At 46.0% G+C, this 71,537-nt stretch overlaps 1 protein-coding gene and 1 long non-coding RNA gene across 2 annotated transcripts; one reads left to right on the forward strand and one right to left on the reverse strand.

The window, feature by feature from the left end:
• Nucleotides 1–16,137: 16,137 nt before the first annotated feature.
• Nucleotides 16,138–27,384, forward strand: NFILZ (NFIL3 like basic leucine zipper). Its single transcript, XM_075037416.1, has 2 exons — nucleotides 16,138–16,261; nucleotides 26,463–27,384. The coding sequence occupies exon 2, from the start codon at nucleotides 26,485–26,487 to the stop codon at nucleotides 27,382–27,384; it is 900 nt and encodes a 299-aa protein (XP_074893517.1). The 5' UTR covers nucleotides 16,138–16,261; nucleotides 26,463–26,484.
• Nucleotides 27,385–59,001: 31,617 nt separating this feature from the next.
• On the reverse strand, nucleotides 59,002–59,844 carry LOC142035403 (uncharacterized). Its single transcript, XR_012651878.1, has 3 exons — nucleotides 59,828–59,844; nucleotides 59,290–59,316; nucleotides 59,002–59,108 (listed from the first exon to the last, which is right to left on the reverse strand). It is a non-coding gene; the product is annotated as an uncharacterized LOC142035403 (long non-coding RNA).
• Between the last annotated feature and the right edge of the window lie 11,693 nt (nucleotides 59,845–71,537).

Here is a 71,537-nt window from a genome sequence, read left to right on the forward strand (position 1 = left end):
AGCCATACCTTCAAAAAAGAACTCAAGATCTTTGTGGCAATAAATAAGGGAATCACAAAATATACTGTCTTGCTCCAGCCATTTTAATAGAAAATTTAACTAGTAGATATTCAAACACTTTAACAAAGCAAAATAAAAGTACTGATATGGAAAAAATTTGCAATGATTAATAAAAGATAAAACATATCATACAATCAGTGGAAAAGCGGAAAGCAGTATGTTTTGTGTGTTTGTGCTTCAACTGATATGAAGAGAAACAAGGATGGAAAAAGTGTTTTATGGACCATAAATGCATTAAAAAACAGACACAGGAAGACAGATGTTGAATCAGGCTAGTAGTTCACCTAGTACAGCGTCCATTTTCCCAAATGTAAAGCAGCAAAGAATCAGCAAAGAGAAAGAAACTGTACGGAAGCCTAAGACTTGATATTTATGGCAGCCCATTTTAACAACTCCAGTGCTGTTTCGGCGTATTCAGAAAAATCACAAATAAACTTACACTGGGAGGAGCTGCAAAGATATAGCAAAGGTGTAGAAGAGTCAGAGAATTTACTAAGTAGAAGCAGAAATAATTACTTGGGCTCAGATACAGAAAGTGGAAGGTAAGGAAGTCTTTTTGTGATATAATATAAAAAATTCAGAACAATCTATTCTCAGAGAGGTCTAGAAATTTAGCAAAGGGCAGTTAAGACACTGGCACAGTGAAAATTTCAGATTATATTCTGAGGCAAGTATAAACTATATGAACCACATTTTAAGGGCAATATTAAATTCCACCTTGCCATCTTTAATCCTCCATTTCATGTAAAATCATCTGTTTTGTCTCTGTTAATGTGACTTTAGAAATGAACAAAAATCCTCCCTCTAGGTTTTCTTAATTAGGTTTTCTAAATCAATTACCTTACTTGATTGTAGCTTCCCCTAATCAAGAACTCCTGCTCTTTTCACTATGATTTAGGGATTTTTTTACCTTGCTTCTCTGTATACTGGCAGTAGAGCAAGCAGAGAACATGCTCCTGAAAGGGTCCTCATTTCCTTCCCATACCCAACCTGTTTTGCCCTCCTCTGTGCAGGGGTCAGAGCCCAGAAGAGGATGGAGAAAGCCAGCTTGACAAGATGGAAATGGGAGCTCACACTGATGGAAGAAGGACACAGCTTCCATAGTTCTCCCTCTGTCATTGGGATCAAGATGCCTTAGCACAGTTGCAGACTCTAGAAGACCAATGTAAGGGAAAATAGATTTCATAGGTAGAGTTCAAATGAAGAGGGAATTAAGTGATGGGAATTTGTGGAGGTCATTCTTCCCACCAAGTCAATGGAAGGAGGATATAAATGTTCCTTTTGAACAGTTTCCAAAGGACAATATGACTTACAGTCAGAACAAGTCTAACCTTCATTTTCCCTTTCTGTATTTTGTTCAAACTGCAGAATAACATCTCTGTGGCACTTCATGCATGTGCAGAAATTGTCAGGCATGTTCATGCCCTGGTATGTGTAGATAACGTTTCGTTTGTGTGCCTACATACACATAAACACAAGGACACTCTTGTGCAGGTCTGTTTCCATGCACACAATAACAAAGGCTGTACTTTTGTTTGCACTGTTTGTACACTAGTTATTATCTACCCAAAGTGGAAACCTCCTAGTCCTTTCAACCTCCTGACTACACTGGATGTGAACTCCTGGGCTCTCCCTGGTGTCTGTGATTAAATTTTTATGAGAAAACCTATTTGTTTCCCCATTTATACCTGCACCCTTTCCAACTTTTTCATTTTTTAAAAACCCTGTTTACTTTATTGAGCTGCATGAACTGATTAATAAACTGCCCTGATGCAAGTAATAAAAAGTCTGTATTTCCTGTTTATTGTATTAATGTGCTGCACAGAATAAGGCAGCATATTTCAAATACAATTATTGGTGATGTAGCAGTAAAATATACAAGTTGGTAAACTCAGCTGTTTAGCATTTAAAAGAAGCGCTAAATTATATATATCCCAGTTCAGAAGTGGACAAATGCTGGTACTTACTGGTGAACACACCTTGGGGATATTCATGTAGTCACCCACTATGCTACAGCCATGTCTGAGAGAGCAGTCAGAACCCCAGGTTCAGGTCCTCACTTTCCACCTAGCTCAAAATCTCGAGCAAATCTTAATTCTTTTTTTGCTGCAAGTGGAAGCAGAATTTGGCCTCTGTGTTGTAGCACTAAAGCCCAGCAATGGAGAAAAATAATCAAGTATTTCAATAGGCTATTTGAATGAGAAATGCAGGAAAGGTTTATGTGAACCATGAGGAGATATCACTAATTGGAAATAGTATCTATACTATTTTCATTTAAAAATCCACAAAGTAACCATAAAAAAATCCTCTTATCCACCGAGATTCTTCTTTTATAGACTCCAACACTGTATTGTGTACATGCCTGAACACAGGGCTATGGGAGTCCTATTTCTCAAAGAACAGAACAAGTATACTTACTGTCTATAAGGTTATTGGTTTTTATTTTTATTGCAGTTTTATGAATCTAAATATGCAAGACAACAGGTAGCGATTCTGGGAAGCTGGGTAGATCAAACAATAGTAAGGTGGGAACTAAGTCAAACAGAGACTAACTTATTTGATTTAGATCACACAATGCATTGAAATTACTACATGCCAGGTTTATACCTTAACCACAGCAGCATCCTTTTTCCCATATAGCTGTCTTACTGGAAATGCTCATGGCCAGCTTTTTGTACATTACTTCCTACACAGATGGGGCCAGTTTTCAGAACAGCAACACACTCAGCCACAAACATAGGGAAGAGGTTTGCAGAACAGCTCTGCATTCACACTCACAAGTTTTGTTTGTCATGAATAAAAAGTTTATGAATTTCATTTTGGCAGTTGGCTTCCTGTGAAAATCTAGCCTTTACTATTAGACAGGAAAGGCAGTCAAAGACTGGTTTACTCCACAGCTTTCTTAGTCCTGGTATGTGACCTTGAATAACTGCTTCCTCTGTCTGAGGTTTTTTTCCCTGCCCCGTTCTTGTTCAGTCTCATTTGTGCAGTTTTGAAGGGCTATTATCCCACATATGTAGAGCTACTACAATGAATGCCTGCTTTAATTTTCTCCTAGTAAGAAGTGTCATAAATACTGATGTTTGGATGTTTGGATGTTTATCATCAAACTCCCTTGCCCAGGATCTTTGGCCATTCTCCATGCAACCATTCTGATGGTTCTCATTTTTGCTGGCCATAAAGGATGCAATGAAATTCCTACTCCATATCAGCATGTGTACACACATATACAAACTTCGGTAATGGCACAGAAGTGCTAATTTTTTTAGATGGGATGCTATAATTTTGTTCTTTGACTTGAAGGGGAGAATTGCAGAACCATAAGTGAAACTTCAGGCCCCAGCTCCCATATCAAGAGGACCTTAAAGTATCTGTTCCTTTAAACATCTATGCTTAAGTAAGTTTTTGAGAAGTGACTCTCTCAGAGTAGGCATCTGTACACAAAAGGAGTAGATTCTCAGTTCAACCTCAGGTCATTACCAGAATATAGAGTAATGAGTGCATTTCTGCTGAGCAGAAAGTGTGGTCTGTGTCTGTGAAAGCCAAGAAGGTGAGGAGAGGTACAGGGAGGATGGAGGAAGAGTTTCCTAAAAGAATAAGAAGAGGAAGAGTGCAATCTTTCTGATTATGCTTGGGTTTGACACATGGCTCCCATGTGAAGCAGCTTCAGTCCCTTTCCCTATAGCTGGCAAGCTTCCTGCAACACCTTCGTTCTTGTCTCACCAAGTCCACAAAATCCTCTCTGCTGGAAAATGGCAAAGGGGACTCTTTGGGTGTCCTGTGGGTATGAATAATCCAGTGAAAAATCCTCCCTCTGCTCTTCCTCGCTCCAATAGCTGCCTGCTGCAGTCAGAAAACCACATGCCTGTTGTGCTGTCCCCATTTCATCTTGAGTTGTTAATAGCATCATCCTTTAGCCTAGCAACGAAATGGTAAAATGCTGGCACACCCTGGTCCCAGAGTGACAGTGCTGACACTACAGATGTCAGAGTGTTTTAATACCAGAAGCTGCTGCCAACTCTTAAACAATGGCTCAGGCACAACAGAAGGGACCAAGGAGCTTTCCAACCCCTCAGGCCAACTACTTCCCAGGGATGAGTCCTGCCAAAATCTTTGACTGAATGCGCAGGACTGCAGTGATAGAAGCAAAATCCATCTCGATTCCAAAAACCTCCAAGACCAGAGTAATGAGAACTCAGCTAAGTGTTATCATCTTTTGCAGTCCAAATCCAAATCGCCATCCATCCTTCTCCAGTTCTGGCTGTTTTCTTATTTCATGTGGCTGCGAGTTCCAGAGCTTGCTTACTCTTATATGAAGGCAGCAATTGGCAGAATGGTATAAGGAGCTGTAGACAGGGTCTATTCTTCTTGGTAGCTGGGGTGAATGACCATAGAAGGCAGCTATCCCCTAAAAATGCCGTTGTGGCACTTTCTACTCCCTCTCCCTCTTTGCTGCCAGCATGCAAGTAATTCCTCTTGAAGTCAGTAAAATGTCCATACAGGTAAAGCCCACCTCAGCTGGAATTAAGGTGGTGGCAGAGCAGTGATTTCTTTGCTGGGGTTCGGGGGAAGAGTGCAAAGAAGCCAAAAGGGAGGTAAGCCCACGGTCTCAAGTGCAAAGGAGGAACACTCTGTGGTTGCTCATGTGGGTACATGGGTGAGGTGAGGTTTTGAAGATGAGGTTCAGATACAGCATCTCACCAGGAAAGGTGAGACTTAATGTGACATTTGCAGGTTTCCTGCTATTCTGGTAACAGTGCTGTGCTCAGCTCTACCTTGAGTTGGTAAGAGAAACAGAGAGGGACCGCGTGTCTGGGAGCCACAAAAGAGCCCCCAGGGAAGCTGGACAGATGTCCTTGCAGCAAAAAGTCTAGTGGTCCCATGACTATGTATTTAGAGCTGTTTATAAATTTTCTGTTCCTGGCAATGATTTTGACAACAGAAAACAGAAAAAGGTTTTGGCTTTTTTGAGAAGTTTTTCTTTGCAACCTTGGGAGGCATTCTTAAAACTACATGTCTGAAAAGTAAAAACTATTTGGGGATCTTTTGGCTGCAATGTTTTGATTGTCCAAGCTGAAAACTACTGGGGAGAGGGAGAAGAAATACGAGAGATTTCCAAACTTCTATTATGAAAATTCAATTTTAATTGAAAATTGATATTTGCTGTGGAAAACTTCTACTTGATGAAAACACACATTTCTGTGGAAAACATGGTTTGAACAAAACATTTCACATAGCTCTTTTCATGCTCACAGTGCGTAACAGATGCGACGTGAGCCATGGGACAAAATTACCTGATCTCTGAAAATCTGAAATGTAGGCAATCAGTTAGAGAAGCGCTGCCTGCTTTTGCAACCTGATGTGATAGGCTATCCCTGTTCACTATGCGTATCCTTAAAAATGCTTTTTATTCCTGTCTTTTTCATAACTAACAATCCACTTTAAACATGTAGCGCTTTGATGCTAACTTCTAGATATAGTAAGGATCTTTATGTCAGAATCTCATTTCTTCACAGATAAAAACCAGTTCTCGCAAAATCAGGATTTTCTGAGGGGAAAAAAACCCCACAGCATTATTTCCCAGTGGAAACAATGAAGCAAAATATTTTATTCTCAGCATGGTTAAAATTAATATTGTTTGGTCTGTCAAGCCTGACTGAAGCATTAATTTTCAATTCCACTCTGCTTTGAACTGCATCCACATGCAGTGGCTATTGCTCATTAATAAGTCCTGGTGCAGATGCCTCATGCCCTTGTTCCCCTTTTGGCACAGCTCCCCAGCAGGCTGGCAGTGCTGTCCCTGCGGTGTTTTCTGGCTGAACCACCACACCACATCCCATTGCACAATGAAGAATGAAGCCTGCTGGGGAACCCAGCCCGTAGAGGAGAACAGGGATGTGAGGGTACCAGATTCCCATGACAGAGGCTATTTTAGGAAAACCCGCTTGTGAATGGGATGTTGCCTTGGGAACTGCACAGTAAAATTCATCTGCAATAGTTATGTTCAAAAGAAGTAACATATGTTACATATCCAGCAGTGCACAAGGGAGCATTCAGCACCTACACTGATTCATGCTTGAGTTGAATGTGTGCAGCTGATACGTATTGCTAATGAGGTGAGGCAATGTTGATGTGTTGTTGCAATAAAAAAAAAATGAATTGGAGGTGATCACTGATCTTCTGTGGTCAGATTCATGGTTTTCTCACAAGAATACATGTGCTCGAAGTGTGCTATGTTAGCGTTGAAGGCTGATCACAATTTAGAGGGTCTGGGCAAAAACAAGTTTTGTGAGTGATAACAGAATAGTAATGGATACAGTCTGCATCTTCAGACCCTTCAGACAAATTACTTCCTCACAAACAATAAGATTCCTGGGTTTATTTTCCTATTCTGGGTCAATCTGAGGGGCTTTGTCTCCACAACAGCCTACTCACAAAAAGTTTTATGCTGTTTCTGACTGGCACTCCTAGCTCTAGGCTTACAGCAGGAAAACAGACCAGTCTGGCACCACTGTAGCTCTCATCCAGACTACTCACCTTACACACTGCCTTTATGCCCAATGCAGAGAAAGATGCTATGATGTATTTTTTTCTTCTCAAGATAATAATCTAAAATAGATCAGATCACTCACACCCTACAAAAGTCTGTTTCTCTCCATTCACTATAAGGGGAATCTTAGAGGATAGGTCCATATGTAGAAACCCTGCTTTTGCAGATATCTAAAGTTAAATGAAATCAGTAGTATCCTGATTCCCACTTTGGGGAGCAATAAGGGAGAAGAGTGACCTCTACAGCTCAGCCCCTTCCCAGGCCCGTTGTCCTGGGAAGAAGGATTCGCTCTCTCCCTTGCCACACCAATCCTGTCAGAACCAGAAAAAAAGCAAACCCCAAAACCCCCAAACATTTAAGCCAACTTTATGGAGACAGTTAAGATATACAAGTATCCCTCAGGCTGAAATTTTACTGCTGAAAGCTCAAGGAAATCAAGTTTAAAGATAAAATACGGCTAAACATCCAGAGAGACTTTAGAATATGTTACCCAGAAAACTAAGAGCTAAGTTCCTTGATTCCTTCAACGCTTTTGTAAATTTTAATTCACATTGGTTAAAAAAGCAAACAAGCTATACTCTGGCAATTTTAACTTCATTTGATTGGAAGAAAAGATTCTGTAAAAGCTAACACCCATTGCTATGAATGAAACTGGAATGAATAAAAACTTCCCCTGCAACTGGGATGGTTCAAACCCAATCATTAAATACAGGACTTGTAACACTCCTGTCCCTTCCTGGACTTGGAGGACTTTGGTAGCTAAGGGACTGCGCACTGCAAACGTGTGCCGGTGAGCAGCACAGACTTGTGCATACAGCCAGGCACATTTGCCTGGGAAGAGGCATGTTAATTTTTACTACAAAACAGTTCACCCTGACAGCATACAGGGCCACCTTCTCCACACTGCTACTTTTAAAATTTTATACCAGCACGTCTCCAATCCCATTCGTACCCCTCCAGCTGGGAGGTTCAGCCCTCACTGTTCTTACACTCTGTCTCAAAGGATCAGAGTGGGCTGGGTTGGACACCTGGGACCCAGGGCAGTATTTGTGCTTTCAGCAAACATTTATTTCACTCCAGTGCAGCTCAGTGTTTCCTCTTTAGTGTCCACCAGGTGGCACAGGCTCCTGGCAGGTTTACAAACAGGTAATGGGACAGCAGACCACGAAGGTGATTTCTGCTTTTCTGGACTGCACTGACTCCTCAGCAGAGCTAGTTCCTTGTTTTTCTGTCCTCGGGGTATGCACGACAAGTTTTATGCCTGTATCAACAGAGTGTCATCACTGTATTACCACAGAACACAAAAGCACAAATAAGATCATAGCGCTGCCAAGGCAGGTGCAGCATGTACAATAAGTGCACCGTAAAATCTGTCACCTAAACAATGACTATCCTCACTTTATCGATCTGGAAATTCAATGTATGGAGAGATACCACTGACTTGCCTGAAGTCTCAGACCTGCATTCATCAACTACATCATCTTTGTGATACGCTTTGCAGGGTGAGTCCTAATGCAAAGCAAACGATCGCCTGTTTTGTACCTGGATTTCCTCACCAAGGGAAGAAGCTGGCTCATTCTAAACTACCACCCATGAACAAACCTCCCACAAGCTGTGGAGCACAGGGCATAGCACCTGGTTAAAACAGTAGCAGAAACATCAGTGAAGGATGCTGTAATCCTCTACGTTGAAGAATTCAGAGGGAGAATTTAATTGATTAGAATCAATTAATTAACTGTGGCTGTCTTTAGCACACTAATTTGCTGTGTGCTAATGCTTCACTCATCAATAATGAAAGATAACCAAAAACAATGCTGTGGAGGAGAGCCATGGAGGGAGATAAGGAATCAATGCCACATCCCATGTGAAAGAGCAAGTCTCCAGCGTCACCTGCAATCGCAGGTCTGTCACACTGACTGCTGCCCCCAGATAACTGTTTTTCCTTGTATTCTCCACAAGGATTGTAGAGTTCCTGCACAAAACTTAGTAAGTTGTCCCAACATTTGGAGGGGTAATAAATTCTAGGTCCTATAGATCAGCTTTTGGACGATTTTACATGGCACGTAAGTACGTGACATCTCCCACATCACAGACGAGGCACGAGAAGTATCACAATAATTCCTATCATGATGGAAGCCTGTCCCCCAAGGCTGTCCCCTGCTGAACCACGCTGCCATCCCTGTGCCTGCCCAGGCAGGGAGCAGGGGCACTTTGGCTGCTGCCAGCCCCCGGGACGGGGCAGCACGCAGGGCTGCCTTTGCCCCCACCAGACCCCACGACTCCGGTGCCTCGTCAGCTGCCGCCTTTGTGTTGTGCAAACTTGTTCTTATGTGAGGGAAGAGCACCAGAAATCCTCCAACATGCTTGGAAAATGGTATATTAAAACCTTTCACATACCTTGAGGGTGCAACCGCCTCAGGGAGGGAGCCCTTCTTTCCTCTGGCGAGGCTGACAGGGCAGGGCACAGCTGGGTGCAGTCCGCAGGGTGAGCAGGAGGCTCTGGCGCAGCTGATTTTATCAGCCTCTGGGGATTTAAGGGCAAATCCCACCCTTGACTCCTGACAGAAAGGGACAAGATGGGCCCAGGTGGCTGGGTCGCCATGTCCAGTGGCGATCATTCCCCCCTGGGCTGCATCAGGACGTCAAACACGTCTCCCTTGAGGGAAGGAGCGTTGCCGAGGCCTCCATGGAGCCTCAACACCCCAAGAGCCCTGGAGGCCTAAGGCGGCGGGATGAGCTGCACCTGTGTCCTGGTGGGCAGGCAGGGCCTGAGCTGAGGAGAGCCCCTTCTCCGGGGCTCCTTGTCGCCACAGGCTGGGTGGGCAAACCTCGGAGTTGGGAGAGGGTGGAGGAAGGGGCGAGGAGGTGGGAGCGTGCGGCTGGCGGGGAGGAGGGCTCTGCCAGGGGTGCTTTGCGGCAGGGGGGATGCAGCCCTGAACCACCCTATTTATTTGCGCCGTACTGACTTGCCCTGCCTCTTATTTAAAGCGAGATTTATCTGGCTGCATTCATCAAGCCCTCATCCTCCTCTCCGTGTCACGCCGGTGCCCCATGGGTCTCCCCCCAGGCCACCCTCTCTGCCTCAGGCCACCTCCCTCGGCTCTGCTGGGCGCAGCACGCATCGCCCGGCTTTCTGGGTGACTCAACACCTACAAGAGCTTTTTAAACTTTAAGCTCGGCAGGGAAGCCACCCCCCTTTCTGCCACGGCCGGGGCTGACGCTTTTTTTCAGTGTAAATGCTAACGGGAAGCTCAAAAGCAGCTGTGCTGGCGGGAGCCACCTGACAACCCCCCTCCCCCATGATGCTGCCTGTCACCACCTCTTACGTAATCCCTACATGACTCCAGCTTTCCTGGGACCCGGTTATGCAAAAAAAAAAAAAAGAAAAAAGAAAAGCAAGCCAAAAAAAAAAAAGCATCCTCACTGACCCCACTGACATGTCTCTCGGCACAGGGCTGTCGCAAGCGGGTGCGCGGTGAGGCAGCTCTTGGCAGAAGAGGAGTTCGTCGTCCCCCTCTCGCCCTGCCTGGGTGGCTCTTGGGTGAGGAGTTGATGCCGATGACTCCAGGTGTCAAGTCTGATCCACAAGGTAAGTCCTGGCCAGGTTGGTGAGAGGGAATTCACGGTATTGGGGCTTTTTCAAGTGTTGTGGGGCAAAGGCGGCAGCAATACCCTAGCAGAAAACCATTTCCATGCTTCTCCCTAGACCCCTGCTAGCTTTCCTGAAAAGTGACTGGCTTTTGGCATGAAAATTGCTAGCTTTTTTCATCTTGTTTTCTTCTTTCTTTTTTTCATCTTTTTTCTCTTTAAAATCTTTTTTCTTTTTTAATCTTTTTCATCTTTTTCATCCTTTTAAATCTTTTTTCATACTTTTAAATATTTTTAATTTTTTTCCTTTTTTATATTTTTTCACTTTTTCTTTTTTCCATTTTAAATTTTTTCCTTTTTCATCTTTTTTCTTCTCCTTTTTTCTCTTTTCCCTTTCCCTTTCTCCTCTTTCCTCTCTCTCTCTTCCCCCTATATGTTATCTCTGTCCACTCTATGCTTCCCCCATCTGTCCCTGAATTTATCTCTTTCTCTTAAACTTCTGACATTCAGCACTCCTTCCTGCCACACCTGCCAATACACCAACACCTGTATGCACACACACGGATGCACCCACACTCACCATATTGCAATGCCTGACATCTTCCTCTCTAATTTCTCTTCCCATACTCAGAGGGAGTGATGGAGGTGGTTATATTTGTAGATTTTGTTGTATGGTTTTAGTATGTTTGCCTAGTTCTCAAAGTTGGACATTTTTGTTGCCTGTTCTTTCCTATGTGCTTATTTTGGTTCATTCTCCTCTTCACATCAGAAACACCGATGTTCAAGCACTTTTATGTACCTGACTGTGAGACTAAGAAAGAATTTATTTCCTGCATTGGGCAGATTTGTGCTGTTTCTAGAGCATCATCTGGTGTCTCTGTGGCAGCCAGCACAGCAGTAGAGCTTGATAATAACATAGTGATAGTAAGGTGCTGGATTTGCAGCCCTGAAGAGAGAGGTTGGCACCATCTCTATGGAGGAACCACAGTAGAAAGGTGGCTTCCTTGGAGAGGACCTTCTGCCAGTGGCTCCCACCCTGGCAGAAGGACCCACCTCTCAGCAGATGGAGCCCTTTGCTTGTCTCTGGACAAAGCTTTGCTTGTGGAGATGAGGAGGCCAGGAAAGGCAGTTGGCCTTAGTGATACCGGTGGTTAGTATGGAGTGAATGATCGCCCAGGCCAAGAACAACTCCTGTCACAGAGGTCCCTGTGTGGTATCAGCGTTTGCTCAACTTTATGTTTTAACCATGGCAAACTCTGCTGTGACTTTCCTAAGCTAGTGAGCTTGCACTGAAAGCTCAATTCCAGCTGGTCTGTATTGCTTCAAATCTTTTGCTCCCATCTCCCTGCCTCCTCATCCTCTCCTTCCCTGGTCTAAATTTCTCCTATGACACCTTTGGTCAGTTTTTCACAGTGTTGGAATCCCTAGATGCAAACCTCTTTTGAAAACCTCATCCTTTATGTCAAAGTCTGTGTAAAAACATAACATTCAAAAAATTGTCTTTCCCTTTGCTTGCTCTATATAGGGAAGATACAGATGTGTATGCCCTTCACTATGCCCTCACCATATCAGAAGCACTGAGGACCAGGATAGAAAATACAAATGATCCTGGCATTGAAAACTGTTGAGAAATCATTAACACCATGTAGGACTGTTTGTTTCTTCTTATCATTGCTCAGCTTGTAACATGGTTTCTTTAGTTCACAAAGCTTCTGGGGACAAGCCTTTTCCTCTCTTGGTTTGAAAAATCTTTTGCATCTAATTTCAAAGACAGGGAGGGGTTGCTGTCATTTCCCCCTCTCCCTGTCAGACTTCCCCTTCTTTAGCAAGTTTGAGAGAGAAAGACAGAGAGAAAACTATTCTGAAGGCATGCAGGATTTATATAAAGACAGGTGATACATATTTATTATAACTGGAGGAAGGTGTAAAATTATTGTGTTATTTCTGAAGCTTGTGGTAAAATAGTTCTCGTTTTGAGTTTTAAAGCTGACAGCTGTCATGAAATTTTTATACGAAGAAAAGGTGCATTTAATCCCCCTTTTTCTGCCCAAGGTTCACTGTCCTTATTTTGCTTCAGCAAAACAGTGAGTTTTACAGTGAAGAAAATAACATATTAAATATTTTAATTATATTAATTGAGGAGAGTGATAAACATCACAGTCATGAACTCAGCAGATTCACTAAGCTCCACTTCAGAGGCAGTCTTTGGTGTTAGAAGCACTTTAAAGTGACATGGAAATCTGTAGCCAGGGCTGAACTCTACTGCACGGTCTGTAAGCACAAAACCAAAGACTGTGCCTTGAAGCCACTTTTCCTACTGGCTTTCAGTGAACTCCAAAACACATTTCCTCCCCTGCAGGCAAAAGTATCCCCAGAGTTTCTCATTAATGTTGTTACCATTAATTAAAATGCAGGAGAATTGGGAATGTGCTGTCAATAGGCCTTGAGAATTGCTCCTGAAAAGAGGTCCCACTGCCTCAGAGTAATTGACTCCCCGGGCACACTGTTCATCCCTTACCACACAAAAATCATGGTAGATTCAAAGTCTTTCAGGTTGCTGTGGTAGCAATGGCCCTTTCCTTGCTCTTTGTCTAATGTTAAACCCAATATTCTTTGTATACTTTATAGTCATTGCAAGTAATATGCAGTAAAGAAAACTCTAGAGAGAAAAGCTGATATGCAAAAGAAAATGAAACTGCCATTCTGAATTCTGTGGAATTAACCAAATTTCCCCTTCTACATAAGTGTCAAGATTGTAGATATAAAATGCAAGTTAATGAAACACTGTACATTTGTTGAAAAAGCTAGTGAGTCTCATATGACAGAGATGCGTATCTATCTGGATGTTGCAAATCTGCCAAACCTCAATCTGCTGTTCATAATCACTTGGTTATTTATATAAGCAACATGAAATGCAGTTCCAGCTACAGAATCTTGCTATTGCTAGCAGACACATATTAACAGTAAACTAATATCAAACGCATACTAAAAACCTCTTTCTGAAGATTTTTAATGAAATTCTCTGCAAAGTTATGTCATTAGATAAATAAGTTAAGACTGTGGGAGGAACTCTCACATTCACTGACTTTCAATGCCAGTGGCATGTGCTTACTTAGCTGAGAAATGAAAAGATGCAATTTTTTTCATTAAAAGCCAAATTTGCAAAATCTCCTTGGATTTAAGCATTTAGCAGGGCACTTTGATGAAGTTTACAAAAGGATTTAAAAGCACCAGCTCTAACTTTTTTCTAATTTTCTTTAATAGTTCATGCTATTGCCTCCAAACCTTTTGATGTTTATTCCTCTTCCCAGCCACCCAATCCTTGTACCTGATACTCCAGCTCACCTTCATTCCCATTTGGCTCTGGGATTTCTTGCATCATATGAGAGTTCACATTTTCAGCTCACCATATTTAGAGGGCTCATTAATTTTCAGTGTGGTTTAGATATACACATCTCTAAGTAGTTTTAGAAAATAGGTTGTAGATACCTGAAATTGTTACCTCTACAATGCCACATCCCATTTACGTTCTTTGTACATTTTGCTCCTGAATTTCACAGGTTATTTTTGAGAATGGGAGTAAGATTTTTTTCAATTGCTTTTGCAAGTTGTGGTTTTTGACATTACAGATTTTAGGCAGCAGATTGGTCTAGCAGAAGCAACCAGTTCATAAGGTGTACTCTTTATTTAAGCAAATTTAAATGAACATAATGTGGATGATAATGTGCATCCATATTGTTTGTCAGTGTATTAAGAACTACAAAGACAGGAGAGGAAATCAGCCCTTGATGAGGTTGGGTATTTTTAGACCTCACAGATTACAAGTGAGTGAATTTTTTGCAAGAGACTACATTCAAAAAACAACAAGATGTTAGTGTCCCTAAAACTGTTTTTCTAAGAGTTCCAATGGCAAAAAAATGGGAAGCAGTTTTTATGAAGACTCAAAATGCTTCTAAACATCTTCTACTTCAGATTTACCAAGCAGAAGATCATTTCAAAAAGGCGTTTTCATGTTGAAATTGATCAATTCCTTACGAGAGAAAATGGTTAACTATCCTGAAACATTTAATTTGAGATAAAACCAAAATGCTTTCTCTTGACACCGTAGAAACAGTTGTGCAGCTGTTCAATTCAGTCAGGGAAAGACTTCTTGTAGGGCATTCCAATGTGAGCTGCACTTTGCACCTAAAGAGGGAATTCAGATATATAAATAAACAGAGAGACAAGAGTCATGCATACAGTGTAATGAGATCAATACTGGAGCTTCAGAGAAAGCAACATAATTTTGTATATTTTTTACATTCCCAGAAAACCCGTTTATTCTGCTCAGTATAGCTAATACCTACATAGCAGAATTTGGATGTGGGCAGCAGATTTGCTTATCCTATCAAAAGATAATGATGATGTCTAAAAGCAGGTTTTGCATCCCACATGCAAAAGCTAGTATATTGTGAGTGTAGAGGTCTGAGCAGTATAAAATGTGAAATTCTGGTTTGCTGCATTCTTTCTAGTGGGGTGGGAGAGAATGAAGCTTTGAATGAAGTACACTGGTCTTGTCATGTCAGTGTAGCTGAAACATTCAAGTAGCCACTCCCCAAAACTACTTTATATATGAAGTGTGGACATTTTAAACAAGATGATTGTTTTTAAATCCCTTCCATGTATAATACTGAAAATAATTAGTAGCCAGCATTGCTTTTGATTTAAAGAGAGCATGACAGTAAATAAGTATTCTGTTGATTAAAAAGATCTGTGAGTAAGACATTTCTTGGGTCCTCCCAGACCAAGAAGTGAGCACTGAGAGCCCACCCAAAGGTTGGAACGTCCTGTTTCTACATGCGACAAATGCCCTTGCTGTATCATACAGAATACAAGACTTAAAATCTTTGAAATAGCTAGGTATCATAATCTTTTTACCGCTCTAAATTTGAACTTTGCTGTGCTGTGGCTTATGACAGGCTAAATTTTCTTGGGGACATTCAAAGATTTGTTAGGAGAAGGAAAATGCAGTTCATGATTTGTTAGGAGAAGGAAAATGCAGTTCATAAGTGTACTACATGCCAATTATCCCAAATCTAGCATCTCTGCTTATCAGAAATAATTATTGCAATAATTAACTGTAGGATAACTTCCATGCCAGCATGAGTGGAATAATCTGCAGACATTAGGCAGTATTTCAGAAAAGACTAATGAGTCCAGACTCTGACATTTCTGATTGCCAAACATAAGAGGCTTCATTTAAAAAGACCGCTTTTTAAATTCAGGCATCCTTTAAGATGTCTCAGAACTGCAGTCCTCTAATAAAGAGACGCTAAATCATGAACTATTTTAAGAAAACATTCCAGTTCTAACTTTAAAAGATGTCTTCTTTGCAGCATGTTTTTAAAAGCTAAATTCAAGTCATGTTGAGTGGTAAAATAAAAATGTGAAGAACTTTTGGGTTTGTTTTGGTTTGTTTGTGGCGTTGTTTTTTTGTTGTTGTTGTTGAAGGGAAGCTTTCTATTTGTCTTGTTTTTGAGACTCCTCAGTGTCGGATTTTGAATCGTCTGCATCCACAAGAGCTAAACACATTTTTCTCTAATTGAAAGCTGAGACTCCTACCTAATGAGGTAACTTCAGCTAGCAGAGGCTTTCAGGGAAACAGCAGATATTAGGAAAGTCTTATTAAGCTTCAGGATTTTTTGCCTGAGTGACTCTGCGACATCTGTCCACCTGTAAGCAATGACCCAAGGACCTGGCCTCATGCTTGTGATTCCTACCCTGACTTTTTCACTGAAACACAAGCCTCTAGAACACAATTCAGTTTTTGCTGTTTAGCCTTTCTCACTCCTTGTACTTTGTCTTACAGTTTCCCCTGGCTGCAGTGTTGTTCTTTGCTTCCTGGCTAGGTTATTGTGTAGTATTGGTTTGACATGTGCTCTTACTGTGCTACCATGTCAATGTGGCTGCGGCAACTGGGGAGTGAAGTGTCCCCTGAATTTTGGTCTTCGGGGAGTCAAAGGCTGGTCCCGTGCTCCTGGGAATCTCTCAGACCCAAGAGCTCTGGCAGGTGAAAACGCTTTGGTGAGTAATCTGATGTGTGTCTAGCTGAAGTCTGTGCCAAGGTCGTAGCTCCCTCCCTTTTCAAACCTCTGCAATAAGTCAGATAAGATGCAATTAATAGCAGAAGTCAGACAACAGGCAGTTAACAGCAGAATTTGACTTTGTGTTTTGAGACGGAAGAGTTTCTTTATTTCCTTGTGGAGTCAAGCAGTTTAGGCAGAAATTCCTACTGCTTCCATCCAGTGAAAGTGTACTGCGAATATTAATATTGCAAGGAATAACTCAAAGGATGGAAGAGGTAGTTAATTGTCTTTTGCTGGTTTCTGTAAAAGCTATTATAGACTGGCTGCTGATTTCTGCTGCTTTGGCAGAAATCTGGAATGAGTTGCACAGCCTTAGTGGAGGCACTCCAGATTTGACTCCAGTGTAGTTTCAGATAAAACCCAAGTCCTAATTTACAGCTTTATCTTCTTTTCTGATGATTTGAAAAGGAAACTGCAGCAATCAGTTTGAATCTGGAAGAAATATTTCTAGGACTGGACCATGTGAATTTACATCAGCATTTCACTTTAGTTACCCAGAAGTAAGTATTTTGAATCTGATAAAGCACTGATAAGCACCCTGTTGCTTTGGGCACAGAGAAACTCAATGATTTGAGACTGAAATTAGGAGTTTCATCTTTAGTACAAGTGGGTTGTCACTAGTTCTGTGTATTATAGAAACTCAGGCAGAAGTGGCTGATGCATGACTCTGCCTTGCAAAATCTTCAAAAGTTTCATTTATTTCCTGTGATAGCAGAGTGAAAGGGAAACCTCTGACAGAAAATCTTGATATTAACAATTAATGAATGAGAGAAGTGGTCACGTTCTGCAGTGAGTGCCCTTTGCACACATATATGAGTGGAGCAGGCCTGGCAGCCTTCAAGACAAGTTGGTAGTGATGGCTTACTTCCTTAAAAAGAAAAAGGAAAGCTTTTAGAGAGCATTGAATCATTTGGACTTCTGCAAAAAAAACACAAGGATGGGAGTCTTCCTGCCAGAAAACGATGAGAAAGGTGCCATGTGCAGAAATTTCTGGTCCTTGATACACTCTGCTCCTGATCTGCTAAATATTTCTATACATCTTAGTGTGAATGTTTTCTATTTTGTGATCATCAGTTTCTCGTTCTGAAACAGGAGGGTAAGCAATGAGATGAGTTTTATTTAGGGTCTGCAAAAACTTTTGTAAATGGGATGCTATGATCAGTCCTGCATTGTGGAAGTGCTTATGCTGGAGTTAGGAGCAGGAAAAGACTGGGAGAAAGAGTGGGAGAGCTTGGCTTCAGTTTGTCTACTTAAAGCAAAATAATTTCTTAGGGCTGGAATCTGGATGACAGCACTGCTGGGTTAGCAAAACCCATGGGGCTCTACTGCGTATGTGTGTCTTTAAGGCTCAGTGGTAAGTTGAGGCCCTAATTCAGTTTTCTAAATAACAAATAATTTGCAACTGCTGATGTACGTGACTGTACAACAAGGAGGAGAATGGGGAATGAAGCAGGTTCTGGAAGTTTTACTGGCTGAACAAAATATTTGGGGTTGTGCGTTTTTGAAACCGATACGTGAAAAGATGAAGAAAGGAATCGGGAATATCAAATATAGGAGAAGGCTGTCTTTCCTGATGACTGGTGTTTGCTGGGGAATGGATTTTGAAAATGGGGGGAGGTCCTTGTTTTTATCAGGATTTGTTCTGCTTTTCCTCTTAAAGTATTGTTACGAACTTTCTGACAGTGGTAACTTTGTAGCTTCTACAGAGCTGGGGATTTTGTGATTTGCAAATTATTCCACTCTGTTTTTAAAATAGGGATTTCATGTACCCTCAAGACCTACTAACCACAGATGATTGCATCTAGGAAAGATTAGAAATGTGTCCGGTTCTTTTCTGGTGGTTCTTGACTTCTAATTTCCAAGACAGAAAGCCACTGACTTGCTAACATCAATGGCAGCCCTGCTTAAGCCAGCATTTCTAGCCTTGTTTCAGGAAAAGCTCTTAGCCTCTGCTTAACTTTAAACATGTACTTAGGTCTCATTGATTTCATAGCCTGCAATGACATTCCTGAGCTACAGAGAGGGACTTTGGGTCTAGACCGCCTCTCACTTCTTCCTCATGATGAGGCATCACCATAACATCTGGGGTAACCTTGAGATAGTTATGAACTTTATCTTTGTGAATTGATCTTTACTTTTAAAAAAACTACTGTGAAAGCAGTTTTTGTCAGACTCAGTATGAACCAAATGGAATTTTCCATCCCTCTGGGTAGGCAGAGAGAGGTGGAGAGCAGATGCAGGGCTGCACATACTGCCAGTGGCACGCTGCGCACGAGCATCCATCTGCTCGTTCAACTGGAGCCAGATGTGTGAGTTCCTGGGCTGGTTCTCTTCTTCTCCCATCAGTCGTGTGAATGAAGGTCTAGTGACTGGAAGAGACTTACTGCTGAGTTACATACACCAAGGTAAATGCAGCCACACCTTGCCGGTTCCTGTTAGCACAGCAGACCAAAAGCTGCCATTTAAAATATCTACGCGCAAGAATTAACAGGTTTATACCTGCCATCTATGCTGCTGCATAGCATAATGGTTTTATGTGTTACTTACTGCTTTTCGATAAACAATGTGACACAGATCTGATACAGTATGGTCTGGTCCTGCAAATCTGTGCATTATGCTTGTGCTTAAGTGTGCTCTCAGTAAGCCAGCTTCAGTAGTAGATGTAGTCTGGTCATGGTAGCATTGCCAAATTGAGCTTGTTGGCATTAGTTAGCTTGGGGAAATTCCAGTCTATCTCAGCATTGTTGCATCTGAATGAAATAGCTCAGATATCTCTGTGCTACTCTGTGTTGTGCAGTGAAGAAATGGCCAGCGGAAAAAGAACAATTCAGTTATTCATGCTTTATATGTTCCTGGAGCAGGGTCCACCAAGTAGGTGCTGAAACTGAAGTAACAAGACGACTAAAAATGTTTGTATAATACTGAGTAGTATCCAGACCGTTTTTCAGATGTAGTCGGCTTTCCTAAGGAAAGTTTTAGTTGTTTAAAAAAAAAATCAGAAAAAATTATCTGAAAATACTACGATTTTAACTGTTCTGTGTTTTCAGCTGAAACACTTGAGTTTCCGATTCCAGTATTTCAGAATTCAGCTAAAGTATTCCTGCCAAGCATAATCTGCTGAAAAGTCAATACTTTTGACCCGAACATGAAATAAAGCAGAGGAAGAAAAAGGATTTCTTTAAAGTCCTTTCCCAGAGAAAAAAACCCACATTTACGAAGTATTTTACATTGACCCATGGTGTGATGGCATCAGTTTTCTTGGGCACAGAGGCAAGCTGAATGGAGCAAACATCATGAAGACTTCATTATTCATCAGCAGCATGCACTGAGGCATTTACAGACCAAGAAATGCTAAACTCTGTCACTTGCAAAGAATCATTAGTAACTTAGGGTTTTAAGGGTTTTGCAGAGTATTTCCAGTCTTACAGACTGTTGTAGACCCACAGTAAAATTTAGACGTCAGTTTGTTCCAAATAGAGTAGTACCTAAGCTGGTTTTGAGGCTAGTTACCATGAGCAATGAGCGCTTTGCCCAAAAGGACTGAGGAATCAAGGAAGGCTTATACAGCTTACAAGCTGTAACACCCAGCAGTTCTGCTGCAGGCGGTTTGGTAATTTTGGGTCGGTTCACATGGTTTGAAGACAAAACTAATTCTACCAAGCCCCTAACAAACAACCTGTTGTGATCAAGCTGCAGACACAGTGATTTAATATCTTTGAGCCTAGAATTTTAGTACACCAGAAAGTTCAATATATCCTTCAGACTCTGAATCTATAGAGAAAAACTTGATTTTCAGGAGTTCAGCATCTGTGGTTGTGGCCAGGTTTCAATCCACTCCAGAGAATCCTTATGGGGTCATGGAATCTGATTTTCAAACAAGTGCCCAAGCGAGTACAAAGCTTCAGTGGAAACCAGACTTCAGAAAACCTGGCCCGATGGTGAAAACGCTTGATTTTGAAAATCTGTCTGTAAAGGCACTGCAATACATTGACAGACTTGCAGCAACATTTGGCGCTCTGAGCCAACAATCATTTGTGTGTTTTCAAAATAGACACACATCAAAATTGTGACTTTGGCATACCGTAGTTGTTTCTGATGCAGTTTTACTTTGAATTTGAGTTTAAAGCGTCACCAGCAAGAGCGATTCTTCCATCAGTAGCAGCCACAGAAGCAGTTGTCCTGGAGTTCAGGCACACAGGTCATTAGGGTCTGCTCTGTTCTCTTCTCTTCTGCCTGCTTTAATCAATAGACTATGCTATTTCCCATTGAGATACAAAAAGTGAGTAATACCTATTCCTCAATAGCACCTGTTAACCACTGCTTTAGAATGAATGTGAAATACTCAGGAATATGAGTAATTAGAATGATGTCCTTTTATCTTAAATCGGCCAGTAGGTTTAGAGAGTATTGTAAGATACTGCCAAACCACAGATTTTTTTTTTCTTATTACTATGGTGAAAAAACAGCAGTGAGGATCGAAACTTGTTTACTAAGGTGCTTGCAGTGCAGTGGTTGTACAGCGCAGTGGTCCTGGTAGATGTTTTCAGAGGCTTCTGTTGTAAATCATGCCATGCTCACTGGGGCCTGTTTATTATCTTATTTTATCAGTGTAAATTCTGAATAACTCCTGTGGGTTAGATACTGATGTACTAGAGTGGCTTGAGATTAACAACTGAATTCTGATTTAGTTTAGGATGATATAATTTAATCAGCCTTGCCCAGCAGTGGTTCCGTCTTGGAGCCGGCTGGCGTTGGCTCTGTTGGACACAGCAGAAGCTCTTAGCAGCTTCTCACAGAAGCCACCCCTGTAGCCCCCCAGCTACCAAAACTTTGCCACGTAAACCCAATACAGCTAGAAATTTATTTAATACTTAAATTCACACAGTATTTTAGGACATAGGAGTGCTCAGACTTAGTCAGCTTAAAGGTCCACCTGGCATAATCTTTGGCCTAGTATTTTTTGTGATTCCCTTTTTATTTTTGATGACTACATTATCCTGAGGCAGTGAACTCTGAAATTCATTTTAACGTTGTATGAAGGTGTGCTTCCTTTTGTTTCTTTGAAATCTACTGTCTGATAATTCCAGCACATGTTCTTTGTTCTTGAGAAATAACGAGTTAGCATTTCTATTTACAGAAACTGTCCTGAATCTATGGCTGTTCTGGTTGCCCTTTGCAGCATCTACGCCAATTTTAATACATCCTTGGGAAAAAGAATAATCTGTGGGTTGAGAGCTTGACTTATGATCACAGAAAAGTGAGACTCACCAGCTGTTTTATGAGGCAGTGTGTTTTGATTAAAAAAAAAGTTTATATCATCTCGTAGATCTGCAGTGAATCAGTTCCTGTTAGATATAAGTTTTTCCTGGAGGGCTTTGTGCAACCTGCTGGAAAGTACAATTCATCAGAGTCTGCTCTGATCTGCTGCTCAGGGTGGAGATAAGAGAAAGAAGGGGAGATAGGTCTGAACCAAACCTCTGAAGCCTGAGCCCTAACATGGTCTTCTGTTAGTGGAAGGAAAGCATTTTTACCAGAAATGAGGATCTTTTGACCAGGTAGATAGAGTACATGTACAAAAACCTCAATACAACATGTCCTCATTTTCACAGAGGTGTAAATGGTTTAGTGTCATCATTAAGCTAGGACATTACACATTTAGCCGTTCACAGCTGATTAGATGGATTGTAGAAGTGGTAAGGATAGTTTTTATTGCATGTCTTCATGTATTTAACAGTCTTTACATAAAAACATGGCTTGCTTTCTGCCTGCTCAGAAACATAAGAGACTGGAGGAGTTCAAAGGTGCTCTCTCTAGAGAAGTAGGACTTTGGAGAGATGCTCTGTCTGAACAGAACTAGCAGATTTAGTGCAAATCAGAGGTGAAAAATGAAGGCCATAATTTTACAATGCTTTTGGTGCTTTCTCTTCTGTTCAGGATGCAGATAATACAGAACATGGCTGACATTCTGCCAAGATATTAGTAATTGTCTTCTACATTTATAACCGCAGAAACAACAGATACCAGTGCACCTTAGGAAATATTGGTTGCATAATGCACTTGACCAAAACAGTTCTACCATTGTCACTAATATTAATGTTTCCACTCGCCCTTGCGGGTACAAGCTGCGTGTCACCTTGTGCGCTTGATTGCTAGATTCTTCACTCGTGAAGAGTCCCAATTCAGATGTCATGTGGGTGTATGTGCGACTTTGTGCAGATATAAATAACAGGTAGAGTTTAGACTCTGTACTCTGTGGCCTAAAACTTGATGTTTTCACATACTGGCTCAGCTCAGTCTTCATTCCTTGCCCTTAAAAGGCCAGATCCTGCCTCTGATAAGAACTTCCCCTGCCTCCAACTTCACACCCAACCTCCTTCCAAACCTTCCCCACCTCCAAGTAAGTGTAACTGTGCCCCCCCTCTGGTTTGACTCCTGCCTCTTCTCCTGGACTCAGCCCTCACTTCTCATTATTTCACTTCCATCTGCTTCAATTCACACAGCATGAAGTTGAGGTCTGAAGGAAATTCTCACCTTGGCACAATGAACTAGAGTGTGAGGGATCGAACAAATGTGGGAAAGGTTAAACAAATGTGCTGAAATGAGTTTTCTGGAAGGAAGAGTTCAGGTTCTTTGTTACTTTTTTGTTCTGTCTCACAAATGCCTATTTTGGGTGCCTTTTATTTCCCATGCTTCCCAGCTATATTGGACAGTGAATGTTGGTTACAGTAATCTTGAAACTTCTTATAGGATCTCCTTATGACAGGCACCAGGAACAAGAGAAGGACAGGGAGAAAACAAACTACTTTACCCAATGAGGGTGCTGAGTTTTTACAGTGAAAAAGCCACCTGTTGATCTTTGACTCATTCAACAACAAAGTCACGTCAAATACTAATCTGAAAAATTCCTGGTAAGTGATTAAGCCCTGAAACAATAGTGTATTTCTGCCTCTTGACGCTGTCAGAAACCACAGGTACACTCACTGAAATTCTCCCTTTGATGCTTTGAGATCCGAAGTAATTTTGATCAAAAGCTGGAGGAATTACCCCAAACATATTCATACTAAAGGACATTCATTGTTTTGGTCTCTAATTACTCTCAGAACCTTTGCATACTGTTTGAGATCTCAAAGACTTATGGCTAAATTAAAATAAATTCATTCCAAATGTATTTAATTACAAAATCACACTGATTTGGACAGAGAATATTTTCATGGAACTTGTCCCAATTTAAAGGAGAACAAAACTCTGGTCATGCTGAGCAAACTCGGATAGTGAATAGATATGGATTTGTCTATTTTGCCGGACTGCATTGTGCAGAGATCACAGCTGATAACAACCTGCCAATACCGAAGGTCTCCAAGTCTGTAAAAATAAATAGCTGATATTTTATCTGTAAGCAGCAGAATATTTAATCAAATAGCTTCTACAGAAGATTAGCATTTTTAGGCTCAGTGTTCACATTTCTGCTGTACGATATGTAAGTAACTGTGTATATGACAGAACTCCTTTACATACATTCTCACATTGTTTGCTTTTCAAAGTCCGCTAGTGATCTTTTATGCCTCATTTGTTGAGTGCTAGCTTGAGATACCTTGAAAAGGGATCTGATTTTCAGAAAGACCTATGCAAGAAAACAAAGAGAGTACTTTGCTTCCAAAATCTTGTCCTCTTTATGATTTATGAATTGGATTCTTAAGAAATCACTAGTCACTCTTGGAAAACTAGACCATTCAAATGTGGTTTTTTACAGGAAACCTAGGAAGTGAAGAACACTAGAAATTTTCAAAACCTCTAGACACAAATTACAACTGGACAATGTTTAGGACTTGGTTTTTTACACAGATGTGTGAGCTTTTTTGATTAGTGTTGATGTGAATGCTCATGAAGAGCAAGTGGAGCACCCAAACATGGTCCTTTATCATTTCTGTTTCTGTATGTCCTTCATTGAACTAGTGCCCTTCTGCATTCAGAGGGACATACAGTCCCTGCCCAAAGTGATGTCCTGAATGATTTTGAATTATATCTTCCCCTTTTGCTTGTAGATGGGTATCAGTCATCAAGAAAAGAATAATTCATGTCACTCATGCAATAAATTGATTTAGCAAGAATGTTGGCTATTAGTCATGCCGATTATTAGCTGCGTTGATTTTCAGAAAGGTCACATGCCAGATTTTCACCAGCTTACAGCATCCGACTGCATGAATGTATACAGCCCAGGCTTCCTAAACGAGTTTGACTTCTCACTTCACCTGTGGCTCTGAATATGTCCATTTAATGTGATTCCTAAATAGCTGTTTGAAAGCCAAAAATGCTCCAACTGGATGTTTCTGGCTAAAAACTGAATAATGCTCGGCTTTTGGATGTTATGTTGATTTTATTGCCCGTGAGTCTGGGCAATTTTTAGCCTGAAGCTTTTTTTTCTCAGGGCAGGGAAATATTTTCAGCTGAAAATACCAGCCAGTCCTTCTCTCCCCAACACTCTGACCAGCCCTGCCAGGAACCTTGGTGATGTTGTCCCCATGACTCAGAAAAGCACTTTGCAATTATATAAACAGGTACTATTATTATTCTAGCTATGTGGTGAACCATGAGTGCATTACAGTTCTAGTAAAGTGCAACCCACCAGACAGTGTGGAGGGCATCCTGACCACTGTTTGTGCCTTGGTCTTTGTGGGTGCCAACAGTCACATAGTCATGAGGCTAAAATGAAGGGCCTTGCGCAAGGGCTGTGGGGATAGAAACATGACAAATACCAAAGCTTCAGTGCATCAGTTGCTAACCAAAGAGAAACAGTTATGCCCTTCTTTACCATTTTAGGGTAACCCTGTAGAGGTGACGGCTTAATCAGGCTCAGTGCTGGCTGGTCCCTCTGGCCCAGCTTTCTGTTAGATGGGACGTAGGTCCTGAGCGGTCTGGCAGTTAAGCATTTCTGAGTGAGATCCTTTCTTTGCTCCTTCCCTATCCATCCTGTAGAGCTGTCATAACAAGCTGTCTCCTCTTGACTCTGAAAAGTAGTTTCCCAAAATTTAAGTTAGTCTCACCAGATGTGATTCCTCTCACCAGACCTAAGATGCCTGCAAGGGTTAAATCAGAATTAGTCACTCTAGGCTTTCTTGCAGTCAATAGACAACAGCCCAGGGAGCTCAGCTGATCAAATGTGACTACTTCAGAGTAAGATATATGTCATGTTAAGCTCCCTCACTAGGTCTCTGTGAAGCATAGAGGATGTCTGAGGTGACACTCGCACTAGATCAGCACAATCCCTCCCAGACTGCCAAGAGGCAGGAGGGCTGATGTGGTTTTCCTGGAAGATCACCATGTTACAGGAAGCTTGTATCTTAGATGGAGATGTATGGAGTGCGATCTGTTATTAATTTAATTCACAACTTAGTAGTCAGGAACGTACCATGGTCATTGTCTTCAGATGGACACTTCTGTGGCAACACTTGGTGCTCAGCACCCACTGTGCAAGTACTAGCAAGCTCTTAGACGGCACTTTCATGGTGTTCATACACATTTACTTACAGATCTATCAAAATCACAGACTTCATCAAATCCAGTTTTCCAGGGTGGGACTAGGGAGGGTGGGGAAAAATGGGGACTGAGTATATGCAGTAGTTTTGTAATCCTGCTTCAGCTGCTAAATAAGGTATGTGGCTGAGGTAAATCAGTTCTTCTCCCTGTGCATTCCTTATCTGTAAAACAGGGTCAATGAGACTTATTTCCTTTGTAAGGCAGTTTGAGATTAGTGGGAGATAAGTAGTACGTGAGAGCAATTTTTATTATCCTGATTGAAGTTAGTTAGCCAAAGTGCTTGTGACTGTCCACTGAATCAGCAAAATATGTCCTTTTTAACTCTGTTCAGTCATACACATTTTTTGGGTACCCCATGATGGACTTTGCAGACACTGGTAAGATATGAGTGCATTGATGTGCAGAGAGTATTTTGAAAACGTGGCTCCAAAATGACAGAAATAGCTGAGGGAAGCTGTCCTCAGGTTACATGTGTGTATGGTGCTGTACTCAGTGTTCCTGGTATGACTGCAACAGAGATAAAACAATCACATGGCTATATTAATTTATTCATTGGTATTCATAACATCTTTAGTGGTAATATTTTTTTGTTCTAATTCTGGCAGAACCCCGGCTGTGTTCACGACCATGGAAAACTTCATGGCACCGCTGAGCACTGTCAGTGAGCTTGCGCTTCAGCAGAGCAAGGCTAAGCTCCTCCATGGCAAGCTGAGCGGTCCCTCCCGGCGCAAGCGGGAGTTCATGCCAGATGAGAAGAAGGACAACATGTACTGGGAGAAAAGGCGCAAGAACAACGAGGCGGCCAAGCGCTCACGGGAGAAGAGGCGCCTCAATGACTTTGCGATGGAGAGCCAGCTAGCTGCTCTCAGCGAGGAGAATGCCATCCTCAGGACAGAGCTGCTGTCCCTGAAGCTGCGCTTTGGGCTCATCAGCCCAGACACCAGCACCTACCAGGGTGACTCCCTTCAGGACTTCCTGGGGGTTTATTTCAGAGGGCACAAAGCAGCCTCCCCACTCCTTGAGGCAGAGCCCTTTGCTGGGGAGTCCTGCTTCTTCACAATGAAGAGCTTTGTGCCGACAGTGCTGGAGCCAGCTGACTTTTCGTGCAAAACCTTTGGCCCATCCAGAAATACCCTTGGCTGTGACTCAAAGTCAGCTCCCATGGACACATGTGGCCTTCAGCAGCCAAAGAGGCTTGATGCATCCTTCAGATCCACAGTTTGCTCTCCGTTCCTCAACTACCACTGCCCAGACAAATATGCTTTCCACTTGCCTTTGTCAGGCAGTGCCTGCTTCTTGTGCCCTTCCCCCATTCCAGCCGAGGTGAGCAAAGAAAGCAGCACAAATGCCTCAGATGAAGATGATGAGCAACAAGTGCCCAAAACTTCTCCTCTACCCCCATGCGGCCTGCCCTGCCCTTCAGAAGACCATTTGAAGGGCCGAAGCTATGCTGCCCTACCTCACAAGCTCCGGATTAAGACCAAAGCCCTCAGCAGCTTGGAGGAGAGTGGCCTGGACTCCCACTGAGGTAGCAGAGGAACGGCCCACTGTGGGGCCAATGTAAGACCTTCCAAAGATGTGACGGGTTTGGAAGGAGGGGGTGGGAGGGAAATGTCTTATGCTTCAAAGAGGGAAGTCATTTTCCCAGCTTTGCATAAATGATAAGGGAGCTTACAGGGCTGGGCTGCATCACTACAGCATAACTGCTGCTGGCCATGATGTTCATCTTGCTGGACGAGACCTGCCAGACCCTGCAGTTGCTGTGTGAGTAAGTCTGAGTTTCACCTGGCTGCTCTGCTTACAAACCAAGATAAAATTTGAGGTGTGAAGGGACCAGAGGCAGGAAGAGGCTAAGACAGCAGAGGTGGTGCTCACACCATGTAACACAACTACAGCTGCTTGGGGTGGCAACCATTTTAATTACCTTTGCTTCATCATCGCCTTCATCCTCACAAATGTGCCTCATCCTCACAAATGTGCTTGAAGTCTTAATTGCTTAACATGGGAAACTATTGATGGAAACAGTTTCAGACCCCTCAGCTGTCTGGAGCAAGAAAAAGCGATAGTGATTAAAAGGTGGTGGATTTACACTGGCATGAAATGAGAGCAGAACCTAATCCATTTTATTCCCAGTTTATCATAATTTATCTTCAGGGAGAATGAACTCTTTTTCTCTTTGACCAGACACAGTGTGGCCCAGAAGACAGTTTCATTTATGTTTGCAACAATTATTTTGGAGGACTAAATATTTGTGTTTTACTCAAATGCAAAACATATTTTAGTTTTACTTCCTTCTTTTTAAATAAGGTGTTTTCAAAAATGATATTTCTTTATTTGGAAATTGCCTTTATAAAACATTCTCTCACTTTTAGCTGAGTTGACTGAACCATTTCCTTTTTTTGAAACAAATTACTTATAAAATAAAAAAAATAAGCAAAAAGACAATTTATACCTAAATTGTTAATGAAGAGGGTAGAAAGCATTTCAACATTTTAGACCTTTTTAGTGATTTAAGTATTATTTTACCAGCTTTAAATGCAAGTGAGCAACTCAGTTAATATCTGGCTGTTTATATTAATCGAGGTAAATCTTGACTGGCCCAATGCTGGACTCACACTGGATGTACTCATTGATTATTTCTATTTACCATACTGTGCAAACTGGAGAGACTGAACTGGAGACCTAGCACTGAAGGTTTCTCTTGAGTTTCAGTGCTTGGCATATTTGCAGCACTCAGAAATAATAGAGGAATATAATACTCATAACTGTAGCCTTTTGGGTCCCTGCAACTACAGAGTGCACAGCACCACTTGATGAGCTGCAGATGTGGAACAGAATGGGCTGGACTTTGCAAAAACAGTAAAGGCCATATTGCTGTTTTAGAGATCTCCTGGACATGGAAGCACTGACTTCCATCCCCTTGTGAAGGAGGGAGGAGACTTAGAAGCATACAATGCCCAGGGCAGGGAGGAAGATGTCCAACAGATTTTGTAGGTGTGTCCCATTTACGGATATAAGCTACCAACTTGCCCCCCTCCCAAGGCTTTACCTGTGTCAGCTGGGCTGCAGGAGATGCTCCCTCCCAGCTGAATCTGTACAGTGAGATGTGTTCGGAAGCTTCAGTAAAGCATCATTGTTGGGAAACTGCTCTCAGGCTGGGCAAGCTGTTACTTGGTTCTCACATGGTGCTTCTGCTCCATCTGCAAGCATTCAAGAAGTGTCCATGCTAAGACATTTCTAGCATTATCTCCATAGTGGTTTTAGCTATTCCTGGTGACAGGGGTTTCCATCCTGTATCTCAGGAGACTGCTCTTTTCCAGATCTCCAGACTTTGTTTGATTTTATCTAATGCATTTGGGTTCAGCCCCTTTCCCCTTTTAAAGCATTTTGCTCCCTTTTACCTACGCACACGCTGCACATAGTGTATGTATTCCTTGGGGTATCTGCTGGGACACTTTCTCTGTCCATCCTGCCTTCTGACTGCTTAGCCTTTGGGAAAGCCTGCACTGCAGCCGTGACAGTGAGTGTGGAGTAGGTGCGATATGGCTGGAGAACTTTAACCCAGCTTACCATGTAGCTCAGGGATTAGTGTAAGGCAGGGGGCATCCTGAGTTATAGCTACACTGAGGTGAAAGCCAGCTGAGCCTCAGTAAGCAGTAGCCTCATAGACGTCTCTAAAGCCTACTTTACACTGTTCCTCAGCCACCTCCGTTTACAAGCCAAAGATAGTTCTCAGAGATGTATTCCAGGTATAGCTGTAACTTCTTGTCCTCAGTTCTCCTTTCATGTTTTGACTTTTTTCCTAAGGAAAGGAGGCTAATGCAGTTCTGATGTTTCTGTGTCTGTCAGCCATAAATGTTTTTTGACATTGGACAAATACAGCCCAATCTGATGGAAGAAGACAGATCTCAAAGAGAATAAGCAACTTCAGATCCTTCTCCTCTGCCCCAAACATACATTTTCGTGCAATCTACCATGTCCCTACTGACAGAAAAACTGCACTGCCTGCTCAGCCCTACTGGAAACCAGAGATGACACTGAGAGCTCAACCTCCTAGCTCAGATCCCTGGGAGTCTCCGCTTCACCAGTTCTGCTGCTCACAGGACTACGCTGTTCCTTTTTGTGTTACACTGTTCTCACTAAAATTTCAGGCTCTGGACAATAAGGACAATTGTCAAAAGTATTTTTCTAGAAATCATTTTATAGCTAATAAAGAAATGCACCAATAATAAGACCATGTAAAAGGGCAAACCATGCTACCTGACATGGGATGTAATAATCCCTCAAACTGGTTTGGCAAAGAAGGCCCTTACTGTGAGCTGTACATAGGGTCATCTGAACCATGGAGGGATATCAACATGTTGTGCCTAATAAAACTCTGTTTCCAGAATCTGCAAAAGGTGTATTTGCCTGTCTGTTGGGACTGTATCTGTACCGAACTTTGCTCCTGAGGAACAGCCAGTGTGATAAATGTATCCCATGGAGACAAGTCCTGCGCAGCAGGAGCACAGGTAGCTGCGATTAAGGGCACAGATTAAGCAGGCTGTGGAGCACATACCTTCCTGACTTCTCTGTCCATAAATGTGTTTTCCCTCCATCTGTGTCTATGTTCTCACAGCAGGACCCTCAGTTCTCCACCGTGCAGTCCTCCTACAGCTACTGCACCACCAGCGTGCTGGCAAAGGGGCTGGCGTGGTGGGGCTCACACGCACCTCACCACCGTTTATAGTGATACCCTGCAAGGGTCAACCCCGCTGACTGTCCATCTCTTGCACTTTTGTGCTGAGATCAGTGCAGAGAAATGGGCAGACCTTCACGCTCACAGCTGCCGAGGCCGGAGCCCCCGGGCTGCAGCGCGAGGGGCGCAGCTTTACTGTTCTCACTGGCATGAAGGGAAACCAGAGCGCTGCAACCGCTCTTCAGGTGTGAAACTTGACACAGTGATGCTTTCAGATTAAAAGAAACCACAAGTGGTTCCATTTCCTGTCCTATTCCCTCTGTCCTCCCTTCCCCTCAGAACAGGTAGGGACAGCCCATAGCAAGAAGGCAGCTTAGAAATATTTTTGCTAGTAGAAATTGCTTCCTCCCTGCTCCTGCCCTTCTCCATCACCACTGGACCAGCTTTTCTCACTGCTGTGCAGGGCCCTTCTCTGGCTCCATGTGCCTGCAGCCATCTCAGGATGCAGCAAGTGGCTGTGAGTGACCGATGTGGAGTGCAGGCAGTAGCTTGGCCATGGCAGCAGAGCTGGGAGTAGGTCAGCTCACCCTGCTATGTAGGATGTGTTAGGTGCTGGCAGGGAAGGAGGTAGCTCCCAGGACCTGCCTTCCCTCCCAGCCCTGCTGCCTGGGGCCCGGGGTGAGACGACCCTGAGAGGTTTAAACCCGCAGGTGCCCAAAGGTGAATTTTTGTGGGAAGCAGGCACAGTTCATCTGAAGATGATGAAGAAATGAGTAATGCTTCCTGTTTGTTGTGCCCCTGCTGTTGCACAAACTGAGGGCCAAACCTGGAGCCAGGGCTCACGGCGGTGTAAGCTGCCAGGCTCGTGTGGAGGGAGCAGAAGTGTACGACAGCAGCAGCAAAAGAGCATGAAAGGGTGTGAAGTAAGCCAGCCCTGGCCCCACACCTAGCTCATCTCACACCTCTTACAACCCCTTTGCCACTATTTCTCTTGCTCCGGGTTTTGCTTTTCCTCCCCTCCAGGGCCACTCATCTGGAGGAGATGCAGATGCGGAGCGGGTTTCCCTCCCTCCACACTTGCATTTCTCCTTTGCTGCCTCATTCTAGAGTTTCCTACTGGTACCTGGTGGAGATCCAGTCATCTCTATTGACTATCCCATCCCCAAGTTGCACATTTAATAACATCTTCAAATAAGAGCCATTATAGTACCAATTGTTTCAGATGATAATAGCTGCAAGGCTTGCCTGGAAGGCAGCTGACCTATTTCCGATCCTGCTCAGGCTTGGAAGTTAATTCGTTAACTACTCTTTGTTCCAAAGTCATCTCAGGTAGTTTTCGAGCTGGTTAATTACCAGGGTGAGTGTTATATAATAAAAAACCCCCCTGTGCATGTGTCCTAAGAGGGGGAGGTGAGGAAGATATTTCTTGCCTGTATCTCTTTGGAAACCTATTCTGGTATTTCTTTATCTGTCTACCAGAACAGAAAGGTCAAAAGCACAGCCTAATTCAGTACCATCTTGCATTTAAGATTATACTGTTGATTCAACCCATGGTTAAACATGTAAACCAATGCCCCAGATTTAATATTATCATTATTTACACTGGCAAATACAGGCCTGTGTTTATCAGTACCACTTGGTGATGCTTATTCTTAGGGCAGAGGTGAATTTTAGAAATTACATGGGGCAGGACATTGGAAGGCAGAAGCTGTTAAACCTGGTTCTGCACTTCGCACTTCCACTGTTTTGCAGCTCCCTCAGGCAGAGATGTTTTATTTACAAAATCAAAAAAGTTCTCGTTGTGACAGGTGAATAGCCCCCTGCCCATGGCTGCTCACTCCACACCTCTGTGCACAAGGGGTTTTGCATCATTACTGAGTCCCAGGTGCAGACTGGCAGCTTTTCAGGGCAGGAATAGGGCTGAGATGTGGGGCTTCTCCTTTGGCACCTGCATCCGTGACTGAGCCCGATATCCCCCAGGAGCTGAGCCCAGCCCCTGCCACAGCTCTCCCTTGCTCCTTTGTTGGGGTCAGGAACATGACCGTGGTCCCAGCACAGACCTTCTCTGGTGAGCAATTCCTGGTGCACACGGCCAGCCCAGGCTCCCCTGAAGCACAGCCACCACGAACACTTTCATTCGAAAGCACAACCAGCGAAGGAAGAAACGATAGAGAAATAACAGCCTTTTGCTTTGCATAGGAGCTGGTGGTTTCAGCACTTCCCCAGAAAATGAGAGACTGCTTCAATTCCCTTCTCTGGCTGCAGGTATTCAAAACTGCTTCCCAAGAGAAGGGAAACTGCCCGGGCAGGCAGCTCAAGCAGACCAGGGCACCCTCCTCACTCTGCTGGGACCAGTGCTCCCCCACAGCCAGGAACTCAGGATGCCAAGAGCTGGAAAGGGAACGGAGAGGGAGCCAGGGATAGGGGCATTCCCCTCCTTGCAGAAGAGGGGAATCATGTTGCAGCCTTTAACCATTTCACAACACTTCTTTTGTATTCAGTGCCTAGTGCTCTTACCAGTCACAGGTGAATCTGGCTTTCTAACTCCTGATGTTATTTCAAGGTGTATTTTTAAAGCAGGCTTTCCCCCTCTGCACACCTCCAGCCTTCACAATCAATACATTTCTCTCAAATTAAAAAATATAGCCATTTTGCTATAAAATTTCCAGGTGACAATATTGCTGATCATAATGGAAAGTTCTCAAAAGCCCCAAACAGATTCCAGGAAATACAGCTTAGGTGTTAATTTGAAAGGAACCGTGGTGGCATCTGTTTTCTAGTCAACGTGTTCAGTAAGTGGTTGAGAAAAAGCAGGAAATAGTGAAATGAAAAAGATTCTGGCATTATAAAGTTATTCAGGCTGGCAAAAGCCGAAAATGACTGTGACAAGTTGGGGAAGATCTCACCATGCTCAAAGACTGCAGAAGAAAATGCAGGGGTAATTCAATGATGATAAATACAAATTAATGCACAAAGGAGAAAGCCATGGCCTTAACAAATCATGCAGTAACTGGGAAGTAACAACTAGCACTCTCCAAGACAGCTCTGCTGTCCTGTTGAGCTCACATCTTCAATGCCATTTGCCATTCTGCTCCTCCTGCCTCCAAGAAGAGGCAACAAAAAGAGGGCAATGACAGTGAGTGGAGGTGCAGAATGGCTCTGGTATGGAGCTTGGGATTTTGAGTTGGCAAGAGGTAGCTGAAAGAGACATGCTACAGGTATCTAAATATACATCATGGGAGGCCTGTAGAATTTGAACAGGGCAAAATTATGCACTGGTTTCCATAACGCAGAACGATCTGGAACTGAGTGAAAGTGGGCAGAGGCTTTAAAAAAAGCTGGAGGAAGTATTTTTTCATGCAGCACATGGTTAAACCATGCAACTTGTTACCACAGGATGTTGTGGATATAAATGAGGTCAAAAAGCAATGAGACAATTTCAGGGAGGATTAGTCTTGTCAGGAGCAATGTGATGGTGGTGAGACCCTGGCTCAGGACATCCCTGAAGTGCAGCCAGAGGAGCCGGGAGGGCAGGCGATGCTGCTGCTGCTCTCATGGGTTTTTGCTAAGCATCCGCCAGCTTTGGAGACAAAGCCGTAAGGCTGCATGGAGCTGAAGTCTGATCCAACTGCTTCTCCATCCCTGTGCCTCTGAAAAGAAAATTTCTCTGCTGCCAGACACTGCACACTCCAAAAAACCCCAACAAATCTCACACATGTCAGGCACTATTTTTCACACCTTTGTAGTGTTAGGTGGAGAGATGACTACAGAGTCTTCCCTTAAGAGCATGAGTTAATGATGACCTTTAGCTTAGGTTAAGGACCAAAACTGAATCACTACTGATGTAGGAAAAGTTAGCAATGACTTCTGGAAATAGATGCTGCATTCAGAGTACCCTGCTTCCTGACAGACATTATAGCTCCTGGGTGTACCTGTAAGGGCAATGCCATTTCAAAAATCTATTTTAATTTTGATCTTGGCGATATTTCCATCATTATAAAATAATTAGAAGGGAAAATTCCGAACCATACACAACTACCAGTATTAATCATCTGCAAAATGAACTGCTCCCTGCATTGCACCCTGTCCCCCACTCACATGGGAGACCAGACACTGCCGTGGGCAGCTAAGACGCAGACCCAAACTGAATTCCCCCATTCCCATCCTATAGCATTTGTCATGGTTTCAGCCCAGCCGGTAACAAAGCACCACGCAGCCGCTCGCTCAGCACCCCCCCACCCCCGGCCACGGTGGGATGAGGAGAAAACACAAAGGCGGGCTCGTGGGTCGAGATAAGGACTGGGAGGGATCACTCCCCACTCACGGGCACGGTCACAAGAGAGGCGCAACATGGGGAAGAAACAAAACCAATTTAATTGGCTACCAATCGAATCAAAACAAGGATAATGGGAAGTAAGCCCAAACCTGAGCACACCTTCCCCCCAGCCCGCCCTCCTTCCCGCCTCAACTGCGCCCCCGGTTCTCTCCCCCTCCTCCCCCGGCGGCGCAGGGGAACAGGGGCCGGGCCGGGGCCGGTCCCTCACACCTTGTCTCCGCCGCTCCTTCCTCTCAGGGGGCGGAGGCCTCCTTACTCGTCCGCTGCTCCGCCGTGGGGTCCCTCCCACGGGGGACAGTCCTTCACGACCGTCTCCAACGCGAGTCCCTTCGGCGGGCTGCCGCTCCTCACAAACTTCCCTGGCCTGCGTCCCTCCCGCGGGCCGGTCTTCAGTCACGCACTGCTCCAGCGCGGGCTTCCCCACGGAGTGGCGGCCATCTTGGGGGGCTCCGCTCCCCTCCACGGGCTGGGGGGGCACAGCCTGCCGCCTCACCGCGGGCTGCGGGGGCATCCCCTCCTCCCCGCCTTCCTCACTGACCTCAGGATCTGCAGGTGCTCCTCTCACATTCCAACCCCCCGACTCACTAGGGGTTCCCCTTCTTAAATCTGTTCTGTCACTGACAGGCTCGTGGGCCAGCAGCGGGTCCGGCTTGGAGCCGGGGGAGTTTCGAGCAGCTTCTCTCAGGAGCCTGGCCTGTGGCACCCTCCCCTGCTACCAAAAAAACCCCCACGCCACACAAACCCATAACAGGATTCTTCTAATTTAATCTTGTGTCAATTCTAGAAGGTTATTTCTAGATAAGCGGGTTGGTCTTTTTGTGGAAAAGAAAATAATCGTCATGTTTCTGGTTGGCATTTCCACCATCAGAAATCCCAGGTGTCCTGGGCAGCGTCGGTGCCTGCGACTCCAGCTTGCACCAGGGTAGCTGGTTTGCAATCCCTTGAGGGCAGGGGGCTTAGTTTCTTTACAAACTCCAGTCAGGGGCTGATACCTGGTGCTTAGGGGGATGTTTACAGTGGGAAGGTGCTGGCATCCAGGTGAGCAGCGGTCAGCAGGGCAAAAGCCAGGGAAGGAGGACGCGACATGGCTTCTCTGCATTCGTAGTGATGCTCTGGCCCTTGAGGTGAGTTGCAGGTTCTGGACACTGGAAGTAGGGCTGGTTTTTATTGTTTCCTATGCAGAGAGATCACGTGGGGCTAGATTGAGTGACTGCAGGCCGCAAGAGCATTTCTGCCCCTTATCTCTTGCTGGCCTTATCTGCTGCGCAAGAGCTGCTGATCTGCCTGCTGTGCTCTGAGCTGCCTGGATTGCACCCCTATTTCTTTCCCGCCGAACCTTGCCCTTATTTTTATATCCAGATGCCTTCTTTGCATACTCTTCTGCAGTGCTCTGTCTATGCACTTCTGGCAGGCACCCCTGACTATACTTTGCCCATCTTACCAATTGTGCAAACTGGTCCTGGTTCTTCTCCTAGCTTAGCTACACCATTGCTGTTTGGGCACCATCTGTGCAAACATGGAAAAGTATTTTGAAAAACTGGGTTTAACAGGAAGAGTATTAGAGATTTTTTATGAAATACCACCAGGAAAGCATGCAGGTTTTTTCATGCCCATCTGCATCTCTGCTATTAGGAATAGGCAGAAACTGATGGTCAGAGCCTTAGTAACAGTTTAGTGCACAGTAAGTTGCATAATACAGCGCCTTGGTGCCTGTGGTCTTGGGCTTCCAGGGGGCTGAGTCCTATGGTGGAGATGTGCATGACCATGGGCTTCTTGGCCTGATTTATCCGACTGGGGTTTAGGGATGGTAAACTGTGAGGTCCGTCCATCCTTGCACAGCAAGGTCAGGCTGAAATACAGCTGGAGAAATGGTCTTGAGATACCCACTGGCCATCATCTGGGGCAATCTTCAGCCTCCTGTGTCACCTTAACTGGAGCTTCATCCTGTGGCTTGCAAAAGGATATGCAGGTTATGCAATCTAGCTCCCTTTAGTACAAAACACTGGGAGTTGCTGTCTAAATTCCTAATGCCACCAAATATCCTTGTCTATGTGCAATAATGCGCAGCAGTGTTAACTTGAAGTGATTATTAGAGGTATCTTGGGTGCGTGGGAGTCAGTATTTATGTAGCTGCCTTCCAGCTTATATCTTTCTCTTATCACTCAGTCTTTTAAATCCATGCTCAACTGTGAAGAAAAAAAGAGAAAAAGAAAGTATACTCCCTTACATTAGCCTGTAAATATGATGTAGTAAACGCAACTGAAAAAGTGTGAATACACTAAACTATTCATCTTTAAGCTGGGTTTCTGATATCAGTTCTACTGAAGACCACAGTCTTTCATTTCTCGCACATAGCATTACTCATACTTGGTAAGTGTGCTAAAACATCAGAGGGAACTGGGGAGGTTTGACAACTACTTGACCTCAAACAAACTACTCAACCTCAAACAAACTACTCAAATAGCAACACTCTAGGATGAATAAAGCTTGTCTGATTCTTATTTTTGTTTTTTTCAGACATTAAAAGTCTTTGCACTTGTGATGTGTTAGGGCTGGGTGTGGGTAAAATAGCAGCTAACCAAAACCTGCAGCCAAACTCAACCTCAGTCCCCAAACCTTTAGCAAGAAGTGGACCAGGCGCCTCCACCCTGACTTCTTCTCGTACCTGGTGCAGCCCTGGCTCAGTGGTGCAGGCACAGTCCCAGTGCCCCGGTGAGGAGGGGTGGATTTTTTTCCTGACTTTCCCCCACCCCCTCCTCTGTGCAGGAAGGCTGCGTCAGAGCGGGGTGCTGAGGTCCACTTCCCAGACACCACACAGGTTTGTGTTGTCTTTATTTCTGCTTCTTTCTACCCAAACCCCTTCACTTAGTGATGGCTGCATCAATTAGCTTGGACTAAAGTCTGAACCAAGCCTTCACGGAACACCCTGAAATGCCATTTTTCTGGGTAAAATCACCCAAATCTCTCCAGAACTCAAGTCTCAGTGTGTTGAGTTAAACCTGGAAATCATCTGCTATTTCTGTGCTGCTGTTTTATCCCTCTCTTTGCACGGATCCAGAGCTCTGGGGCCAGATCAGCACTGGTGCCTGCAGAGATCAACAACCAACATCACATCTGGTGCACAGCTGGAATGGTTATAAAGGTGTGGAGGACAATAGCGGATGTGCAAGTGTTGCTTTGGTCTAACAAAACTCAGCTTTTTTGATGTTTAGCTGTATTGTCTAGCTGCAGTGCTGTCTTCTGCACCCCAGGTGAGAGGGAAGTGCTGCCCAGGCAGAGGAGAAGCCTGACAGAGGATTTCTTGCTTGCAGATGAACAAGTTGCGTTGTGGCAAGAGGTGTGAGGAGCTCTGTGATTGTGCATGTGTGTCCATATCCCTCTGAACATGAGAAAACACCCATGTTAACCACATCGCTGCACTGGTGGTGGAACAGCAAGCACATTAGAGGAGGCTCCGGTTGTTAGAAATTGGAGGCCCCATTACATCTTCAGGTTTACCCCTTCCTGTGCTTGTTTTCTCCCCAGCTGGTTGGGATGAAGCTGCCATCAGGGCATGGGCAGGGGAGCGGCTCCTGCACCTGCGAGGGCTGCCCTGAGCCTCCCTCAAGCCTCACGCCTGTGTTTCATTTCCACGTCTGCAACCCTGAATATTTAGTGGTGACACATCAAGTTGTTGCATTGACTGCTGGAGGTTACTCCTATGGAAGCGATTGGCAGAAAAACAGGGTTTTATTGATCCCACCTGATTTCCTACAGGACGCAGCTGCATGATGCCAATGCAGTAATCTAGATGTGGCCTCTTGGTCACCTCCAGCTCAAAGGACAGTGTCCAGGTGTGACCCACTGAACCACCCACCGTGCTTGGCAGCACCAGCTCTTTTCCTTCCAATTTTCCATTTTCGTCAGCACCGGTGCCAGCCATGCAGGGACCCCTCACAGTGGGTATGGATCCGGAAAGTACGGGCTATGGGGGCCACGATCGGCTGAGTGTGCGCAGCACCAGGCTGCACACCGGTGCTGCCATTGTCAGTCCTCAGCCATATCACCTCTGTGCCCCTCCGTCTCCAGCTAAAGGACAGGGAAATCCCTCCTGGGTAGTTTTCTGCACGTCAGCAATTGCAGCTGATTAGAGAATTTCTTTTTCTTCCCTTGCATGCAAAAGACGCGTGATCTGATAATGGTTTTCATTTTGTCAGCATTTCCCCCCTTCACCCCCCCAAAATGTCAAAGGTTTAAATTTTAAGTTGCACCTATTTACTTCTTTTTTCTGTAACCAAGATGAAAGGGATGGATCTCTTTACTGCAATTTGTCTCACAAAAATTCGGGGATTTTTTGTGGGGCATAAAATAACCTTTTTAGGAAATGTTTTGCCAGGTACACCCAGGCAGCCACAAGCTGTCTGGGATTATTTTATTTATCCCCTAATTCCCACTGTAACTATCTGTCTGTGGTAATCTCTTTCTGGACCAAATGGGAATGCGTCTGTGGGGAGACAAAGCTGAGGGGTACCAGGGACTTATCCTCTATCTGACCTGCTTGCACTACTTACACAAAATAAGAAAGTTTTCATATAACCCAGGCAATTTTTCTCATTGTTTCAGCATTTTTTCCAGCTGGCATAAATGTAGATAGTCTTCCTGAGTTGCTCAGCATTTGTAAGTAGTGGGAATAAAAAAGCTTGAAAATGAGGAGGAGAAGGAAGAGCAATACACAAAATCCAGAAGAGGATAGAAGATGCTGTTGCATTATTTATATCATCCCTTGAAGAAACAGGAAAAAAAAAATTATTTTTGGTGAACACCACTGTGAAATTTAAGTGTGATCTGCTCTGCAAGCATCTGCCCACAGCTTGCACCCCAGGCTGCTGTGGAAGTGAAGTGGGGGACCTGTGTTTTAGCCCCACTATGGCTCTGAAATTCTGAATAACTGCACAGTAATAGAAAAGCAGCTACAGAGTCCGAGGTGGCCACGTATTAGTCACAAGATGATTAATTGCATGTGCTGCACAGCCACAGGAAAAATCCACTGCGTTCAAGGCTTCTGAGCCCCTAACTATGGTAGCAAGGACTCTCCCTACCAAACTGGGTAGAATTTGTGAGATTTCATTTAAAATCTGTCATTTGCCTTGGTGGTTGGAAGACATTGTCAATGCTCTGGGGATGCAGAGGATGAAGAGTGCAGCTGCACTGCGGGAGGCACAGAAATGGGAGATGGGGCAGGAAGGCAGCTGGTGCCCACAGCATCTCACTCTGACCATGTAGCCACAGCTTGCACACTGCCTGGGAAACTGGGGAATTCACCTCCAGTAAACACACAGTGGGTTGTTTTTTATCTATTAGTCTAAATCCAAGCCAACAGCCCACCTGCGGGGCCTTGCTGTTTAGCATTTGCTGTGAAAGCTAAAGAAGCTGAGCTGGATTTGGGCTGCAAATATTAATGCTCTGTCCTCTTTGGGGCTATGAAATGCAGATACAGTAAGATGTAAGGTTTAAGTTATTTAGGTTTGTAATAATCTTTTTGACCCAGATCCTAAAGATCTAGAGCAGCAGTCGAAGACCTTTAATGAGTCAGAGTCACTTTTATCAGAAAAAAGCTATTTCTGTTCTTAATACCTTTGAAGCAGTGACTGCAACTTCGGAATTTAAAAGGCAATTTGATAAGAAAAGCCTCTTATTACTTTTTTAAAGCAAGAAAACAGGGAGCCAGGAGCCCAGAGTGGAGAAGTCGGAGGACGTGGGAGCCGCAGTGCTGCAGCAGCAGCGATGCCTCCCTACCTGGGGGAGTAGTTGCACAACCCTCTTCTGCATCTCAGGGACCTTCCTTGCTTTCTACACCTCCCCAAGGCACCTGCCCTTCCTCCCCTGGGGCTCAGCCCCTCATCGTAGACTCCTGCCTGCCTGGCCTGAAGGAGCTTCCCGGATGCAGGACAAGGTGCAGCTGTGCTCGCAGCTCAGCCTCATCCTGCTTTTCTTAAATTGCTGCAGATTGGGTAAAGGTTGTGCAAAGACACGTACATTTCCTCTGGATTGTGGCGCTCTGGGTGGATGCAGGGATGGGGCAGGGGCTGCAGTGCTCCCAGCAGCCATCCCTAACTGGTGCCAGAGCCCAACTGGGAGGTGTGCTGCTGGGCTGTGAAGCGCAGCGTGCCACAGGGCCCTCGTTCTCCAGACAGGGACCTTCCTCGACCCCATGCCCCAACCTTCATCACCCTGAATTCAAAACAGTGGGGAGTGCAGATCGAGAGTGAAAACGTGATGTGAGGGATGTTAAAACAATTTGTGGCACCTGGCTCTCCTTCTCCCTGCAAGGCCATTTCCACTCGCCGCCGATGAGCATGAGATGCTGTCTGGAAAGTAGCGAGCTGCATTTCCCCCGTCGGCTTTTGCGCAAAGCTCCCACGTCACTGCTTGAGCTCTTGTTGTTCTCACCCTCGCGGCTGGGACAGGAAGCCATGGTGCAGATGGGAGTCACTCTCCCTTCAGAAACGTCCCACCGGGCTCAGCGTCGGGACCGCCACACCGGAGGGTCTCTCCTGCAGCTGGGAAAAACCTTTCCAAGCAGGGAGGCACTCTGCGTACAAAAGCCCGTAACAACGGAGCAGCCGACTGCAGCGCAACCTGGGTTGAAGCTTGTGGCCAGCTCCCTGTTTGCAGGAGCGCTGAGGAGGTTCAGCTCTAGCCATGTGCCCAGGAGATCTGGCCCAGGAATGAGAAGAAATGAGACTTATGTCCAAGCCCCGGGTGTGTGCAAATCACAGGGAGATTTTGCTGCTGGGAAACATTTCTGCCAAATAACACCAGCTGCTGCCTCAAAGCCCGTGGCAGTGCGGGGACAGGGTGGTGGTGGGTGGGGACGGAGCAGCTCTTGGTGCGATGCGTTGCGGCATATGACAGCCACAGGCTCTCGATGGGGAAACGCGAGTGATTTTGGCAGTGGGGAGCCGGTGGAGGAGAAAACATGAGTGAAAGGGAAGGGAGCGGAAAGGCTGTGTTTAAAGGTTAACACTTGCACCAGGAGAAAGGAGGTGAATATCTGTGCTCTTAAATAGCATTTGCTGACGAGGTTGTCTCACAGCTATTTGGTTTGGGTTTTTTCTTAAAAGACCAATTATGTCCTTTTTTTCCACTGTACTTGCTCACACCCCTGTTGAGTAGGGAGTCTGATGAACATCATTGTGAGATCTCAAGTCGTCACCACCTTCCCAGTGCAGTAGCATTAGTTCACACCTCCCACACTTGTTGTGTTTCTTTAATACAGCAAGAAAAACCTGGTACAGCATGAAAATAAGATTACAGCAGAAAAATACTTTCCACTAAATTACCACAGTGTTTTGACTAACCTCAAAATCGTACCATCCCTTTCCTCCTGGTCCCTTACTTCCCTGAGACATGTGGCTGAGGGGTTTTTGCATCCCACTAAAACACACATGTGGAGTCCTGGCATGTTGCTGTGACTGAGTAGTACAGGGCTCCAGCACCGAGCATGTAGGGTTGCCCTGTCCCCTTCAGACCCTGAGCCCGTGATGTGCTGGAGGGTGACTTGTTCACCATGTATTTGCTTTATATCGCCAAAAAGGACTCAGGAGTTAACCTGGAAGCTACCAACTCTGAGCAGCGCTGATTCCTTTGGCACAAAGAAGCCACGTCCATCGCTGCCCAGATGAGGCTGCTCCCAATTGCAATCGGCCAGTACCCTGGCGCTAAGCACCAATCCTTGGCATGCCGCTGGGCTGTGCCAATCTCCCAGGAGTCCCCCAAATTCACTGGTAACTTTGCACATCTACGAAATGACGGCCATTGATGTGCACAGGCTGTGTCACCCCAGGCCTCACAGAGCATCGTCAGGCAGGTGTTTCTGCGGCACTGTGAAAAGCAGATTTTAACATGGGAGCTTCCCCAGCACTGGTGCAAAGTGGGCATGGTGGCCATGGTCTGGGAGGGCTCTGACAGTGCTTTAATTCACACCATTGCCAAAAGCCCCATGGCAATTGCTGCTGCCGTGGACCCTCTTCCCAAACACTCAAGCAAATGAAAGGAGCCATCCTCCTCCATGGGAAAAAGCTGATGGGCGACAGAAAGTACCTCTGCAAAGATAAAAGGGTGATGGAGGTTTCTGATTAACCGCTGAGCAATTTCTTCCCTGTGCGGTGGCTGTGCTCCATGCTGGCAGAAGCGAGACCGAGCGAGGCGGTGGGCAGTAGTGGCAGTGCCCAAGTGTCTGCAGGGGACACCGTGGAGCGGGCAGAGGAGCTGCCTCCGAGAGCGCTGGATTTCACCATGCGGGCAGAGGCAGGAGAGGGGAGCTGATCTCTGCCTTTCTGCTCCTTGTCACCCCAACCTGCGTTGGGGGTGAATCAGGAGGGAGAGATGCTGCTGTTCTGGCATTTTGCTGAGCAGAAACAGGAGGAGGGGGGAATTTGCTGGGCTAAAACCACTGCAGATGCACCAGCCGTTTTGTGGGCTGCAGCAGTACCCACTCAGGGGGCTGCGCTCAGCGCAAAGTTAACCAACATCACAATTAGAGTCCTAACACTCGTTACGCCTTTAACAAAAACAGGTATACGCTGAAAGCCAAGCGATGTTTCAGCGAATTACCAGGGATACAGAATAACACCCTTGGGTTGTGCCTGGTCCCCCTGTGTTTCCCCTTTCAGCTCACAGGAAACAAATTTGCAGCTTTTCGCTCTGCAGGACATGGGACCGTGGTTTGCAGCTGCACTGGGCACACGGTGCCGGCAGCTCGGTCCCACAGGTGCAGCCCCTTCCTCGAGTGCATCCCTGGGGAGGCAGCAGCCGGTTGTCCGAGGCTAGGAGTGCCGCTGTCGGCTTACAAGAGCTGCTTGTTCCTCCCAGGCAGCCCAGTATCTGCGGCCTGGGTTTCTAGTGAGATAAGAACTTGTTTTCTCCGGAAAGTTTCAGGGGAAATGAAGTGGCTAGTTTGAGTCGATTTGAAAGCCACCCTTTGCTTGTCAGAGAGGTATGGGAAAGTGTCCTGCTAGATGCCTCCTGCGTTCCTGCAGCGTCCCTGCAGCATTTTTGCAGTACCCCTGCAGCATTTTTGCAGTATCCCTGCAGCATTCACCCTGCATCCCTGCACCATCCCTGTGGCATCCCTCCTGCATCCTTCCCACATTCCTGCACCCTCCCTGCACCATCCGCTTTGCATCATTGCAGTGTCCCTGTAACATCCCTCCTGCATACCTCCAGCATCCCATATCCCTCCCACATTCTTTCCACCAAACCCTGTGTCAGCTTCAAAAGGTCAGGGGGAGTTTCTCAAAAGTTTGTTAAATTTGGCATGATTCTTTTGGGGAATGTATGAGGGCAGGTTTGGTGCTGAGCTTGACACTGTGATATTTCCCATGGCTCTTGCTCCTCTCTGCAGTGAGCAAATCGCTCGTGTGCAAGTGTTGGTGTTCACAGGCAACAGCCATGGTGTGGGAGACAGAGACTGCTCCAGCCTGCGCATGTTCTCAGCACTGGAGTAGGGAGCAGACACCTCCGCTGCATTAAAAGGAAATTAAATCTGCCGCATTGCTGCTCAAGATCAGTGATTAAACCTGCTGCAGTACCCTTAACTCTGCCCACTGGAGTGCATTAAATAAGGGGTCTTTACAGGACATAGAGAACTTGGGGCTGAACAGAGAACAATGAGGACTGGGAGAGGATGACAAATGTGAGTGCAGGCCCTCCGTGCCCAGAGACGGGGAACTCTTGTTCTTGATACAAAATGCAGCTGTGGGAAATTTAGCCTCTCCCACCTGTGAGCTGACTCTAAGCCCCAGTGCTGGGGGATGCTCCCGATTCCCTGCTGGGGATCACAGCTGAGGGCAATCGAGTCCTGAGGAGCTGTGCAAGGTGGTGGAGGAGCTGCAGCTGCAGCACATAAACCTGCAAACCCATAAAGCCCAGACGGGTAGGAAGAGGTCTCCTCCTTAGAAAAGAGCACTGGGGTGGGGAGCTAGCTTCCTTCCTCCTTATTGGGCAGTACCCGGCTTGTGGCTGTCCGTTTCCTAGCCTCCTAGTCCAGGTATGAAAATCCTTTACACAGTTTGGTGAGAGATGTCATGATGTTGTTGTTTTCTACTTTGCTTTCTCTTTTGTACCTAGGCAGGCTGTTCTGAGTACCTGGGTTTTACCTGACTATAGGTGTTTATGGCCAGCTTTCTTTGGGGGTGACTGCAAGGGCTGTTGCTTGATGCAGCCCCTGAGGGGTTGCGCATGGGGAGCAAAAGACCTTTGCTGGGTATATGGACTGCAGCCCCAAGGGAGTGACTTTTCTGCAAACCATGGCGTGAAAGTTTGGTGCCAGCTGAGCTGTTGCACAGCTCTGTTAGAGGTGAGCCTGGGCTGGTATGGGACCCCCACATCCATTCCTGCAATTTGGTGAGCTCCTGGTATTGATGGCAATGTCACCTTGATGCTGTTGCGTTGGCTTCAGTAGGGGACACCATGATCTGTACTGTCAGCTTGGCCATGAGGCGTTGTGGGGACAGGGATGGGGAAGTGACCGTGTGGACCCAGGGCCATGAGGGTGGCAGGGAGACAGCAGAGCACAGGCAGAGCCTGGGAATCAGGTAGCTTAGGGCAGAGCTTCAGCATCACCTCTGAGCCTTTGCCCTGGGCTGGTGGTGGGGCTGCCTCTTCACCTGCGGATGGTGTGTCCCTGAGGAGCAGCACTTGTTGGCTTCATCTCTGCAGCTGCAGCCTGAGTCTGTGGCTTTTACTGAAACAGCTCTTGGCTGGGGAGCAGATGATGACACTTGATAGCACAAAATGATTTATTATTGCTTTCTGCTGCCTGGTCTGTAACAATAAGAAAATTGGGTAACTGCTCCCTGGGCCTGGCATGGGTGTCCCCTCAGTACCGTCACTGGTGGATGATGCATGGCCCCTCTTCATCATACTTGTCCCTTTGGATCCACCATGACTAGAAGTTCTTGAGGGAGGTGAGGATGGACCCCCCATCCACGCTGTGTACATCCACAGTGGCACGGTGACCACCCCGACCTCGGTGTTGGGGAGCAGGCTTCAGAGGAGCTCGCCACAAAACCTCTTCTCTAGCCCCTCAGAGAGGACCCTCTGCACAATGAGGATGCTTTTGTACATTGTTGACCTGTTTTTTTTCTGGAAGTTGGTTGAGGCTTCTCTGGGGACAGGGACCTGAAGCTCATGGTCAAACAGATGCTGCCACAGGATTTCAGCCACTTCCCAGTTGATGATGATGCCGTTCTGCATCGGCTCAATAATTTCAGTGTCAGGGTAAAGCAAGGCTTCCTTTCCAATGAAAGCCTCAAACCTGCCTTCTCCTGACCCTGGGGGTCACACCATGGGGCAGTCCACCAGGGTGTTGATTTTGGCTATGGGTGTCAGCTTGTCACAACCCGGGCTGGACAGACCAGGGAGTCGCGTTGAGTTTGGAATTGCCTTGGGCTAAATTGAGGTGAAACGACACCAAACGATCAGTTTAACATTTTATTCATGGCAGAAGCAGGCTGAACTTGGGAGGTGTTAACAGTAGGTGGCAGGGTTTCTCACAACAGGAATTGGCATGAAACTACCTCAGTAAACCGTGTAACCTGTGGTGACCATGTACATCAAGTCAGGGAAGAAATCAGGAGAGCCCACCCGCTGGGTCAGGAGGTTCAGAGCAGACCCCCTTTGCTTTCTAGACTCCTTCTCCGAGAAGAGCCCGGGGTGGCTGGATCCACTCTTAGTCCCAGATTTGGTCAATGGTTTTATGTCTAAAGGGATGAGGTGTAGGGGTTATGGAAAAGAAATGAGAAAGAGAGAGCAAGACAGAGAGGAAAAGAGGAGGATGTCACCAGTCCTGGGTCCAGCGTTGCTCCACTCAGCTGAGGGGTCCAGTTCCAGTGGGTGCATATGTGGGGCTTCAGTTTGCACCCTTTTATCCTCTCCTTGCCCCTCCTTTGGGCTGGCACTCAAACTCATTAGGCTGATTATGTGTCATGTGTGGTTTGTGCTTCTAGAACCTTTGGGGAAATGAGTCAGTGGGCTTGGGGGTCATTTGGAGTGTCACTTCCCCTTCCCTGCAGACGTGACCCTTGTTTGATCTTTGCCCACACACGGTGAGCTGCCCCACTCAGCGCATCCAAACGCGGAGCTGTGCATCCTCTGGCCAGGCCTCCCCATCCTGTCTCTGATGTCCTGTGCTAATCTGTGCGGATTGGCTTCTTTTCACCTGGGGTTCCTTGCTATGCAGGGTTCACGCTTAGGCAGAACTTGCCCCACCACAATGTTTGAGACATTCACTCTTTCAGTCTGTCACACTGCTGTCCAGAAAACCCTGCCTTACAGCTCCTTCTGCCTGCATCGATCACCACTGCTCCTGTTCTACCTCCAGTTCCTCGCTCCAGGAGGACCTGGAGGTGTTACAGGAGGTGGTGCTCACAGATCCCAGGCCTGTTTGGTCCTCATGACACTTGAGCAGTGCAAACATCGGGGAGGGATGTTTGCATCCCTCTGCTCCTAGATGGTCTTGGTCCCCAGTTTGGGAAGCCCCCATCCCATGGTCCCTGCAGAGCTGGGCAGCAGAATGCTCCCTCTCCCAGGGGAAACCCAGCCGGTGGGGCTCCCCACTGCCCCGAGGGTTTGGGCAGAGTAATTAACAAAGGGAACTGTGATGTCAGCTGCGTCTGAGGTGGTGGCAGTGGATCCCTCCTGCCTACTGTGTCTCCTGGGGTCTCACCAGGCCACCCTGCCTGGCCTCTGGTCTGCCCCGAAAAAGGACAGAGACCTGCTTTGCTGTGGGAGGTCCTGAGCAAATATCCCACCTCCCCACTCCCTTTTATATACAGGATTGAATTTCTCTGTCTTCATCCCGTGAAGCCCCCCTGTCCCCATGGGCTGGTGTTTTCTCCCAGTGAAATGGTGTATCCCCCAAAATACTGGAAGGCCAGAGGGATTTGTGGCCACTGCTGCTCAGCCTGGCACCCTCTGAATAATGGATTAGCGGCAGATGCAGGATCGTTGCTGCAGATGTAGAAATGTCGCTGGGACCAGGGGCCACGTTCGCAGCGTGGCATGTTGGGCTCTTCGCTCAGTCTTGCATGAAAACTTGAATTTAGTGATGCTGTCCCACAGCTGGAGTCAAGGTCCTGGACTGCAGTGAAGCTCTTCAGACCAGGTAAGATCAACTGGAAAGTGGTGGTTAAAGAGAGCGGGGAGGCACCTCTGGCCCCTGCGACAGGGGATTTTCTGCCTTGGTGTCCCAAGCAAGTTTAGTAATGCCATGATGCTCAATGGTATCATCTGCTTTTTGGCAGGAGTGTGGTGGAAAAGCAAATGGTGCTGCCCAGCTCTGGCTCATGCCATCTCATGTGTCCTGGGGGGTTTCTTGCTCTGCTTTTGGGCTTTTTTGTTGTTGTTGTTTCTTGTAATGCTATTTGGCCAGAAGCCAGCACCCAGGGGGATCCTTCCTTGGGTACAGTGTGCCCAGAGCTGCTCCTTTGTGACTGTGGTTACACACACCCAAGGAAAACGGCTCCGTGTTTCCTGTAGGGCTCATCACTTCTTGTAAAATGCTGCTTAACACTCTTCAGGGGCGAGAACCTGCCATGAGCCAGCTGGAAATGCACAGCCTCTGTCCCCAGCCTGTGGGTGTTTACTTCTGCTCAAGATGGGCATTGCTGAGCTGCTGTGATTGAATGTGTGGAGGTTTCCCTTTGAATAACATGCAGGTGACATCATGCAGCAGGACTGGACGGTTGTGTGGTGTAACTGCTGTCTGGCGGTTTGCAGCACGGATCCGGCTTGCTTTCACACCAGGGAGCTTGCAGTGGAGTCGGGAGCACTGGGCTGTGCTGCGGACAAGAGCTGATGAAATGTTGCATTGTCGCAGTACTCTTTCTTTCATTGATGCATTGGGCAAACTGCAAGCTGAAGCATAAAAATATAATTTCCTAATTTTCTTTCTCCTTCCACCCCTAAATCTGGTGCTTTTTACTGGAGAGGAGCAGGCATGCTTGTGCAGAGGAAAGAGGAGTCATCAGGCCCAGCAGTGGCTCAGAGGGAAATTTTTATTTGCTTCTTGCAGGCTGGTGAGGGAGGAGAAACAAAATTCAGCAATTGTGGTGCTGACAAAATAAAGCTTTTGCTCCTGATAAAGCAACCATTTCACAAATTAAATTCCTGGTTGGGCACAGCATGGCTCTCCTGCTGGCTGCCCCAGGCTAAGGTCCCCAGTGGAGCAGGACAGGAGAAAGGCTGATGAGACACAATTAGTGATGAAGCAATGAGGGTTGAGCAGAAAGGATGTGCCCTTGACTATGGAGCTATAAATCCCGGCAGCAAAGCTGGGGCCAGGTGGTCTCTCTGTGCATAGGGTGGGTGGTCCGGATCCTGCTCCGGACAAGGTAGCTCAGGTTGTTCAGGTTCTCTCCGTTGAAGGGGGAACAGGATGGAGTTCTGCTGTTGGGAAATGGTGCTGGGTTGATGCTGAGGTTAAAGAGGTGTCTGAATGTGTGCCCTCGCTGCACAAAGGGCTGTTTGATAACTGTTTCCAAAGCAGATGGAGCATTTTTCTATCTATAAGAGCCAAATTGAATAGGAATTGCTAGGGTGATCGATGAGAAGCAGCTGAATTTTTCATCACTGCAGTTCAGGCTCATTTCCAGTGTTTAGCACAAAATGTTTAAAGAGCTGAAAAGGAGACCGATAAGCTGGCTCTTCTATGCAGTAATTACCAAGGCGGTTCTGGGGCGGTCCATCTAGCTCCGTGCTGGGAAAAGAGGTAACTGGGTGCTGCCAGATGCCAGTTTGCCCACTGGTAGCAGTGGGGATTCTAGGCTGAGCCACATGAAGGCAAGTATAAGGACAGAAATGCTGAGGAACAGCCCTGGCGCATCTGTGGTGCAAGGGGAGAGTAGAGGCAGCAGGAGACCAAAGATGGTGCTGAGGAGAAAGCAGCCACGGAGGTGGGTGCTGCAGGAGGACGTTGATGGAACCGGGCCCAGGGCAGATCCCTGAGGTCAAGCTGAGCCTCTTCACCCACTTGCTCTGCCCTTCCCCAGCCCTGATCCCTGCCTGGGGCCAGGTCACCATGCCAGAGACTGAGCCACCTGCGTCACTGCTGAGCTGGCCCAGCCCCAGCAGCCTTGCCGGGGGCCCCTGTTTGGAAACAGCGGCTCCATAGCAAACGCGGGCGGGTGTCCAACCATAACACGAAGGCGTATTGCGACATGGCGTAGGGAATGGTGAAAGGCACCGTGGAATGTGAGGGCTCCTTCCTCTTGGAAAGCAGCCCCGCAGGGAGGCTCGTGGGCACCGGCCACCCCCATAGCGTACTCAAGCTTGGCCCTTTCTCACTGCAAGCCGCTGCTGCTTTCTCAGCTTCTCAGACCCTTTTCCCCTCTTAGTTGTCTTGGTGCCCTTTCCTCAGTGTGTTTCAGCTTTAGGTTTGGCTCTTTAGTTCTGGTGGTTGGGTAGAGGAGACCAGCCGGCACGGCTGGGGTTTGACTCCCCTGCCCGTGGTGGTAAAGGTGTGTGGGGATGGACGTACTTGGCACATCCTGGTCTGCCAGTAAGTGCTGGTGGCTGTGCCGGGGAGAGGGGGTTGCTTGGCATGTGTGGCTGTAGCTGTTTGCAGAAAGGCGTCTTTGCAGCAATCCCTTAGGGAAATGGCATCTCATGGTATTGCTGGGAAGGTTGCCTTGGCTCTTTGGATCCCCTGCAGACAGGTCAGGCAGAGGCGAGCGCTGCCATGCTGCGTCTGAGCTAAATGTTTTCTAAATTAGATCTGCTATGTGTGCCTTTCTGTTGAGCAGACACGAATTTGCCTCGCTGCTCTCAGGTTTGTCATGGGGCTTGGGGTGCTGCCTGGGGCTCCCCTGGGAAACTGCTGTATTTTCTGCCTTCCCTTTTGTCCCTGGGCTGGACAGGGCAGTGGTGCCAGCACAGGGGCTCCTGGTCTGTGCTCTGCAATGTGTGCTGGGCCTCTCCTCCTGTTCCTCACAAACTTGTGGGGAAAGCCTGGGGTAGGAGGTGCTGTGGCTCATGATGCTGGGAGGTAGCTCTTTTCTCGTGGACATGGTGTAAAAAAGAAAATTCAAAACCTCTAGGAAACAGATCCAAAAAATAGTAACTTCCTCTCCTAGCGCACGCCGGCTGTCACATCCCTGCACCCTGCGCTGTACTGTTATTAGCATCATTTGTGTGTTTTTGAGAGTAAGAGATGGGGCTCCATGGGGAGAGGGGAGCAGGGCACTGAGGCACCAGGATGAAGGAAACAGAGGTGCAGCAGGGACCGTTGGCTGAAGATCTGGGGGTTTTCCCAGGGCTGCCAAGGCAGGAGCTGGTGCTCTAATGACTGGATCCTGCCAACCTTGCACTGTCACACAGCTTTTCTTGAGTGCTGACCGTCAAAGCCTGAGCTGGGATGTTCTTTCTGCTCACAGCGCTTCTGTTATGATGGCTGTTGCAGCCAGGGCACACTGGGTGGCATGGAAACCTTGTAAAGTCTTTTGCAAGCAGCTCTGAAAGCTTTTAATCTGATGCTGCTGACATAATATTGGGTGCTTAAAAACCTTGTTTGATTGAGCAAACACGTTTCTAATCCTCTGTGCAGGAAACTCCACTCTGCACTGAGAAACCTGACCTGGGGGACGAACTGGTCCAACCTGCCTTTGAGGAGCTTTACTGTGAAAGTAAAAAGCCAGTTTGATTGTGTGGAAACATTGCCTGCAGTGGAAGGATTAATGACTAACTGTGGTTTCATTAATTCTAATTCTAGTGCTTTCACTTTCAGCAGAGAGTTCATCTAATGATAGTATCAAATAATTACCTAGAGATCAGCACCATCTCCTGTGCTCTGCAGAAAATTGAGGCACGCAACAGGCACTCTTGGGCAAGTCTGTCTGGCTCAGGTGGTCTTGAGGGGCAGTAAAAAGTCCTGATCTCTGTAACATCAGACCTGGCACTATGGGATGCACAAGACAACCGAGGAGCAAAAGCTCAGGGATTTCAGTAGGGCAAAAGTAGTTTCTGATTTGGGATGAAAAGTGTCGCTACAGCAGAAATACAAGGAAATAGTTTCATGGCAATAAACATGGCATTTATTCAACTGAAATCAGTCTAAATCTCAAAAGACACTGGGCAACTATATTGCACTCAGATTTAACAATGTATCTTTACATAATCTGCTGACATTTTAAATATATGAAATGTTTTAATTTACGTTTTAAAAGATAAACTGGGAGAAAGCTAAAATCTAGGTGAAGCTAAAATTTACAGTAGTCAGTCCCCCAAAATCTATAAATTAGTGTAATTTTAAGCCTTTTTCAGAAAACTGACAGTAACACTGAAGGGTCTTGCAAACTGCAGTTGCTGGTACTCTTTATTTTCTGTTGGTTGTGTGATATTTGTATAAAATACTGCAGTGCTTTTAAAAAATATTTTCCTCAACATCTGCATTGTTGGCAGTTTCCCGTAGTATGAAAATAGTTGTGGTAATAGTGCAAAGATTTGCCTCAAGACAAGAGAAAATGCTAAACAAATTTTTAAAGAAACATTTTTCTAGTACTCGTAAACATTTTTCCTTCATCAATGGACGAACAGGTCTGTGAAGACAGACTTCATCTGTTATGTTAATGCACTTTTCTTGTGTTCAGATGTGGGAAGTACACCCCGTACATGCCTTGTTGAACCTGGTATAGATGTGACTTTCTTCTTAGGCAAAAGACGATCTGGTGGGAAAAGAACAATGTTAATGCAAAAAAAGTGAGTCTGCACTTTGCCCTTCATTAGGTACCCCCAAACCACGTTGCCACGTGGGGGTGGAGGGACTCTCTGAATAAGATGCTCACCTAAAGCTGCCTAGGTGGATGCTAGCACAACCCCTGATTTTGAATCTGAGGTTTTTCCTCTTCTAAATCTTGCTCACTGTAATTTTTACTCCTGAACCCCTCAGGACAGTAATCCATGTTCTCTCTAGATTCACATGTTCTCTTCTAGCTGGTGCAAAGCAAACACAGCTGCTTTTGAAACAGTGCTACTAAGATGCTGTCCCCCATCAAATCAACCCAGAGATCAGAAGAGGATCTGCTCTTTGCTTTCCAAGGGTACGCAGCTGGACTATGGCCCTGCAAGGCTGCTACAGTCTGTATGCTAAGAGCATTAAATACAAGATTCTGGATATAATTCCTTCAGGCTATTAAAAATGACATCTTCTGCACTACCTTACCTGCAGAATGATCAGGTTACAGATATCTGAACAGGGAAGAGGTTTAAGAAATGCTGCAGGAGATCCCCTAATTCAACCTGCTTGTCATCTTGGTGTTTGCTTTACCTTTGGTTTTATATTTTTCTCTCTGCAAAGGGCTCTATCTCATTCATGATGCACTGCTTCCTTTCCTAGAAATCTACTTAGCTGACTATAAATACCCTTCCCCATGCTCCTGTGCACAAGTCCTTGAAAGAGTTGGCAGTAACTGAAGGAGGATTTGGCATGCCATTTGCTGTTCCCATGCGTGTCAGGTACTGGTCCCACTGGGCTCCTTGTGGATGTGTCTGAATGTCCCTCCTGCAGCTCCCAGGATGGCTAGTCACTGCTGGAGTCTAGTTAGAGGTAGGACAGCAAAGGGGCCACTTACCAGGAAGCATAACAAGAGGAGGAGAATGAAGCCAAGCAGGGTGAAAATGCAGATGAGGATAATTGCCCAGGACTGAAGCTCTGCAAAGGCAAAATATGGGCACATCAGTTTTTTGGACTCCTGTATGTGGGACACCGAGAGGGAGATCTTGGCCTGGCAAAGTTCAAAAGTACTGTATGGTCCATAGATGAGGCAAAATTGCTGAAAGGCAGCAATCTGGCCTTCCCTGGCTGCAGGGCAAACATGCCCCAGCAATGTCAAGATGGGCGGGATGTACAGAAACTTTGGTAAAATGGAGTGAGGGTCTGAGGATCTGCAACTTTAAATGCCACCTCAGAGAGAGTCAGAGCCCTCAGATGGTTTCGGGGATGTTCAGAGAGACAAAGTTCTCTCTCAGCTGCTGGCTGGACCCTTTTGGGGAAGGAGATAGGGCTAAGGGTGTCAGCAAAAGCTGTAGTTACTTTTGCTGGCATGTATGTGGTGCATGGAAAAGCAACAGTTCAGAGTACTCCCTCCCCCCCCCCCCCCCATCCCCCGTTTACTGTTAGTTCTAGAATTGTGGCTATGCTCACAACACTGTATCTGCATTTTTTGTAAATACTGCAGTTATCAAAATTTATTGGTGCCAGACTCCAAAACAGCTTCCCACATTGTATTGCTTTTGCTTGTCCTTCACTTCACTTCCTTTTCCTGAGGCTGGCTGGCTCTGATGGTACCTGCTGTTTGCCCCCAGCCTACCAAGAGTCCTAGATTTCTGGGTTCTTGCATGGGTCTAGTCTCCGTTTCAAGGTATGATGCTAATTTACTATAGTTCCAGTATTCAGTGGCTGTGGGATCAATCCCTCCCCCAAAGCACTTACCAGATCTTTCGGCCTCCTGTTCATCTGTCTTGAGTGGAGAGTTATCTGGAAATAAAGGGTGGGACAGGGAAGAAACAGAGTGCTCTAGAGGTGATTAAAACAAAACTAATAAGCATTCCCACAAAGTCACTGCAGGAGCTCTCACCTTCAACAACCAGACTCTGCTCTTCCAGCTCATAGCTGGGGCCCAGCTTGGTGAACCCATGTGTCAGGCGTTTCAGCTCCTCAGACACCTCTTGCTTTTGCAAAGTCCCTGAGGAGGGGTCCAGTGTGAATTTGCAGATGGAGGCAATATCTGTGTAAGCTTTCCCATGTACAGGCCTGGAGGATGACAGCCAGAGTCATCGTTATGGGAGAAGAGAAAAAGTAGAGCTGAGTAGAGGCAGGGGGAGGGATTCAGAATCAGGCTCAGGTTTCCAGATGTCTAAGCAATGTTTTATTAGCATGGGATCACTTTTTGCAGTTTATGCTAGATGAGACAGGAACTCATGCAGCATTGTGAAATCCACCTACTGATTTAATCCCAGGCAAGACGTTTCTAAGAGGTAAATCAGCTCAGCTTTTCTTTGTTCCTCCAGAGAGGTGTTGGAGAAGACACACAGAAGTAGATTTTGTTCTCAGGCTGGTCAGTTCTGATGATTATTTTGCTAAAGTGTTTCAGTGGAGTTTTAGCTTATTTGAATAAGCTAAATGAGAGAATGAACGGATTTGTTTTACTCCGGAATTGTTTATGCATGAAAATAGCTTTGGTAGCACGGAAACAAAACTACCTCTCATTTGGACAGAAACCTTTTGTGGTGAAGGTAAAACTGACAGAGTGAATGAAGGTGCCTCCTATGTGTCATCCAGAGCACAAAGGCTGGCAATGAGGCATAAACACCATGCTGTGGCTCTGAATGCCTTTTCTGCTAACTGCTCTTTTGGGACTCAAGAAAAATCACTTCTGAAGCAGGACTTACCCAAAGCTCTCAACAGTACAGCCAGCAAAGTAGTCCTTCAGGCTGCTAGTTCTGAATACATCAAGCTGATGGGAAGAAACAAAACAGTTGAGGAAAACTGAGTAAATTTAATGCATCCTTAATTTGGACAGGGAAATCAAGCTATTGCTGTTAGTTTTACCTCTTTCTCAATTTTCTCTTTGTTCACTTGGTACATATGTGACCTGGAGTCCTGCAGTTCCGGGGAGTAGGGAAGGTTGGAGATTCTGAAATTTAATCTGAAGTTTTCTTTTGCAGACTTGAGGGGTGTTTTGTATGTTGCTGCCTCAATAGCTAGTTCCAAGCCTGGAAATTGAGAGGAGAAGTCAGTACAAAGGCTCTTCTACCAACCATCACTGACCTGCAGGCTTTTAGCTAGGAAAACTTGAAGTCTTAACAGATTAACAGAACTTCAGTTGCACTGGGGTGTGACAGCAAATTCCCAGTCTACCCTTTGAATCAGTCCTTCAGCAATGTACTAGGCCACTCATTTCTTTGGCAAGGTGTACATTTGGAAAAAGTTAAAGGTCTGTTTATCTCCAAGTGCTTGAAGTTTTGGTGAGTAGTTACCACTTCATTTTCTTATTATTTAATATTGAGTAACATCTTAAGCCATTGAGGTCTAAAGAGCTACACTGAGCCAGACTCAATGTGGCAAAGGACTGGCCCAACTCTGACCTGAGTTCGGTGATTCAACTTGATAACAGATTTATTTCCACACACTGATAGATCCTCTGATATTTATTTCCCCTCTGATAGACCAGAAGTTGGGGAATTCTGAGTATGCCATGGCAAAGTGGGTTGATCTAGGTGGAAACTGGGCAGCTGTGATTTGAGTTCTACGTACTGTCTACTGAGAGTCCTTGCAGCTGGTAACTGCTTCCCAGCCATAGTCCGGTTACATTTGAAGTGCCCTGCTGAAAAGCCCTTTCAACCACAGCCCTGTTGATGCTGGGCTCCGGTTGGAAGAAGCACTTGCAGTCGACCACTATGGATCCAGTCCTGTGGACAGAGAAACAGAGGTTCTGAGATAAATAGGCTGATGATCACAAAACTTCTTCATGTGGGAAAGTTTCCTGAAGGGTTCCTGCTATTCTGAGTCTTAAGTGTTTAAGCTAATGTGCTGCTATTGAGAGATGTGGAAGAGGCTGTTTTGGGCCTTTCCTTTGGACAGGGACAGCAAAGGAAATACCACTACCTCTTCTCTCTACAAAATCAGGTTATGCTGCATGCATATAGTAAAAGATTGGCACTTTTTTTTCCAAGATTTTACCCTGTGTGAGGGTCCCTTGTCCAAGCCTCTTTCCATCTAGAGTAGGACACTACAGCTATACCTGAAGCCCACTTTTAAAATCTAGTGCAGTCCAAGTTGAGAGGAGGAATGCAGAGGTTGCAGGGTCACCACCAGTCCTCATTTAAGAGGACAACAATCAGTAACTACTGGGATATTCAGAGACCTAAGAGTCCCTTACAGAAATCCTGACCAAGGAAAATGTCCATCCATACCAAGTCAGGAAAAATTCAAACTGATGAATTCTGGGAAGCCTAGAAATGGCTTCTTAGGGCATAAACCAAACCATTTCCAACATGAGAATGGAGGGGAGGAATTCTGTAGAGGACAATGGCATTTGGCCATTGGGGAATGGTGGCAGGGTCTGGCAACCTTTCAGACAAAATCAGATTGTATTGCAGACCTCAGCCTTGTGATACTGCAGTTCAGGAACTGGTCTCGTAGGTTGCTCTGACGGTACAGTTGATTCATCTGAAATAAAAATGTCATGGTAAATATTAATGAGTTCTGGGCCTCATGGTAGATGCTTTAGGGCAGCAGGAGGCCCTTTAACTTTGGAGAAACACCAGACTTTTTTCTTTTTTGCTAGTTGGATTTCATGAGAGTTGTTCTTTACTTCAGAACATGCCTTCTGGTGATGGAGTCTGAATTCCAGCTTGGCAAGCCTTTCTGTCTTATCTGAGCAAGCTGCCAGTGTTAAACAGCATAATCTGCTGACTGACAGCTGTCATCTTGATCCACATTTCGCAGACAGTGCAGATTCAGAACTCAAAATATGGAATGTTACAGCTTCATTTAAAAAGCAAAACCTTCTGAATTAGGGCTTTTTCGGTTTGATATGTTGGTGGATTGGTGCTGAAGAGAATGTGTTGGATTCTCAATGAATTATATATGTGCTGATCTCTGAGCTGGCAGAGATTCGCATACACTTCTAGAGATGGGACCGAAATGCTGAGTGAGTGTGCGTTTAACAGATGACCTAAACCTCCTGCATTTTGTAGTGCCTGTCTTTGGCTGGAGATAATTTCTTAAGACCATGTGTAAAATAACAATCAAAAGTGATTCAAAGGCCAATCTCATCTTTTAGATTCTAGAAATTTTTGTTCCCAAATGTTGATTTTTAACATTTTTTAAATTAAGACGTAAATCTATGGCAGTTGCTGAAAAAATTGACCAGTGCAGACATGATAGTATTTGAACTGTGGCTCCTTACCTTGTTACTGATGCTTTCCACTGCTGCTTTATATTCTGGAGACTGAGAGTCTGGGTTAGTTAGATTTTCATTGACTATTCTAAAGTTCAATCTGTAGCCCAATTTGGCTGGGGCTTCAGTCAAGACAGGCTTTCTGGTGATAGCTGTGTCTGTGAGGGGGAAACCTAGATAAAAAAGATAGAGTGCATTTATTTTTACATCAGATCTATCCATACCACAAAAGCAATACAGGTATGTCCCTGTTTAGACTATATAATGTGACAAAGAAATTCTCCAGGTGTTTGTACAGTTTAAGGGATGGAAACACTTCTAGAATGGCAATATCATGCTGGATTGGTTTTGTCAGTGTCAAAACCTATAGAATACCAACAAACTAAAGAAGTTTGTTAGTGCTCAAGCCCCAGTGGAGTGTAAGAATGAGGAGTGATCTCCAAGTGATCCCCAAATCATATCTTGATACTCTTCGTGGATGCTTACCATTGACATGCAGGCTGTTCTTCTCCAGGCTGTAGTGCCCTAGTTTGGTGACACCATTTGTCATGGTGCTCAGCTCATGAAAAACTTTTTCTCTGTCAAACCTGGCAAGGCTGACGTTGTTTTTGTAGCTGCAGACAGCATCTACACCTGTGTCATCCCTGTTTCTCCCAGACCTAAGTAAAAATGTCAGACAGATTGTTTAGGACACTGCTGATGCTTACAGAACACCCTGTGTAATTTGTATGACTAGGAAAGACAGGCACTGAAACCTATCAGTGCAATTGGGCTCTTGCATCTTTCAGCAGATTCTCAAGAATTGTGGCAATGACATTTAGATACCAAAATTTTACGAGCAAGAAAACCACAAATGGACAGGGAAGTGTCACTGGCTTCTGTTTTCTGGCATCAGAACCACTATGATAACTTATGCAAATTTGAGCTGTAATAAGAGCAGATAAAGAAATTAATTGCACTTTCAGGAATCTTACCTAAATCTCATCACTTTACATCCTGTGTAGGCAGAGCTTATGCTGCTTCTTTTGAAAAGAGGGTCAATCTGTCAAAAAAAAAAGTACAACTGAGAACCTGAAAGCATGTTCTGAGTTTAATGCAGACAGATTAAGATTACCACCATAACACAAAATGGGCAAAACCAGAGCCAGACTTACATAATGGTTGATAACTTTCATTGTGGAAATGAATTTGTGGGAGCTTGGTGCATCCAGATCTGCAGTGTACTGGAGGTTGGTCAAGGTGAAATTAAGTGTGAAATACTTGGATGTTGGGCTTGGTGCAGCAGTTGTGCTCAGAGCTATAATCAAAGGGGAGAAGGGTTGTGATTGTACTATCAACAAAAGCTATCTTCACTTTCAAAGACATTCCCAATCCTAGCACACTTCAAGGTTACTCTGAAGAATCTGTTCCCCTCTTATTTTTTGAGTGCACCACTCCTTTTATAGCTTTCCCTGGAATGAGTTTGGCAAAACACTTACATGATCTCTCAAGTGGTTTGTTGTAACCTGGAAAGGAAATGCAAGAGAAACATTATGTAAGACAACTACACACTTAAGAGAATGAAATAGAAGAGGGGATGATTGTATGGATGACTTGGTAATGAATCATCAGAACCAGTCCTGGAGGGTGTGAATCTATTAAACAACCTAGTGCTTAAGCAGAACAAGGTGCTTTTATAATAGTGAAGACTACAATGAGGAAAATATATGTGCCACTGTTTGAATTAAATACTGGTGGCATAGAAATCAGGTGAAATGTTCATATGCAGGTGAATGTCTGAGGTCAAGACTAAAATTAAGTCACTCTTCAATGTAATATAGAAATGAAAATCTTCAAAAATGTCTATGTGAAAATGTTCTTGGAAGCATACATTTCATCTTATACAAGCTATGCAGTAAACTCCAGTGGGATCACCTTTTCCTCAAGGTCACTTTTTTATATTGAAGTGATCCCTAAGACCTGAGGTGGTCCCAAACTGCTCTAGTGCCTGGAGGAATGAGAAAATCAAGGACTTACCATTGATATAGAGGCTCTTGTTGTCCAGGTTATAGATTCCTAATTTGGTAATGCCATTTGTCATGCTCCTTAGTTCTTGGTAAACCTTAGCTTGGTCAAACTTGGGCACTTGGGAGCCATTTCCATAGCTGCAGATGGTGTCTACTCCTGTGTTATCCCTATTCCTCACTGACCTGAGGAATTGAATATCATGAAGCTTCTGTTAGTTATTGCAAAAATCTGGTTTTTTTCTGATGTGATTGAAAAAACCCAAAACTATTGAAATCTGTCCACAGTTCTCAGATGAACTGCAGAAATTACTGAGATACGATATTACAAAGAAAAAAGCTTTGTAAGATAAGGACCATAAAAAAGTGCATACAAACTTTATAATAAAGATACCAACTTCTTGAAAAAGGAAAAGAACTGTTAAACATAAGGAAACTCATTTGCTAAATTTCAAAGTTAATCATTCAGCTATATTTCTCACCTGAATCCCATTACTCTGCAGCCAGCAAAATAGGGGCCAATGCTGCTCTTCTGAAGCAGGGGGTCAATCTGACAAGGAAAGATCTTTGTGAGTATGGGAGACCCCAAATACTGGGTGAATTCAGTGAAAAACAATGTGACTGGCTTACGTAATGTTGCATTATTTTCTCGGTAGAATTGAATTTAGCAGAATTTGGTGTCCCTAGGTCTGTCGTGAACCTGAGGTTGGTTATTGTGAAGTTCAGTGTGAATTGTTCTATTATTGGTCCTGGGCTTTGTGTGGGGGTTGTCTTCACCACTGTAAGAGAGAACAAAAATTACACAGATAAAATAAGAACAGGATCTTCATAAGACATAGTACTGTTACTATTTTCCTTTACATTTAGAGCAGAAAAACATAGGAACATGATCACATACTTCAGAAACTTTGCAATCTTACGAGCATTGCCAAAGCAGGGGGAAACAAAATACACTTATGCCTTTGAGTAGCTTTATTCTGTATCTGGTTTTAAACATACTTACGTGACAGACTATGCAGTTCATTGTAATCTGAAAAACAAATGGACAATTATTAGGAAAATATTCCAAGAATGTCTCAACAGGACTAAACACATGGTTTTTTATTACAAAAGATTCAGGATCGTGGTTAATAAATTCATGACTTTTTTAACTTTGTGACTTTAACAGTTTTGTTGCCCTTGACTTTTTGTTATCTATTTTGAGAGGTGTATTTAATCCTCTTCATTCTCATTTCAAAATAGTCTGTCAACATAGGGAATGATGCTGTGAGGTGGTCTCGTTACCATTAATGTAGAGGCTCTGGCTGTTAAGGTTGTAGTGTCCCAGCTTGGTGATGCCATTTGTCATATTGCTTAGCTCATGGTAAACTATCACTCTGTTGAACTTGCGATCTGAAGGCTCATCTCTATAGCTGCAGATGGCATCTACTCCCGTGTCATCCCTGTCCTCCTTTGACCTAGGAAACAAAGCACTGTTTTAGAATGGTTTAGCCATTATTGAGAAGTCCATCTTTTAGCATATGATCAAAGATGTATGTAAGAAAACCACTCAGAGACATTACCACCATAAAAGAAAACCACTCAGAGATGTGTCGAATGCTAAGAAGTGAGAAGCAACTTTTTAAGAATCAGGTAATGCAGACTTTTCCCAGACATGAATCTTACCTGAATGCCATTACTTTGCAGCCAATATAAGCAGGGCCGATGCTGCTTTTTTGGAGTAAAGAGTCAATCTAGAAATTTAATAATAACATTTAAGTAACATGTCATGGCAAAGGTAAGATATTAGAGATATTAAAAGAACTGTGCCCAAGCAGGGCATCCTTTTGCCAGACTTACATAATGGTACATGACTTTCTCGGTTGACTTGAATTTTCTAGAATTTGGCATTGCCAGATCTGCAGTGAACTGGAGGTTGGTTATGGTGAAATTCAATGTGAAGTTCCTTACTGCTGATGACAGAGGTTGCGTACTTTGATCAACAGCTGTAATGAGCAAGGCAAATTATTGCTTGAAAATATAATTTATGATCATCATCCCTAGGGAAAACTGTAAGAAAAATTCTCAGATGTTCTAGCTGGCTTCAGGGTCATAGCAGCTATGGTTCCCTAACAGGCTCCCAGATTCTCTTAACGCTGTTTTATAAGTCTAGTAGTACTCTTGGTTTGTTAGTCCAACCTTCTTTTTTGGCTATTGCTAACTAGCAAAATCATCTTGCCCTTTCAATTGCTGTTTAAAGGTACTTACATAGCCCAGGCTGCAGTTCATTATAACCTGTGGGGGGAAGAAAAAGGACAGTATTTGAGAAACTGGCTTACAATTTGGAAGGTCTGGCACACAGTGGAATACAGAACTTGAATTGTTTTTGTCTGAGAGTTCCTGTGTAAACATTTACTAGGAAAGACTGATTTGATGACTGTTGAGCCATAAATGCAACATTCATGCTCCTGAACGTTGTTGGCAAGCTGCTGCTTCTCTTAGAAAGCAGTGCACAGATTTCTCCCTTCCCTAGGGATGTTGAGAGGGAATTTATCCATTCCCTAAATCCGATTTAACTTCTACATTGACAATTTAAGTATGACTTTCATCAAGTTGTGTCCAGTTCTAACGCTGTTCCTCTGCAGGGGAACACATTCCATAGTGCACCTTGAGAGGTCAATCCTTATATTTTCTGGAGAATGACCTATGGTGTATTATGATATGATATATTGTGTTTGGCTAAGTCACTTCAAAGGAAGAACAAGGTGCAAAGGCTATGAGTGACAGTGGCTCTTCTGCTTTGGTTAGTATTTGCTCTTGCTCTCTGTCCAGGTTTTATCGCTTCTGTAGTTACGTAGTAACTCAATTCCTCCTAGTATCAAATCAGCAGTCAGGAGAGGATTCCCTCCTGATATCAGCTCAGCCACTTACCACTAACATAAAAACTTGCTGCATCCAGCCTGTAGGGTCCTAGCTCAGTGCAGTTGGCTGTCATCTTGCTGAACTCACGATAAACCTTGATTCGGTTGAATTCAGTAGTGGTAGCATTGGCTCTGTATGTGCAGACAGCGTCCATGGCAGTGCCCTCTCTGTTCTTCACAGACCTGAAAAATCACACACATGTTTACAGGCCTGAATGACACTTTTGTGCATTTGTTTGAGTCTGCTTGCACACTAACATGGAATTGGATTTCCCCTTAAAATACTGTAAAACAATGTTGTTAAATGAAACAATGGCCTTAAATTTTGGAAATTTAGTATTATGCTGTCTTATACAGCTGAACCACAGTCTTATGATCTAACTGAAATGCATTTAAAATTAGTCAGATTACCCTCTTTATCCAGGGCAAAATTGGTGTGAAACCAATGCAAGCATAATCAGAAGAAATTATGTAATAGCCACCCCATCACAAGGGATCAGAAATGAGGTGTAATTCTACTTGGCACTCTCTAGAACTTAAGAGGCTCACCAGGCTAGAAGGAAACAAAATTAGGAAGGAATTGTATGCAAAGGAAAGACTTCTGCGTAGTCCTATTGTCAGCCAAAATTTGAATTGCCCTTGTCTTCTGTAACACTTCCAGGATGTGCCTACCTTAGTACCACCACTGCACATCCAGTATAAGCAGGGCTAATGCTGCTGTTCTTGAGCACATGATCAAGCTGCCAAGACAAAAAGCCAGTTGAGTCACAGTGAATCAATAATAAAACCAACGAGAACATAGCCACAAGAGGAACCTGACTGACACTCACCAAGTATGTCAGAGCTTTTTTTGTAGCAATGAATTTTTTAGAATTTGGATTTCGTAATGCTGATGTGTAGAGGAGATTGGTTACAGTGAAGTTCACTGTGAAATGTCCCTCTCTTGCAAGAGGAGGAGCTGGAGATGCTGCTGCAAGAAAAGCACAAAATTTGTTGCAACAAGAAAAGAAATACTCGTGAACCTGCTAAAGCCAGGGGTAAAGAAGCTCCTATCAGCTGGAATGGGTGGGCACTATACTGAACAGCTCAATGTGGAATGATGATGCCAGCAACAGCATACATTTGTGGAGCAGATGAGGGCTCTCCAGCTCATCCAGATTCCTACAGAAGGCCAATCATAGCTGAGCAGGCTGTAAAGAGGAACCTGACCACTTCAGATGAGGAGCTGAGGTTAACTCCATCTCCTCTTTTAGCCTGGTGGGTACAAACCCTGATGTCCTTTAACCACGCTGGCCCAATAGCTGCTTTTTCAACCTTGGATTCTTTTTTCTTGTAGTGTTGCTGTTGGAAAAGACTGAACTGCATGTGAACACCAATTACCCTCTAGCCTTTCAAGAGTGTAATTCTGTGTTTCTGCTAACAGGTCTCCTCATACAGTCTCCTCTGACCTCCTATGTAATCCTGATCTAATTCAAATGCTTCATGAGACATTGATACTAATGGTGCTTAGTAGTTAATTTCTTTCACTGTTAAATGTTTGCACCTTATTTTTACTTCTAGTTCCATTAAAAGGCTAAAAAAGAGAAGATATCTGAATAGGCATTCATCTCTATCTTGTATATTGACACTTAGGGCATTGTGGCTTTTTAATTACTTAAAAGCACTTACAAGGCAGGAGATGGGCTTCATGGTAATCTGGAAGGAGAAAGGACAAAAGTAATGCATTATGCTACTAATGAGAGAAAATAATTGAATCAGGTATTGTATACGTGAACAATGCCGCAGAAGGACAATAGATTTGCTGTTTCTGAGCAGTCACTTAAACTATTTATGATAGTGCAGTGTGTTATTTTGAAGAAAGTTCCCTTGTAAATAGTGGAGGAAGGTCCCCAATTTATGCTGACATCAGTTGCCTTTACTTTTAATAATTATATGCTGCTTTGCATGTTTCGGTAATTTATCAGATGTTTAAAATTTTAAAAAAAGCTGCAACTGGCAATGCAAACCTCTGAAAATTTTAAAAAAAGCTGCAACTGGCAATGCAAACCTCTGAAGGTAAATGGTGCTAGTTTGAGAAGAATTTGTGTAGATGATGGAGCTTTGTGAATTATCTAGCACATAGGCTGAGCCCAGGTATACATGTTGCAAATGCTATTCCATCTGCACACTAGTCATTACTGTGCTTTAACTACAAGACAGCTATGGACTATTAGCCAATGAATATCCCCACATCCACATGGAAATCAACACCTTACCATTGATATACAGGCTTTCCTGGTCCAGGCTGTAAATTCCTAAGTTGGTGATGCCATTTGTCTTGTTGCTTACTTCATGGTAAACAATCACTTGATCAAACTGGGAAGCAGCAGAATCTGTTTTGTATGTGCACACAGCATCTACTCCAGTATCTTCACTTTTTTGTGCAGGTCTAGGAAAATTAGGATATATCCTGTTCTGTTCCAGGAATCAATATTCATGATAGATACTGATGGGGTTTTCTTATTTAATTCAACTATATTGCCAGGTAGAAAAGAAAATATAATTTTTTTTCCCCATGATCATTCTTTCAAGAGTGTTATGAAAATGGTGAGAACATACTTGACCTTTCAGATGCTGCAAGCATGAATTTAAATAAATTTATAAAGACATAGTTGAAAGAAGAGTAATGATTTCCTGGGTTTCTTGAATCAGATAATAAATTACAAGATGTAAAAGTGAATTAAGGGACTAGTATGCATTTGTGTATCATATTACATCATGAAAAGGAAAAATATATATTTTCTAACTCTTATTATGTTTACCTGAAAGCCATCATTTTGCAGCCTGTATACACAGAACCAATACTAGTCTTCTTGAAGAGCTGATCGAGCTGAAAAAAATGCATTTTACAAGTTAACCATATTAAGATGACCACAAAAATACCAAAGAAAAAATATATAGCAATATATCACACTAACCAGAGTACTCAGGACTCTTGCTGTAGCACTGAACTTCGAAGAATATGGATTTCTGAGACTATTAGAGTACGGGAGATTAGTTATGGTGAAATTCACTGTGAACTTTCCAGTTCTGGAAGATACAGATGTAGCTGGAAGCAAAACCCAGGGAATAATGAAAGAATAATTGGAATTAATAGATAGTATTGTTCTTAAACAGTCAAGGAGTAAGCGAATCCTAAATAACTAACATAACTGCATTTCACTTCCTTGGAAAAAATACAGTGTGACTATTAGACAGTGTAGGATACATGCTGACACCTACATCTGATATTAGTGGTTTATACTCAGATAATTAAGAATTTTATATATTTACCTGGGAAAAGATGTGCTTCATGGTACTCTGAAAGGAAAAAAAATGTTCATTAAAGGTAAATATCTACAAAGAAGATTAGGATTCTGGAGAAAAAAAAAAACACAAAAAAAAAGGAAAGAAAGTTCATAGTGCAAATATTTTTTAAAAGTTTAAAAAATAGCATAAGCCCCACCAAGGTTAATTTTCGTACTGTAACATTAAAATACATAGCAGAACATGGAATTCCATACCAGTGTAAGAAACTAAAACTGTAAAAACCGAATGAAAAAATTAAAGATACTGTGGAATCAAAGCAAAATGAAAACTTGGAGGAAAAAAAAAAAAGAATTCTGGAATGAATGAGCAAGACAAGAAATTAAATCCTGTATCTATATAGCAAAAAATCAGAAATATAGAAAAGAAAAAAACCTCACCATTGACGTAGAGGCTGTCCTTGTCCAGGCTGTAGGGGCCCAGCTGCGTGATGCCTCTGGTCTTGTTGCTCACTTCGTGGTAAAGGCCCACCCTGTCCAAGGGCGGGGAGGAGGGCTCCTTCCTGTAGGTGCAGACGGCGTCCACCCCCGTGTCGTCCCCTTGCCTCAGTGGCCTGGAAAACATAGCGCCGTGCCTGAGCACCGCTGCTCTGCGCCCTCTCGCTGCAAGGCCAGGCCTCGGGGCTTCCGCAGCCATCCCTGCGCAGGAGCGCGAGCTCTGCCTTGCCAAGCCGTGCTTGCGTGGTGGCCAGCCACTGCTCTCCTGCCTCCGCGAATGCCCTGGGGCCGTTCAGGAAGCACGGGAGCAGGCAGGACTTGAGAGTCAACTGGGGGATACGCCGTCACTGCCCCGAGGCGAGAGGGCAGGCAGCAAGGGGAGGCCCTGAGGCAGGAGGGCATCGGGGAGACGGTCCTAAGGCAGGAGAGCGTCAGGGAGAAGGTCCTAGTGCAGGAGGGTGTCAGGGAGAAAGTCCTGCCTCCGTAGGCTAGGCGGCAGGAGCGCGACGAGCCCCCCGATCTGATCGGGGGAGCAGCAGAGGGACGCTCGGGTGCCACCCATACCTGAAGGCTGTCGTTTCACATCCAAGGAAAGCGGGGCCAATGCTGCTTTCCTTCAGAAGGCGGTCGAGCTGCCGAGGAGAGAGGTTTCACAGTTAAGCCCTGCCCATCTCCCTGCACTCGCCCCAAGGTCATGGGGCTGCTGGGGGCACGGCCACTGCGGTGTGGTGGGCCGCGTACCATGGTGGTCACGACTCCCTTTGTCGCGTTGAACTTTGCCGAGTTGGGAGTCGCCAGGTCGGAAGCGTAGGGGAGATTGGTGATGGTGAAGTTGATGGTGAAACGCTCGAGGGCTGCAGCTGTCGTCGGTGGGTGGCTGGGAGCTGCAAGAAGCACAGGTGGGGAGTGACAAGGTGCCAGAGCCAGGGTGTCAAGGCTGTAGCTGGACAACTGCGCAGCGGTCTCCTGGCAGCCCTGCTGACGATGGGGAAGGCTGCCTGGCTCCCCTCTTCTCCCGAGGGATGGCAAGCCTTGGCCCCCAGCCGCCTCTGCCCAGGAGAAGACCCCCGCGAGCCACTTGCTGCCTGCCTTCTGAGCCCAGCCCGCTCCTGTAAGATACTCACCGGGCAGGACTGGCTGTTCGTTGTAACCTGGGAAAAGAGAGCGGGAGAAAGAGAGAGTCATGAACTGGAGCTGGGGACGGGGCAGGGCTGAGGAAGGCTGCCACGGGACAGCAGAGGAGGCAGAGAGGAGCATAGGTCACCGTTGACGTAGAGGCTGTCCTTGTCCAGGCTGTAGGGGCCCAGCTGCGTGATGCCTCTGGTCTTGTTGCTCACTTCGTGGTAAAGGCCCACCCTGTCCAAGGGCGGGGAGGAGGGCTCCTTCCTGTAGGTGCAGACGGCGTCCACCCCCGTGTCGTCCCCTTGCCTCAGTGGCCTGGAAAACATAGCGCCGTGCCTGAGCACCGCTGCTCTGCGCCCTCTCGCTGCAAGGCCAGGCCTCGGGGCTTCCGCAGCCATCCCTGCGCAGGAGCGCGAGCTCTGCCTTGCCAAGCCGTGCTTGCGTGGTGGCCAGCCACTGCTCTCCTGCCTCCGCGAACGCCCTGGGGCCGTTCAGGAAGCACGGGAGCAGGCAGGACTTGAGAGTCAACTGGGGGATACGCCGTCACTGCCCCGAGGCGAGAGGGCAGGCAGCAAGGGGAGGCCCTGAGGCAGGAGGGCATCGGGGAGACGGTCCTAAGGCAGGAGAGCGTCAGGGAGAAGGTCCTAGTGCAGGAGGGTGTCAGGGAGAAAGTCCTGCCTCCGTAGGCTAGGCGGCAGGAGCGCGACGAGCCCCCCGATCTGATCGGGGGAGCAGCAGAGGGACGCTCGGGTGCGACCCATACCTGAAGGCTGTCGTTTCACATCCAAGGAAAGCGGGGCCAATGCTGCTTTCCTTCAGAAGGCGGTCGAGCTGCCGAGGAGAGAGGTTTCACAGTTAAGCCCTGCCCATCTCCCTGCACTCGCCCCAAGGTCATGGGGCTGCTGGGGGCACGGCCACTGCGGTGTGGTGGGCCGCGTACCATGGTGGTCACGACTCCCTTTGTCGCGTTGAACTTTGCCGAGTTGGGAGTCGCCAGGTCGGAAGCGTAGGGGAGATTGGTGATGGTGAAGTTGATGGTGAAACGCTCGAGGGCTGCAGCTGTCGTCGGTGGGTGGCTGGGAGCTGCAAGAAGCACAGGTGGGGAGTGACAAGGTGCCAGAGCCAGGGTGTCAAGGCTGTAGCTGGACAACTGCGCAGCGGTCTCCTGGCAGCCCTGCTGGCGATGGGGAAGGCTGCCTGGCTCCCCTCTTCTCCCGAGGGATGGCAAGCCTTGGCCCCCAGCCGCCTCTGCCCAGGAGAAGACCCCCGCGAGCCACTTGCTGCCTGCCTTCTGAGCCCAGCCCGCTCCTGTAAGATACTCACCGGGCAGGACTGGCTGTTCGTTGTAACCTGGGAAAAGAGAGCGGGAGAAAGAGAGAGTCATGAACTGGAGCTGGGGACGGGGCAGGGCTGAGGAAGGCTGCCACGGGACAGCAGAGGAGGCAGAGAGGAGCATAGGTCACCGTTGACGTAGAGGCTGTCCTTGTCCAGGCTGTAGGGGCCCAGCTGCGTGATGCCTCTGGTCTTGTTGCTCACTTCGTGGTAAAGGCCCACCCTGTCCAAGGGCGGGGAGGAGGGCTCCTTCCTGTAGGTGCAGACGGCGTCCACCCCCGTGTCGTCCCCTTGCCTCAGTGGCCTGGAAAACATAGCGCCGTGCCTGAGCACCGCTGCTCTGCGCCCTCTCGCTGCAAGGCCAGGCCTCGGGGCTTCCGCAGCCATCCCTGCGCAGGAGCGCGAGCTCTGCCTTGCCAAGCCGTGCTTGCGTGGTGGCCAGCCACTGCTCTCCTGCCTCCGCGAACGCCCTGGGGCCGTTCAGGAAGCACGGGAGCAGGCAGGACTTGAGAGTCAACTGGGGGATACGCCGTCACTGCCCCGAGGCGAGAGGGCAGGCAGCAAGGGGAGGCCCTGAGGCAGGAGGGCATCGGGGAGACGGTCCTAAGGCAGGAGAGCGTCAGGGAGAAGGTCCTAGTGCAGGAGGGTGTCAGGGAGAAAGTCCTGCCTCCGTAGGCTAGGCGGCAGGAGCGCGACGAGCCCCCCGATCTGATCGGGGGAGCAGCAGAGGGACGCTCGGGTGCGACCCATACCTGAAGGCTGTCGTTTCACATCCAAGGAAAGCGGGGCCAATGCTGCTTTCCTTCAGAAGGCGGTCGAGCTGCCGAGGAGAGAGGTTTCACAGTTAAGCCCTGCCCATCTCCCTGCACTCGCCCCAAGGTCATGGGGCTGCTGGGGGCACGGCCACTGCGGTGTGGTGGGCCGCGTACCATGGTGGTCACGACTCCCTTTGTCGCGTTGAACTTTGCCGAGTTGGGAGTCGCCAGGTCGGAAGCGTAGGGGAGATTGGTGATGGTGAAGTTGATGGTGAAACGCTCGAGGGCTGCAGCTGTCGTCGGTGGGTGGCTGGGAGCTGCAAGAAGCACAGGTGGGGAGTGACAAGGTGCCAGAGCCAGGGTGTCAAGGCTGTAGCTGGACAACTGCGCAGCGGTCTCCTGGCAGCCCTGCTGGCGATGGGGAAGGCTGCCTGGCTCCCCTCTTCTCCCGAGGGATGGCAAGCCTTGGCCCCCAGCCGCCTCTGCCCAGGAGAAGACCCCCGCGAGCCACTTGCTGCCTGCCTTCTGAGCCCAGCCCGCTCCTGTAAGATACTCACCGGGCAGGACTGGCTGTTCGTTGTAACCTGGGAAAAGAGAGCGGGAGAAAGAGAGAGTCATGAACTGGAGCTGGGGACGGGGCAGGGCTGAGGAAGGCTGCCACGGGACAGCAGAGGAGGCAGAGAGGAGCATAGGTCACCGTTGACGTAGAGGCTGTCCTTGTCCAGGCTGTAGGGGCCCAGCTGCGTGATGCCTCTGGTCTTGTTGCTCACTTCGTGGTAAAGGCCCACCCTGTCCAAGGGCGGGGAGGAGGGCTCCTTCCTGTAGGTGCAGACGGCGTCCACCCCCGTGTCGTCCCCTTGCCTCAGTGGCCTGGAAAACATAGCGCCGTGCCTGAGCACCGCTGCTCTGCGCCCTCTCGCTGCAAGGCCAGGCCTCGGGGCTTCCGCAGCCATCCCTGCGCAGGAGCGCGAGCTCTGCCTTGCCAAGCCGTGCTTGCGTGGTGGCCAGCCACTGCTCTCCTGCCTCCGCGAACGCCCTGGGGCCGTTCAGGAAGCACGGGAGCAGGCAGGACTTGAGAGTCAACTGGGGGATACGCCGTCACTGCCCCGAGGCGAGAGGGCAGGCAGCAAGGGGAGGCCCTGAGGCAGGAGGGCATCGGGGAGACGGTCCTAAGGCAGGAGAGCGTCAGGGAGAAGGTCCTAGTGCAGGAGGGTGTCAGGGAGAAAGTCCTGCCTCCGTAGGCTAGGCGGCAGGAGCGCGACGAGCCCCCCGATCTGATCGGGGGAGCAGCAGAGGGACGCTCGGGTGCGACCCATACCTGAAGGCTGTCGTTTCACATCCAAGGAAAGCGGGGCCAATGCTGCTTTCCTTCAGAAGGCGGTCGAGCTGCCGAGGAGAGAGGTTTCACAGTTAAGCCCTGCCCATCTCCCTGCACTCGCCCCAAGGTCATGGGGCTGCTGGGGGCACGGCCACTGCGGTGTGGTGGGCCGCTTACCAGGGTGGCCATGACTCTCCTTGTCGTGTTGAACTTTGCCGAGTTGGGAGTCGCCAGGTCGGAAGCGTAGGGGAGATTGGTGATGGTGAAGTTGATGGTGAAACGCTCGAGGGCTGCAGCTGTCGTCGGTGGGTGGCTGGGAGCTGCAAGAAGCACAGGTGGGGAGTGACAAGGTGCCAGAGCCAGGGTGTCAAGGCTGTAGCTGGACAACTGCGCAGCGGTCTCCTGGCAGCCCTGCTGACGATGGGGAAGGCTGCCTGGCTCCCCTCTTCTCCCGAGGGATGGCAAGCCTTGGCCCCCAGCCGCCTCTGCCCAGGAGAAGACCCCCGCGAGCCAC

The sequence above is a fragment of the Buteo buteo genome, chromosome 10 (assembly GCF_964188355.1).
Source record: "Buteo buteo chromosome 10, bButBut1.hap1.1, whole genome shotgun sequence".
NCBI classification, from domain to species: domain Eukaryota; kingdom Metazoa; phylum Chordata; class Aves; order Accipitriformes; family Accipitridae; genus Buteo; species Buteo buteo.

Bases quoted from the DNA above. Each gene is read 5' to 3' on its own strand.
- NFILZ (XM_075037416.1), top strand. From the start codon at position 26,485: ATGGAAAACTTCATGGCACCGCTGAGCACTGTCAGTGAGCTTGCGCTT.